Genomic DNA, 72,089 nt, shown 5'->3' on the forward strand with positions numbered 1-72,089 from the left:
TTTCCTTCTGAGCATGTCTTTGTTGTTGAAATGAGATTTTAAACTAATTAAATACCTTTTGTTCATTATTTGAGACAAAAAACAACATAAAGTATTAAGATAATGCATAAATTTTATAACTAAATATGCACATATCAAAATACCCCACACTTGACTTTTGCTTGCCCCCAAGCAAAACTGAATTTTAGCATACTAATACCACATAAGACAATCCCAATTGAACCCAGCCAAGGCATTATGCCTAGACCGCAACGCATGCATTTGTGTCTAATTTTTTTCCTAAGGACCCCCCTAATCCTAAATACTAACAATCTTCATAAACACTCGCCTACTTTATCCGAACAACGCTCATTTTATGCATCCCTCCAAATCCATACGAAGAAAACTTTCTTAACCTCAAGGAATATTTGGTTAAACCCCCAAGCATACGTACAGAAAATAACCTAGAAAAGAAAATTTAAAAATACAACTTTTGCTTTGAATCTTTGATACTTTGTAGCTCTTTTTCATGTCTTTATACTTGTAGATTCTTTCAACATTTCAGCACTCCTTTTTTTAACCGTACTTTTTTCACTCAAACTAAAAACCTAGAAAAACATATGCTTACGCAAGGGGTTTTAACTTCATAATTTATTGATTAAATGCATTAGTCTTATGTGCAATGACTACTTAAGATTTCCTGGATACATTTCAAGTACACGATGCTAAACATATTGCATCCCTCAAACTAAGCGAGGTTGTGTTTTTGTTCCATGATTTCACTAGAATAAAGGGGGCCACAAATGCACTATAATGTATATTGTCTCAACTAAACATTTAGGTCCTCAAAGAATCATCAAACATAATATTAGCATGGATTCGTAATTGCTTTTACCAAAATTTTCTGAATTGACCTAGCAATTTCATATGCAAAATTTCTTAAAATTATACCTAGGATTCTAATGTAACTAATGTAACCAACCCCCAACCCCACACTTATTTCATGCAATGTCCCCATTGCATGAAAATTTCATTTTTAATTCAACCATAAACACCATTTATCCTTTTTCCAATCATTCAAAAGTATATCAGGGTAAAAATATTTATCAGAGTACAATTCCAAAATCATAAAGTTACGAAAACATGGGTGGATGTGTTGCGATCACGCCAGACCCTTCTCGTTCGAACTGGAAATACCTGAAACCATAAACATAAACTGTAAGCATAAAGCTTAGTGAGTTCCCCCAAAATATTGCATACCATACATATACGTCAGCTCAATGTTGTACTGGGTGTATTTCACCCCCGGGTCTATTTCACCCCCGAGTCTATTTCAACTCATATCTCAGCTCAAGGCTGTACATTTCACCCCCGGGTCTATTTCACCCTCGATTCCATTTCAGCTCATATGTCAGCATAAGGCTGTACCGGGTCTATTTCACCCACGAGTCTCTTTCATCCCCGAGTCTATTTCAACTCATATGTCAGCATAAGACTGTATCGGGTCTATGTCACCCCGGATCTATTTCACCTCACATACATATAGCAAACAGGAACACATGCATACAATACATACAACATGAGTCACAAAGACTACAAGCACATACAATCCCTAGTGTCCTACAATATAGTGAGCAAACTCACCTCAGTCCGCTGAAAATCCAATAGATGCTCGGGCTACTGGACCAAAGAATCCCCGTGCTAACCAACCAAATACAACCAAAATCAATAATTGAGTCAGAACCCATATTCGAGACTTTAATTTACTAAACCCGACTCCTAAGGTAAAAGACCATTTTACGCTTCCCCTCAATTGGACCAATATGGGCCCAATTCCATAAAGGCCCAAGGCCTAACAATGGCCAATCTCAGCAATACTGATGGCCCAACAAGAGCCCAAAACCCTAGAGTCCAAAAGTGGTCCAAAATCAGAAAGCCCAAATGGCTCCTAGTTGAGTACGCTCAGCATACCACTTGGGTATGCCCCACGTACGACCTGCTGCTGCATAGCGTACAACTCACCAAAGCTTGAAAATGGGGAATCCATGCATTAGGATGAGCATACTCATACGTACACCCAACGTACGCCCCAGGTGACCATTTCCTATATTAAGCACTTAATGCTTAAGACCAAAACGTCCAAACTCAGATCTAACCTCTAGATAAGGTCTTAATCCATAAAGTTGCCAACTTTACTCTTTTACATGTCTTAATGGGACCCAAAACCAGTTTTTAACCACCTAAGTCCATAATATGATCACCAACTCTAGCATGATTCATCAAAACCCATCAAGATGACATTTTTATGCACCCACAACCTCATAAATGCTAATATCTAACATTCTAAGTTCCTGGAGTAGCTTATACTCACAAGGACGACTCAAGGGACCATAATAAACCCAAAACAATCCCTAGGCTAGATCTAACACATAAAGTCATCAAGTTAGAAGCTTTTTACCTCCTGGAAGTTGATGAAGATGATTAGAGCTTGGATCCACAAGCTCCAAGCCAAGCAATGCTTCTAACAAGTTCTCCTTCTTCTCCAAGGCACACCAAGGCTTGAAATTCACACAAGAGAGGTTAGGGTTTTGAACTTAGTGTTAAATGGGATGGAGACTGAAGATAAGAGGGTTTAAGAATGAGTTAAGACCTTTAAATAGGGGCCAAGACCCAAAATTAGGGTTTGAACCTGACTTGATTTCGCCCAACTTACTTAATGGCGCACCCCGATCTTCCCTGCCTGGTACGCCCAACGTACTCCCTGTATGCCCAGCGTACCCTACTTAGCCCAAAATCATCCTAACTTCCAAAGGCTATAACTTTTTGATTCCGGCGATCGTTATATCCACAGGAAGGTAATGAGAAGCTCTACAATCCTATCAACTCTCATTTCCCTTAAAACCTTCTGAATTTAACTCCTAAATCCATGAAAGGCCCGAACCACCACTTTACTATTATACCCTTGGACTCCAAAGCACAAACCAAACTCTCAGATCACCTTACTCTACATTACCCACATCCAAAGGGGTCTGAACCTCTCTTTCCCGCAAGGCCTGAAGCCCTATGCTAACTGATCTTCGGGTCACGACCCTGAATGATGAAACGATTCGAAACAGGAACATTACCCTTTTAAGTCATTTTTTCCGGCTTACCTGGTGTAGTCGGTCATAAGGACTAAATGTGTACAGTTAAACAAGTTGAAGGAGTAAATGTGGACGAAAAAAACTCAGTGACCAAATGTGTACAAATCGAAAAATATATTACCCTTTTAGGTCATTGTCCCTAAAGTTAATTTCAAATTGAAAGAATGCTTTAAAACTATTGTTATATTATTGTTTTACAAACTTTAATCTAAATGTCATTCTTAATAATTAGTTTTTTCATATATATCTCAAATATATTATAAAAGAGTAAATTACACGAATGGTCCCTATGGTTTGGGGTAATTTAAATGCTTGGTCCCTAAATTATTTTTTTAACTCGGAAGGTCCCTACTGTTTGTTTTTGTTACACACTTGGTCCCTAATGTTTGTTATTGTTATACGCTTGGTCCCTGTCTTACCTAAAAAGACTAGTATTTAAATAGGGAAACTGGTGGGATAGGTAAGGTAAGGTGAGGAAGGTGGGCTTGGGGTGTGTTTATTTAAATAAATTACAAAATTAAGGGCAATATTGTCTTTTTAGGTAAGATAGGGACCAAACACGTAACAAAAACAAACAGTAGGGACCTTCCGAGTTAAAAAAATAAGTTAGGGACCAAACGTGCAAATTACCCTAAACCATAGGGATCATACGTGTAATTTACTCTTTATAAAACTATCAGTTAATTAGTCTTTTCATATAAACATTCATCTTATTTTAATACAAATAATTTAATAAAAATTATTAGTAGACACTGATATTAAAATATATTGGCCAAAAGAAAAATATTACAATACATCCTTCGGATACATCGGATACAATATGTTACAATACATTATTAGGAAATAAATATATTACAATTCATTGTTCGAAAATAAATATACTTCATATTTGTTTTAATCTTATTTTACAACATTTGATGATACGTGTTTATTGGTTATATCTTCTTTATTTGTGTTAGAATTTTTATTTCTCGAATCCGTTTAAAGACTTAAATGATTCTTTGATCTCTTTAATATATTTAGTTGCTATTTCGATTCTAGACAAACATTAATGGTTAGTTTTACTAATTTTTATTTTATTTTATTTTATTTTATTTTATTTTTACTAATTAGATCTCTTAAATGGTTACTTTAAATGATGTAGTTGTTTTTACTTTTTGTTTCATTTTTACATTTTTAGGCTCATTAACTGCAACATTGATGATTTATCGTGCATTTTTAACCTAAAAAACTCACTTTAAGGCCAACGAAAATCATATTTTTAGCTGCCAAAAAAATATAATAACTTTTCTTTTATACCTTTATAATCGTATATTTATCCATGAAAATTAAAATATTCAGTGTAAAACAAATTAATATGGAACGATGTTGTGTCTTTTTTTTTGAAGCAACAAATGAAAGATATATAAATATGAAAGATAAAGCCAAACTATAGCCAGGAGCTAAGGAAGGGAAATACAACGGAAAAGAAAGGTGCAGTCAAAAATGCAATGAGGTACATAAGAAGAAAACATAGAAACATGAGTTTAAAACGGAGATCATCACCATTCCACCAAAATTTTTCCACTTTTTCACTTATATTTGCACCATTCAAAAGTTTGAGAAGTAATAAGATCCGCCATTTTTGTTGGAGAAACCATTATATTTTTGAATAGCTTATCATTTCGAGCCAACCATATGTTCCAAAAAATGGAGAAAAATATTGCATTGAGGGTATATCTTTTCTTTTGGCAACCAAGCCGCCACATAGTCAATCCCGTCTTAAACCTTTGTGAACCGGAAAGAACTGATCCCACACCATCTAAGTATCCAGAACCACACTGTTTTAGAGAAATTACATTCCACCAGTAGATGGGTAGAAGTTTATGTCACCGCCGTACAGAAGCGGCAATGATGATGCTGGACCGAAATCACATCAGCCACTGGAATTCTGTCTGAGATTTCCCTCCAAATGAAACACTTGACTTTGAGAGATATTACTGACGACCAACATATTATGGGACCAAAGGATTGATTGTTTTTGGAATCCACCAATCTTCTCATGATTTTAACTAAATAGATGTCGTGAGGATGTAGATTGAATCGAAATCCAAACTTGGATGATTGACTGAAATCAATGGAACCAAAAAGGATGTAGAAATTATTTAGTTCAGATGTGCATTCTACATTTAAGATGCCATTTATCCATTTCCATGACAAACCATTTTCACATAAACGATCGATCAAAGAGCATCTCTTTGTCGACTCCACCCAATAAAGATTAGGGAAACAAGATTGCAAGGTGTTATTGCCACACCAAATGTCTTTCCAGAAAATAATATTGGGACTTGACCCTGGAACAATGAAAAATAGACTACTGGATTCGATATTGTAATCACCAAGACTTGCAATTGCCTTTGAGATGTTCCTCCAGACCCCAGTTGCATTTTTACTAACCAAATAGTTTGAAGGATGTATTTTCAAGTTGTGAATGCTTTCAATAACTTCGGACGACATCAAACCGCTTTCGTTCTTCAATCTCCACCACCATTTCATTAGAAGAGCAATGTTTTGGGCTTGTAGAGTTCTTACCCCTAGGCCACCAGATTTTTTATCTGCAACTACTTTTGCCTAGTCCATCCAATGAATTTTCATGTATGTAACATCATCGCCCCAAAGGAAACCGCGCCTTAGTTTTTCCAGAGTGTCTAAAATGCCTTTTGGTGCCTTGAATGGTGATAAATAATATGTACGAAGGCTGCCAAGAACTGATTTTATCAATGTCAATCTTCCACCAAATGATAACGTGGACGCCTTCTATCTTGAAAGTTTAGCTTGAAACTTTTCAACCACAGGTTTCCAATTTTTTTTAAGTAACATATTTGCTCAAACCGGAACTCCAAGGTATGTAAATGGAAAGGAGCTCATTAAGAATCCTAATATTTGAGCCATCCTTTGCCATTCAACATCAGGGACGCAAGTACCAAACAACCGCAATTTTTGAAAATTTACTTTGAGTCCTGAGGAAATTCGAAAACATTAGAGAATGCAGGACAAATTCATTATGCTGCCTTGATCTCAATTTCCCATAAAAAGAGCGTCATCAGCATAAAAAAATGAGAAATCTCGGGACCATTACGAGGGAGTTGAATTCCATGTATTGGATTTTTTTTGTCTAGCTCCTTTAAGAGCTACATGAAGTCCTTGCATGGCCAAAATTAAGAGAAAAGGTGATAACGGATCACCCTGCCTCACACCACGATTAATCTGAAATTCATTTGTAGAGGATCCATTGACTAGGACCGATGATCTTGAACTAGAGAGGCAACCCCGGATCCAATGACGCCATTTTCCACCAAATTCCATTTGCTCAATCACCGAGTCCAAATACCCCCAATTGACGGAGTCGAACGCCTTTTCGAAGTCAACTTTAAAAAAACATTGACTTCTGGTTTCTCTTAGCCCAAGAATATATTTCATTTGTCGTAAGCGGTCAGTCAAGGATATTTTTGTCGTCAATATAAGCTGATTGGGTATCATCAACGATGGAACCAATAACCCCTTTCAATCTATTAGCAAGTATTTTTGTAATAATGTTGTAAATACACCCAAGGAGATAGATAGGTCTATGATCACCTAGAGTTATTGGATCGTTTACTTTCGGGATGAGAATTATGAATGATGAATTACAGCCCGATGAGAGAGAGCCATGTGCCTCGAAATGCTTCACATAACGGATAATGTATGCCTTCATAGTTTCCCATTTTTTTATAAGTTTGAAAGTGTAACCATTGGGACCAGGGGCTTTCTCTAAACAACAGCCCCATACCGCGTGTTTAATTTCATTGATAGAGATTGAATCTTCTATAGTAAAGGATTGAGCGGGAGACAATTTCTTGAATAACGAACTGATTAGCTTAGGGCAAAGATGGCCATGGTTCGTGAAACTTGGCGAAAAAGAAATCAAAAACCTCTTTTTTGATGGAGTTAGGATCCGATGACCACACCCCATTGATTTCAATGCCATGGATCCTGCATTTCCTATATCTATTCCTCAACATACCATGAAAGAAGCGACTGTTTTCATCTCCGTCTTGGATCCATTTGACTTTCGCTTTTTGCTGCAAATCAAGCTTGACTATTAATTCAAGTTCACGAATTTTGAGATTTGCCTCCCTTCTTTTTTTGATTTCCTCCATAGACAAGATACAAGACTCTGCCTGAAGTTCGAATTCTTCTACTTCCGCTTTTAGAAGCTTTAGGGAGCGATAATCCTTTTTCCCTTCAGCTATTCTCCAGTTTTTGAGAATTCCTTTTAAATGTTTAAGTTTTTCCATTAAGAAATTGTCTGGACTCCCAAACCCACAAAAGTTCCTCCTAGCATTGTCTAAAATGGAATCAAAATCCTTGTGTAACATCCAAGAGTTAAAAAAACGAAATGGAGGCATCTTAGTTTCCTAATACTTAGGGGTATCTTTTAGCATACAATTTGTGTTTATGAAATTGACGGTAGATAAGGAGGTGATTTTAGAAATATTTGTACTTATTTCGTGGGATTAAGTTGTTTTTATAGTAACATGATGTCAATTAAATATTATAAGTTGGGAAGAAAATTTGTAAAATGTATTAAAATATAAATTGAAATTTGAAAAACAAAATTAATAAAGTAAAAAAACAGAGTAATTAATTGTAAAAATCTATAATGCTACCGGCATATTATATATATATATATATATATATATATATATATATATATATATATATATATATATATATATATATATATATATATATATATATATATACACTTTAATTTTGATCATGATTGACTACAAAAATAGCAAGCTACTTGATATGTATTACACTAACGAATAGTTGGTATCTTTGTATTTGTTCTAGTTTAACTAATTTTAACCAACTTTTTTAAATTATGGAAGAGAAATTAAGGGTTGTCGTCAGAAATAGTGTAACATCCCGATTTTCAACCCAAAATTTTTATTTTTATTTACTAAAATATATCATAGTATAATTACATTTATGCGGAAACATATTGTGAATGCACGTAAAAATATATCAGAGTATAATTACATTTATGCGGAAACATGTTGTGAATGCGCGTGTGTACAGCTGGGCCTTTCCCTTTTTACGAATCATTTGAAGTTCCTGAAAAACATTTATATTCAACTAGGTAAGCACGAAGCTTAATGAGTTCCCCAAAATACCATATACCACAATACATATACAATGCATACACATATTGGTCTTTAGCATAAAGTTGGTGCGCCCCTTGGCCTTCAGCACGAAGCTGGTCCGTCCGTTTTTGCCTACAGCGTAAAGGTGGTCCACACCTTGGCCTTCAGCGTAATCATGGTCTGCCCGAGTCTATTGGCTATCAGCCTGAGGTTGGGCTACCCTCAACTCCCCATATAATATATCAATACATATCTAACAGTAAACAGTTCAACACAACATGCAACTAACTAAACTAGTCTAGTGGCCTAATTGCATACTACATGGCAACTATATCCTAACATATATAAGGAGGCGAACCATTTCAGCATATAACCTTTATGAAATCCAACAACCAACCTAACATGACCATTCTAGACACCTCTCCTGTAAGTAGATAAAATCAGTATTATAACTAGAATTACTGATAAATCTTATATACATTCATAACAACGACTATGAATAAAATTACAAGTTACACTTAAAAAATAGTAAGTGTAGCGTAACTTACATAGATTTCCTGACAAAAGTCTAGAATTTTCACTGGCAGAACTCCGGCCTGATAGCTATTAATTGTCGGGCTCCTAGGGACCTCAAGGCTTTACTAGAAACTTAAAAACTAAAGGAAATCTTATGCTAAAATAGAGAGAAATTCGAGAGAGAATATGGAATGGTGTAGGGAAGTGAATGAGCAGCAGAAAGTATTTATAGGGAAAAATATTGGGAGGCACGCCATGCCCTGGCCTGGTCGGCCCTCCTGCTTGCGACACGTGGCAGGGTTTCGCTGGTTCGACCTGGCAGCTTCTAAAAGCTTGCGCGCCTCGCCTTTTTGCCCGTGGCGTATTCCGGGAAACTTCAAAAATGTGTAACTTCTTCATACAAACTCTGTTTTGACGTTCTTTATATCGATTCATAGCTATTGACGAGATCTACAACTTTTGTTTAGACTCCATCGACTAATTCTCACTTTATTTTTTATTTTTAGATCGAAGGCTTAGACTGCTAAACTCCATTTAAAACTCATATCTGTAACGCCCGTAGATCCGGGCTAGTCAATTTAGAGACAATAAGCATCAAAAATGACTTTGTGATGGAAGATTATTTAGAAGGATTAATCTTAACTAAGTTATAGTATATGTTACAAGGATTCCGTACATATAAAGAACGCCGAAATCCGAGTTATAACAAAGAAGTTATGACCTGTTGAAGTTTCGTGACAGAACCGGCACGAAACAACGCGACGTAAATAGTGAATTTATGTTAGAGCGATATTTGGCCTTAGCGATCTAAATGAAAGTCGTAGAATACGTTAAACCGAGAGCATGCATAAAAAGAACGCCCAAATCTGACTTCGTATGAGGAAGTTATGATTTTTCGAAGTTTCGGCTTAGCAGTGTACAGCCCGAAGTTCGAATATGGGATCGAGCGATATTTAGCCAAAACTTTCTAAATGAGAATCGAAGATCTCATCGATAGTACTGCAACGACGGAAAGACAGACGAAAACGGACGTCAGACGAAGGAGTTATGAATTTCTAGCGGAGTTTTCCTGTCTCGACCTACTAATAATAATATAAAAATAATATATTAAAAATAAAGTCAAAATTAGCCTACAAAGTCTAAATGAAAGTTGTAGATCTTGTTTTTACTTACGCGTCGATATAAAGAACATCGAAAACGGAGTTCATATGCTAAAGTTATGAATTTCTAAAGTTCGGGGCGCGAAACCCCAAAACTGTCAGAGACCACGATGTGAAATCAGTGGTCACGATGTGGCATGTCTTCTGACGCCTTCTGGAGCCTGACAGAGCAAGTGGACGATGACGCATGCAATGACGTTCAAGCCCACGACGTGAAAACACTGTTCACCACGTGGAAAATGAGAAATTTGCCCTATAAATAGAAATCAAGGGTCAGCCGATTATGGTTGCTCCATCTCTTCTCTCCCACTCCCGATACACTCTCTAAGCCCTATTTTAACCCCCCGAAGCCCCGACATCATCCCGAGACCCGAAGCGAGTCCTGAAGCCCAAAGCTCCCGAGAAGAAAAGAGTTTCCGAGCCGAAGCTCTGCCCACGAGAAGCCCGGTGTGTGAAGAGATCACGGTTTCACCGAAGAATTACTACTCGAAGAGCCGTAGTGCTGTCCGAGAATCGTCTAATCAAGTGCGTGTGTAGTTACTTTCTTCTAACACATAAATATGAAGTATTTTCTATGAAATACGTGCTATGTGTTTATATATTGTTGTTTATTTGAGATGAGTGTGGAATGGATGTTTTATATAGTTTTTAAATGAGTTAAACTGTATATGTATTTTATATCTACAAATATGTTGGGTAGAACATGGGTAGATGGAATAGTTGGTGTGTGATGAGAGATGGTATGAGTAAAACCTGGCGACTATGAGACGTAGTGCCTATTAGATAAACCCTGGCGATGATGTGACTTCGTGCCTATTGGATAAACCTTGGCAGCTATGGACTTAGTGTCTGTTGTATAAACCTTGGCGACGATGTGACTTCGTGCCTATTAGATAAACCTTGGCAGCTATGGACTTAGTGCCTGTTGTATAAACTTTGGCGACGATGTGACTTCGTGCCTATTAGATAAACCTTGGTGACTATGGAGTTAGCTCCTACTGTTAAGTAAACCTTGGTGACTATGGAGTTAGCGCCTACTGTTAAGTAAACCTTGGTGACTATGGAGTTAGCGCCTATTGTATAAACCTTGGTGACTATGGAGTTAGCGCCTACTGTTAAGTAAACCTTGGTGACTATGGAGTTAGCGCCTGATAGCTATGGATTTAGTACCTGAGAGATAAATGTTGGTAACTATGGACTTAGTACCTGATAGATAAACTTTGGCAGCAATGGACTTCGTGCCAATTCCTTAGATAAATCCTTAGAATGAATGGATGAAGGATAGTTGATTCTTAGGGTAAACCCTTAAGAAATAAAGGAGATATGGGGATGGGTGTTTGGGTTGATTGTTTGATGATTGAATATAACAAATGTATTATTGTGGGTTGAAAACCCTATATACTCACCAGGCTCCCAAGCCTGACCCACTCAGTTTTCTTTGTATCACAGGTATCGATGCGAAGACCCATTTCACTGAGAGATTAAAAGAGATGTAAATCACTAGTGTAAATGAATGTATGATATGTTTATGCTTATGTGTCTGTATCGGAACATGACATCTCGAGGTTTTATTATTAAATAAAAATACATTCTCTTTGAGAAATGTTTTGATAAGTTATTATCATATCTTGTTTTGGGAACAAATTCCGCAACCGTTTTCTTTAAACGATCACTCTGATTTATAAAACAAAGCATAAACAAATCGGTCTTTTCTGGCCGTGAAATTGGGGATGTCACAGTTGGTATCAGAGCATTAGTTTAAGCGAACTAGGAATTTGTAGGATTTCTAGACTTAAACTTAGAATGCTAAGAGATGATTGTGAGATGAGTGTCTACCATATTTTAAGACACGAGCACTAGTATATTTTAGGAATGATGCCTAAAATGCTTTTATGTGCTAAATGTTATATGTTTGCCATATATGCTATTATTTGTTCGGATCTATGGTCTGTTGCTGACCGGATCTGGAGACCTTATGTGTTTAGGATTCTAAGCGTTTGATACGATATTAGAACTAGTATGTAAACGTTTCAGAGTGATAAGGAGATTTATACGTCTATCGTAAATAAATCTTTCTTATCTTAAATTCTAGCCCGGTACACCGAACGTCTGCTTGGGTGTACAAAACGTTATGGTGAAGACTCGTAGAGAATTGAGTAAATGGAGGAAATGAAAGGCTTATGATAGTGAATGACACCTATCGGAAGATATCGTAAGAGTGGTGTCTTGCCTTTAGTTTATGTCTGATAAAATAACGGAACGTTAAGAGGAGTATGGTACGTCTGAAGTACACCTTTGATTGACAGGATGATGGAACGATTGGTGTAATTCTTGAAGTTGTCCCATAATCTGGAATTTCCATCACCAACCAAGTTGAAGTAGAATTGATGAGTGAAGATGCGCATGGAAGAAGTCCTAGTAGAGTCTAGGAAATTTTTTTTTGATTAATTGGACACATTAGTATGTGTTAAATTGTTTGGTGATTTTAGGACTTGGGGACTGCGAGACAATACTTGGGACGAGTATGAGTAGGTGTGAATAGTAGTAGAGATCTATACTACTAGAAACACAGGACTCACGCTTGGATCAGGGAAAGTCACAAGGTTACCAAGAAGCTAGTGATTGATTCCGTTTTTATTCGAGTATGTTGTTACCATTGTTTCGGTAATGACTAATGAGGTAATTGATATTCTGACCCTAGTGGTAATATCAAATTGAGTCCGACTACGATGAGTTTGTTACGTGGTTCGGAGAACCAAGTTCGATGTAGCATCTGACTGAGGTCAGAAGATTGAAATCGATGCGACCGATAGCATCGCGCTCGTTGTTAAGGAAGCTTGTAGCTAGAAATGCTACATGCAAAAATGTGATTATATCACATTAGAATATGAAGGAAGGTATATTCCATTATGGAATTTGACTCTAAGAGACTTGAGTCTAGGCGTTGCATCATACGATGAGTGGTCATTAGAACACGACCCATCGGTCTGTTACAATAGATAAAGGAAAGTATTTATCCTAAGAAGAAGAAGGAGTCCACAATAAGGACTTATTTTGTAACTTGAAGGTTATGATTGAAAGTCCAACATAGTACGAACAACAGATGCAGGATTGAGCACTACCTGCTATCGAGAAGTCCAAGAGTTAGATACTCTTTCAAGGAAACATAGAACTTACAGTTATTACCTAGGATGAAGAGATAACGTATGGAATCATTATACAAGTCCTATTTCGTTGATGATTCCGGGACGTAATGATCCTAAGGGGGAGATAATTGTAACGCCCGTAGATCCGGGCTAGTCAATTTAGAGACAATAAGTATAAAAATGACTTTGTGATGGAAGATTATTTAGAAGGATTAATCTTAACTAAGTTATATCATATGTTACAAGGATTCCGTACATATAAAGAACGCCGAAATCCGAGTTATAACGAAGAAGTTATGACCTGTCGAAGTTTCACGACAGAACCGGCACGACACAGCGAGACGTAAATAGTGAATTTATGTTAGAGCGATATTTGGCCTTAGCGATCTAAATGAAAGTCGTAGAATACGTTAAACCGAGAGCGTGCATAAAAAGAACGCCCAAATCTGACTTCGTATGAGGAAGTTATGATTTTTTGAAGTTTCGGCTTAGCAGTGTACAGCCCGAAGTTCGAATATGGGATTGAGCGATATTTAGCCAAAACTTTCTAAATGAGAATCGGAGATCTCATCGATAGTAGTGCAACGACGGAAAGACAGACGAAAACGGACGTCAGACGTGGCATGAAAGTTGTATATTAAAAATAAAGTCAAAATTAGCCTACAAAGTCAAAATTAGCCTACAAAGTCTAAATGAAAGTTGTAGATCTTGTTTTTACCTACGCGTCGATATAAAGAACGTCGAAAACGGACGTCGTATGCGAAAGTTATGAATTTCTGAAGTTCGGGGCGCGAAACCCCAAAACTGTCAGAGACCACGATGTGAAATCAGTGGTCACGACGTGGCATGTCTTCTGACGCCTTCTGGAGCCTGACAGAGCAAGTGGACGATGACGCATGCAATGACGTTCAAGCCCACGACGTGAAAACACTGTTCACGACGTGGAAAATGAGAAATTTGCCCTATAAATAGAAATCAAGGGTCAGCCGATTATGGTTGCTGCATCTCTTCTAACACATAAATATGAAGTATTTTCTATGAAATACGTGGTATGTGTTTATATATTGTTGTTTATTTGAGATGAGTGTGGAATGGATGTTTTATATAGTTTTTAAATGAGTTAAACTGTATATGTATTTTATATCTACAAATATGTTGGGTAGAACATGGGTAGATGGAATAGTTGGTATGTGATGAGAGATGGTATGAGTAAACCCTGGTGACTATGAGACGTAGTGCCTCTTAGATAAACCCTGGCGACGATGTGACTTCGTGCCTATTAGATAAACCTTGGCAGCTATGGACTTAGTGCCTGTTGTATAAACCTTGGCGACGATGTGACTTCATGCCTATTAGATAAACCTTGGCAGCTATGGATTTAGTGCCTGTTGTATAAACCTTGGCGACGATGTGACTTCGTGCCTATTAGATAAACCTTGGCAGCTATGGACTTAGTGCCTGTTGTATAAACCTTGGCGACGATGTGACTTCGTGCCTATTAGATAAACCTTGGAAGCTATGGACTTAGTGCATGTTGTATAAACCTTGGCGACGATGTGACTTCGTGCCTATTAGATAAACCTTGGTGACTATGGAGTTAGCGCATACTGTTAAGTAAACCTTGGTGACTATGGAGTTAGCGCCTATTGTATAAACCTTGGTGACTATGGAGTTAGTGCCTACTGTTAAGTAAACCTTGGTGACTATGGAGTTAGCGCCTATTGTATAAACCTTGGTGACTATGGAGTTAGCGCCTACTGTTAAGTGAACCTTGGTCACTATGGAGTTAGCGCCTGATAGCTATGGATTTAGTACCTGAGAGATAAATGTTGGTAACTATGGACTTAGTACCTGATAGATAAACTTTGGCAGCAATGGACTTCGTGCCAATTCCTTAGATAAATCCTTAGGAATGAATGGATGAAGGATAGTTGATTCTTAGGGTAAACCCTAAGAAATAAAGGAGATATGGGGATGGGTGTTTGGGTTGATTGTTTGATGATTGAATATAACAAATGTATTATTGTGGGTTGAAGACCCTATATGCTCACCAGGCTCCCAAGCCTGACCCACTCAGTTTTCTTTGTATCATATGTATCGATGCGAAGACCCATTTCACTGAGAGATTAAAAGAGATGTAAATCACTAGTGTAAATAAATGTATGATATGTTTATGCTTATGTGTCTGTATCGGAACATGACATCCTGAGGTTTTATTATTAAATAAAAATACATTCTCTTTGAGAAATGTTTTGATAAGTTATTATCATATCTTGTTTTGGGAACAAATTCCGCAACCGTTTTCTTTAAACGATCACTCTGATTTATAAAACAAAGCATAAACAAATCGGTCTTTTCTGGCTGTGAAATTGGGGATGTCACAATATCTTTTTCAAACGGCATCCGTTTTCGATTGTATTTATATCGACGGCCTCCTATTAACGAGATCGTCGAATCTCGTTTAGGTTGTTTCAGCTAACAATCTATCGATCTTAATTTCAGTTTCTGTGTCACACACTCATGCGCCGAAACTTCTAAAAATCATAACTTCCTTATACGAAATCAAATTTGGACGTTCTCTATATGTACGCTCCCCGTTTTATGACTACTATGATTTCCGTTTAGATCACTAGGGGTAATAAGTAATCTATCTTTGATTCGTATTTTACGACACACATAGTTGTGTCGGTTTAATCCCGAAACTTTGAAGAAGCATAACTTCTTCATACGAAGTTGGATTCGGACGTTCTATATATCTACGGAAATCGTATTGATGTTTCCTTCATGTTTATGATGACTACTTTGGCTAAAAAGTAATATATCTTTACTTTGAACTTTATAAACAACAGTGTATATTGAATTTTATTGGAATGGGAAAGTGGGGTGTTACAAATAGGGATAATGACAAAAAATAATGATATGGTTACTTGAAATATATGAAATGACCTAACTTTTCGAAATGACAATCTGACCTAAAATGAGGTCATTTCTGATTTGAGATCAATATAATGTTTAATTCTTTTTAATTTTTACATAGCACTTGAAAAAATAATGACATGGGATGTTCTTTGAATTTCAGAGTTCTCATTTTATATTTTGTAGGGAGGATTTCGTATATGTTCTTTGAATTTCAATAACATTTTTCTAGTTTGGGGTGTGCCATGTTCGTGTTCATTATATTTGACTTATATCTTCTTTTATTATGTTAATATATGTCAGTTGTAACATCCGTAATTCCAGGTATTATTCCTTGAAGTTCTCTTGTGTTTAAGAATTGGATTTGGAGATTTTGTCTCCCCGCAGCATGGTGCACTGATTGCCACGACATGGTGGTGACACGTCACCACGGTGTGGTTATTTGTGACCACGGTGTGGCGCCGCAATGCACATAAAACCTTAAGTTTCAGGCTTTGGGCCCTATTTAAAGGATAATGAGGGCTAAGCTTTTGACCACCCTCGACCTCCATTACCCCAAAAGCATCCCATCCAAACCCTAATTCATTTCTCTCCATTTTTTTATCTCCATTTCGTGGTTTTTGACATTTGAAGGAATAAGGAAGGATTTGTGGAGCTAGAGATCAGCAAACAAGCACCACCACATCCTTTTTTTAGCATTTCCTGGACTTTTGTAAGTCTCCAAGCCTTTAGCTTTGTGATTATTTCCTTATAGATCTAGGTTTTGAGGCTAGTTCTTCTTGTTGGGAAGATTTGAGTGATTGTTCTTGATAAGGTTTGCAACTTTACTGCTCATTGGGATCCTAAAAGTAATATATGTCTCAGATCTAGACTTCCATATTGTTTGATGCCATGCATGAAGTTTTAACCAATTTCTTACCATTTTGATCTAATTTGGTGTATGATTGCATTGGACATGCATGTCCATAAAGTTAGAATTTTTATGGATCATTAGGGTTCCATGAAGCCTTCTGGAAAGTTTGAGTAGAGGACTTAACGGATTAAGGACTTAATAAGGAAATGGATCTGCCAACGTCACCACGGTGTGGTCAAGTGCTGACCACGGCATGGTGGGAAAATCCATCATGTTTTCTTTCGAGCCAGACCACGGCGTGGCCAAGGTCTTGCCACGACACGGTGTTCTATAATGTTGACTTTGATCGTTGACCGTTGACCGTTGGTCGTTGACTTTTTGACCAGGTTGACTTTTGGTCAACTTGTTGGTTTTAGGTAGTAGACTGAGGTTTGACTTTTTAATTAATGATTAGGTGGCATGTAATACCAACCATTACTACTGCAATATGTGGTGTTAGTTTACTTCGAATGTGAGGTGAGTCTTCTCACTATACTATATATGATGTTTGATGCTTGTTGTCTTTGTGACTCTTGCTTGAATTTGTATGAAAGACCACGATTTTTCCCATGGCATTTGTATGAAAGAGCATGATCTGACCCATAAAATTGTATGAAAGACCACGATTTGGCCCGTGGCATTTGTTTGGAAGACCATGATCCGGCCCATGGAATGAAGTGACCGTAAGACTATGATTTGACCCATAACTTTCACTTGGGTTGCAAAAGACTCGTTACTTTATGTATGGTCGTATGTGGTATTTTAGGGAGCTCACTAAGCTTTGTGAGACATCCCCCATTTTTCAAAACCAATTAAAACTTTTTCTTTATGCTTTATAATAATTAAGTTGTTTTGTTGCGGAAAATCCCAGTTTAATAAAACTTTTTTATTGAGATAACAATATTGTTTCAAAATATTACAATACCAAGGATGTTATAATTAAATATCCAATATAGATTACAACATAAATATTTAAAGGTCCTGAATACTATAGCAAACTCATCTCTTATTCACTCGACATCCTAACTTAGATTCCAGCAGCCTTAATACCGCTACATGTGAGGCTTACAAATTGAGAAGTTAGGTTTGGGAAACCTGATGAGACACGTAGGGTTTTTAATACCACAATAATTTAATGATATTAAATTATATTAATCATCCATAAAACAAACATTTCCAAACAATATAGATATATAAATCCAACGTAAACATCTATAAGACATTTTACCTAGACATACCCAACCCAATCGATTCTCACAAATCCTAGTTCAATGATTATCTGGAAGAATCACCTAACCTGATAACTCGTTTGAGCAATTGTTTGACTACACAGCTAGCGAGTCCTTGGCCAATGTAAGTCTTTTAAAGGCAACCAATGTTCACAGTATTTGGTAAATATGGTATCCCATTTTATCTACATTTGTGGTTTATAAATCCACACTATCAACATAATTCACAAGATCATCTAGAACAATCAAGTGTTTTCATCTCACTCTGGAAGATGCTCCAGACATACCATCCGGCTGTCTGATCTGGACTTGCCAATAATGACTATCCAAAAAGAGGATGACTACTACACTATGCTTTAAGTCTCACACATTACCCAACTATGAGACTATTCAGATTTTGAACTTACTTCAATCTAATTATCATTTATAAGTCTTAAATTAAATTTAACAAGAATATAAAAAAATAAAACCAACTTTAAATAAAGTTTCCTGATTTCACAATACTATTATAACTTAGCAAATATAATCAGCACAAAAATACATATATTAAATAGTTAACATATAAAAAATCATTTGAACGATAAATACTTGCGACAATTAATTTTATTATAACTATGCACTTGAAAGTAACTACGCACTCACCTGGTTAAAGGTGAAAGGCTTTAAGTAAAATTTGTGCTCCAGATACGCTTCAGTTTTTTCTTTTAAAAAGAACCTAGATAAAATATTACTATGTTTAGTTATCGTTTATCTTATTCGCGGTTATAATTGTTGTTTTCTTAGATTTATCAATAATACCAAACAAAATACCAACTTATAGCTACTAAGAAACAACCAGGTAAGATAATATTGGAGGTAGGATCCATTTGGTATATAAAGATATATTGTTTAATTGGAAAATCCACTTTAAACACCTCACTGTTCTTACCTTGTCATAATTTTTGTAAGTAGATCGATCAGTGTAAAGACTGGTATTACAGATAAATCTTATTTATAAGTTCATAATAACGACTATAAACATAAATATATTATACTTAAAGCATGGTAAGCATCACTCAACTTACAGATCGTTTAGCGAAAAACCAGACTTTGCACGGGTAGAACTTCAAAACCAAAAACTCTAATTCTCCGGGGTATCCAACGCTCTAGAGCTTTGCTACTGATGCCTAAGAAGTACTACAACCGAGCCTCGAGGATTTGGGGATAGATTAGGAGTATTTGGAAGGAATTGGCAAGTTTTTATGCTAGAAAACAAGTCTATTTATAGCCAGCAAAGAAGGGTGCGCCGCGCCTATCGCCATGTGTCGTCCATCCATGCCAAGCTGTGGGGAGGAAGGGGTGTGTCTGATTGTGACACGTGTCGCTTCCGGATCCGCAGAAAATTAATTATTTGTAAAATTCATAACTTTTGCATACAAACTCCGTTTTTGACAGTATTTATATCCACACGTAGCTATTGACGAGTACTACAACTTGAAAGATGTAGTATGCTCACGAATCATATTAAAGTGATATTGCTAATTAACATATGATACTAATGGGTCACACTAACAACAACTTGATACAATTGATTATTTATTAGAAATTGATTTTAGTAATATTCAATAAACTCTTATAATTAAATTGGAAATTATTTATTTCTAGGAACTAATAATTTTCATTAACAAGTAACATTACATAATTCATATGATATGAATTAATAAGTCATGCACAACTATTTGGACTAGATGAATTCTTTTTGTCTTTTACCAAAAAAATAAAGTTTATATTTTATAACCTTGGTCTATAAAATATAAAAGCCTTGTCTTCCTTTTTCCTTATTAATTTCGAAATTAATGGATGAAAAGGAAGTGTATGGGATTTTCTAGGTGTTTAATCAAAAGGAATGGCTTATTGGATTGTTTATTCACAAGCCTTAAAGCCTAAGCATGCACGCATTAAGACATAAGGACACGGATATCTAAAGTGGAAGTAACTATTGGATAATGACTTTGCTTTATGCATTAGGAAGATGGGGCTTTCATTTTTGGAGTTACACTCTTAAATTGCCGAAACTTCTTCTTCTCTTGCGCTCCATCCCTTTTGTTCTTTCAAAGTGTTAGAACACTACTTGTTTTATACTCTCTTGAAGTTCATAATTTGGTTATGAACTTCAAGCTTAAGAGTTAAGAGTTTAAGACTAGCATCTACATCAAGTTGAGTCATTGTTGGTGTCTCTAAAGTTCATCATTTTTCATCAACTTCCAAGCCACCTAAGAGGATCCAAAGAACTACAAAGGTTGTTATTTCTTCATCTTCTTCTTTGGTTGGTGTTGTTTTTCTTTCCAAACTTTGAAAGATGATCCTTGGTGGGTTTAACTTGTTTATGTTATTCAAAATATTATAAGTCTTCCGTTGCTAAAGTTATGTTTTTGAAACTAGTTTTTTGAATAAAAACCCAACACAACTTTTATCTGGACTCCATTGGCTAATTTTCAATTTATTTTTCGTTTTACGGTCTGAGAAGGCTTAAACTATAAATAACGTTACGAAATTCGTAACTTTTTCAAACGAGCTCCGTTTTTTATGTTATTTATATCGTTAGTTTCGTATTGAAGAGTACTACAACTTTCATTTAGATTGTTTAGGCTAAAAATCAACCGATTTTCATTTTGATTTATGTGTCGCATATTGCTCATTGTGTCGCACTCGAAACATTGAAAAATCATAACTTTTTCATACGAAATCAGATTTAGGAGTTCTTTATATGCAAGCATAACTATTGACGAGCACTACGACTTTCATTTAGACGTCGGCTAATTTTCATTTTATTTTAATTCATATTTTTAGTCTTTCGTCTTGTTTTTAATCGTATTTTTATACAAATATTATTTTGTTATAATATTTATCCGTATAACATAAATACATATTATATAAAAAGGAAAACTTCGTAAACACATAACAAATAATAAAAAGGGAAAATATCATTAAAGCCACAACGTTTTGACATAAAATTGGGAAAAGCCATGTATTTTATTTTTCGTTCACTATGGCCTTAATAATTACTCTGACTTATCACTTCAAACCTAATAGTCGGTTACCAAATGGTAACCTTCCTCAGCCGGTCACCTCTTTTGTTGAAACACTCATCCATCACCTTCTCTCCATAAATGTTCATCTTTCACACCTCAAAAGGGTTTCATGCATACAAAATTTAGGTACAGGTGTTTGAAAAGGGATCATCGAGAATAAGCATTCTCATTTCGTTGAGCTCGAGAATTAGTTGTTGAGACACATTGCTCGTGCAGGTACGTACATGGTAACATGAAATTGAAGTGTAAGTAGGTTATTTCCTCACCTAATTGATCAGTAACAAGTTCTTTTTGCACGTTTAACAGATGGCTTCTACCCGGTACTAAGATAGACAAAGTCAAATGACCTAATACTGATAGTAAGAAAGAGAAAGACAAAGGACTTGAGAAGGTATACATTGAAGACTCAGACTCAGATGTTGAAGTTTTTTACTTTAGTTTCTTGGATTTTTCCCAAGAAACACTTAAACCCCCCTTAAACCTCTGTAACGACCCTTTTCTTAACTTTTTTTGATGAAAATATGTTAAAGAGTGGTATAGAAGGGTTGGGGGATAATCAAAATTGACATGGTGTCAATGAGGTTGAGTATGGCCACATACCAGAGGTTAATGAAGAAGAAATTGGTGTGGGGTATAGGGTCCATGATCCAAGCCAACTTTGGAGCAAAATGAAGCATGGATTAGGTGAATGTTATGAGTCCCCTTATCAATTAAGGTTTGCATTAACAAACTATGCAGTCCATAATAGATACCAAATTTAGTTTGAAAATAGTGATAAAGTTAGGGTTATTGCTAGGTGTGGCAACAATTCTACTGATCAAAAGCCATATCCTTTTGGGGTAGCAGCTGGTTGGAAGTAGAATGAAAGGACCTTCCAAATTAAATCCATTGTTAAGACTTGTCTATGTGCAAGGAATTACAACTTTGGTAGCTTAGTTACTTAGAACTGGTTAGCCAAGCATTACTTGCAATATGTCATCGGGAAGCACAAAATGACATAATATGAAATGAAAGAATATGTTTTAAGGAGGTTTTTATTGAATGTATCCAAGGGGAAATGTCAAAGAGCAAGGTCTCAGGCTAGGGAGATACTAGAAAGGAAGTTATAGGAACACTATGGTAGGGTTTGGGACTGTTCAAATGAAATCATCAAGTCTAACCCAGGGAGCACATCTAAGGTTGGGGTAGATGTCAATCCTGTTGGAATCAAATATTTCAAGAGGTTGTACGTATGTTTCAAGGCTTTCAAGGATGGATGGAAAAGAGGATGCAGAAAAGTGATAGGATTGATTGGATGTTTCTTGAAGGGGGTAAAGGGTGAGCTATTGATTGCTATTGGTAGAGATGCAGGCAATCATGTCTACCCACTAGCATGGGCGGTGATTACAGTTGAAAATAAAGACAATTGGTCTTGGTTCATTGAGTTACTGGTGGATGATTTGGATCTTGGTGGAGGTAATGGGCTAGTTATTATTTCAGACCAACACAAGGTATGTCTACTATGCCTTTGAGTAAAAAAGTTGTATAAATTTTATACTTATTAGTTTGTTATCATATTATATGGACTACTACAGGTTAAGTTACAATTCCTTCCACATGTTGAACACAGACAATGCGCAAGACATATATTTGCAAATTTTAGGAAAAGATACACAATATTGGAACTAAAGAATCTGTTTTGGGAGGTTGCTAAAAGTACATTAGAAGGGGACTTTGTAGCTGTAATAGAGAAGATCAAGAAAATCACAATTCCAGGTTATGATTATCTCATGGCAAGACAACCAAAAGCTTGGTGTAGGGCCTTCTTTAATATAAGATTTTCATGTGAGGTTGTAGAGAATGGCATTTCAGAGTGCTTCAATTATATGATAAGGCACATGAGGAAGAAACCTATACTTACAATGCTTGAGGAAATTGGGATTTACCTGATGGAAAGGTTTTATCATAAAGGGGATTTGCACAACCAATCGAGAGGTGCTTATGGCCCAAATACCCGAGAAAAACTCACATAATTTAGTATGGATATGAGGTAAAAAATTAACACATTAATTGTTTTTAATTGACTATAATTACCTATAATTGGTTACTAACTTGTATTTATTGTATTTTGTGGACGGTAATACCAAGTGAAGGTCATTTGTTTTAGACTAGGTATACATATGATGCATATAAGGTGGACTTACATCATCAAACATGCACATGTAGACTGTAGACTCCAAAAGTGCATGATATTAGGGAGAATGTGGGTAATCAAACTATGCAAGATGAAGGGGAGGATAGTATGGTTAATCAAAATGTAACATCCCAAAATTTAAGGCCAAAAATTTCGTTTGAATTAATTAAAAACCACTTAGTAAATCTTGCTCAGACATTTAAAAGAATTCTTAATAAAACAATTATCAGAGTTTTAATCCCAAAGATCATCTAGTGCGGAAAACATAGTGTGATGCGCTGCGATCGCCCCGAGCTCCTGCCTTGGAACAACATTAGTACATGAAACAAATAGCTGAAAGCCGTAAGCACGAAGCTTAGTGAGTCCCCCAGATACCACATACCATACATATCAATTGATCCATACGTGCCATACATAACCATAAGCCATACATATATCATATCAAATAAGGTGCTATGTGCCGTACACAGTCTTGCCATTATGCCACGGGCCGCCACGTGGTCTTTCTTGTCAAGCCGGGGGCCACTCCCTGGGTCTTACGGACAAGTGCCAAGGGCCACCCCCTGGTCTTCCACACGAGCATCACAAAGACAACTAGCATACATACTACTCTACTTGGCTAATCAGCATACAGTGTGCCATGAGCCACCCCCTGGTCTTTCATACGAAATAGCATACAGTGTGCCAGGAGCCACCTCCTGGTCTTTCATACATATTGCCTAGGGCTAACCCCCGGGTCTTCCTACCATACATAATAACATATTGTGTGCCAGGAGCCTCCTCCTGGTCTTTCATGCATAATGCCTAGGGGTAACGCCCGGGTCTTCCTACTATTCATAATATCATGCAGTGTGCCAGGAGCAGCCTCCCGGTCTTTCATACATAATGCCTAGGGCTAACCCCCGGGTTTTCTTACTATACATAAACTAAATGGGCCGGCATTGTGGCCGTAGACCCATACAAACAGTGAGGAGACTCACCTTGCACTGTTGAAGCTCTTGCTGACACCCTCCTGCCTGCTATCTGGCAACTCCCCGAACCGCTGCTCCCCGAGCTACTAATACCAACATAACACTTAATCCCAAAGATGCCCTCCAGAAGTCAAACTAAGTCTCCTCTGGTCAAAGTCAAAGTCAACAGTCAAAATCAAACTCCAGTTGACCTGACTCGCCCAAACCAACCCCCGACTCTACTCGTCGAGTCTAGCAAGAACTCGACAGGTTCTCCTTCAATCATTCCATCGGTACTATCTTCATCCGACTCGCCGAGTTCATCTCCCTCATAAGAATGTGTCCAGTCTATGACTCGCCGAGTTGTATGAACAACTCGTCGAGTCCAGCTTCAAAGATTGGGAGATTGTCTTGGAATCGTTGAGTACCTCCTTGACCTCATCGAGTACGATGAACTTCGTGTCCACCATGGACCCAGACTGGCTGAGCCCTTACCAACTCAACTGATACCCTTAACAGAATGGTTTTAGGGCAAGAAAATGGCTTGACTCGCCGAGTCCCACAAGTGACTCGCCGAGTCCCTCTATGTCCAACTCTATTCAGACGATTTTAGTCGAGCATAAGGCATCCAGGACCTAGATCTAACCTTCTAGGGTCTAAATTAAACGCAAAGCCTCTGCCTTTACATCCATGCATGGCCCTTTTTGCTCAAAAGGCCATAACAACCTCTCAAACCTTGCATGGAGAGTTCTAACGGCATAAAGCTTGCACCTTTATGCAATAACAGCCCTTAATGGTGCTAGATCTGATAACACAAGCCCTTGGGACGTCCATTCCTCTCATGCTAGGGTTCTTGGACCAAAACCCCCCAAAGGTGATAAAGAAGAGATCTATGAAACCACAAGGCAAGATAGAAACTTGATTACCAGAGAATGATGAAGATGAAACAAACTTCCTGGATCTACCACCTTCTCCTTGAACCTCTAACCTCCTTCTTCTTCCTCTAGTCTCCAAGAACACTCTAAATCCTTCAATAACGACTCACACACTCAAAGAGAACACTAGGGTTTCGTGGGTTAGGCTTTGGGCAATGGAGGCTACAAATGAGGCTGATAGAATGAGAATGAGATGCTTAAATAGGGTACCAAGTCCCGAAATTAGGGTTTCCCAACCCAGACCAGACTCGCCGAGTCAGTCCCCCAACTCGTCGAGTCGGCCACTTAATCCGTGATGCGGAACTCGCTACTACTCGTCGAGTTCCTCCCTGGACTCGACGAGTAGACCTCTTGACTTGGGGTTTTTATTTCCTTTCTTGACCTTCTAAATTCGGGGTGTTACAACTCTCCCCCACTTAAACCGGACTTCGTCCTCGAAGTCCGCAATGGCTAACTTCCTTACCATCCACCTATAACTTTCCCACACGATACGCACTTCGCCCTCCCAGTCTAATCCTCGGTGGTCCACCCTTCGGAGAACCGCCTGGTCATACCGCAAAGTAAGACCTTGGTGATAAAAACCTCGAGAGCACTCCCATCACCAACAATCCTAAGAACATTCTTCTTAACCAACCGACAATCCCTCTGGTACTCCTCGAGCACTTATGCTGGACATCCTAGGGGTTCACCTCTTTTTCCTGTGCGATACATGGCTTTCCCAAGGCAACTTCCCATACACAACAACTAACCTTCCCTATCTCCATCACAAATAGACCTTCTGCTGAAACTGCAATTCTGGCCCCTCCCGGTGCCGGCCATCGCACCATTACCCACTGAATGATTTCACTTACTATGCCCTACAGCTGTAAGCTCTATCCAGCATGAGTGACTCAATATCACCTGATCAGCTCACTGCTCTATGCACGAATTCCCTTTATCACCACTCCTGCCTGAAATCCTGCTGACTCCCATCCGCGTTCTGGATGAACCGAGACCACATTGGTCTCAATTGTTCTGCCATTACCTGGGTTACCGGACTCCCACCGATTACTTAACCCAAGCTCCAACCCCCCAGTCGTTTCCAACGACTTCTGAAGAATCTTCGGATATCAAAGGTTTATCTGTCCACACCACCATACATAACTCCATTCTTCCTGATGGTTTTCACGATCATACTGTCTGACCCCTCCTGGCCAGCATAATATATCACAAAGGGCGAATGCTACTCGAACCGCTATAGTCTTATATCACACCTGGTCTCCAACGACCTATCACTTTCCGAATCCGATCATACTAGGGCCTTCTTACCTTCGCGCGGCTGCCCCGCTGTATCTTAACCCTATGAAGGAATCCGTGAGCGAATCACACAGCTTCCATATTCTTACTTCCAAACTGGGGTCGACGAATGCTACGACCCACCTTACAGTCTTACGCTCCTAAATAAACTGACCTCTAATGATTGCTATGGGCCACCCCATAGTCTTACTATACAGATATACTAACGGCTAACCGACGAGTGCTACGGGCCACCCCGCAGTCTTACAATACCAATATACTACTGGCTAACTAATGAGTGCTACGGGCCACCCCGCAGTCTTACAATATCAATGCTACGGGCCACCCCGCAGTCTTACTATACTAATGCTACGGGTCACACCACCGTCTAGCTATACTAATATACGAATGCTACAGGCCACACCGTAGTCTTACAACGTCCTTACACTATCTGCCAACTAATGAACGCTACGGGCCACCCCATAGTCTTACAACACTCCTACATTCTCTGCTAACCATTGCTACGGGCCACCCCACAGTTTTGCCACATTTCTCCTGTTATCTGGCCACTGGCGATTGCTATGACTAACCCGCAGTCTTCAACACTTCCCACGCTAACCGGATGCTAGTGAATGCTACGGCTACCCCGCAGTCTTATATCACTTTCCTTACTACTCAACTGCTGACCATGGTCTTTCGATGCCTACGAATCCGAACTCACTCCAAGTTCGAGCATACATGTATGATATATTATCCCAAACTGAACTCATGTCCTGACTGAAATCCCTATCCTGATTTCTTAAGACATGCTATCAACCATTACGAGAGCGAGATCTCAATGTTGGCAAGTTTTCTGATCTTCCAACTCATACTACCCTCACTCCATACAGCTGCTCGGGGCTGCCGTGCTTCCTGGCATGAATGTGAAACTTAACCCAGTTTCAAAACCGCTCCTGCTTCTGAATCCCTGGGCGATTCCCCCCCACTTAGATTCGACTAAATCCTTAAAATTTGCGCGACTTGCAGGATCCTCATTCTTTTCTCCCTTACACGATAGGCACCCTGACCACCAACACCTAACCTTGCTAGTGACCCATTACTAGCCTACTCCAAATATCGCACGATTACCGAATACTAGATGCACACTTTCTGCATCCCCAATACTGATAATCCCCTGAGCTCAAACTGACGTCCTTAAGGTCCGAATGACCAATGCTCAGAGCAACCTCTCCAGTGATAGACCACTTCCCTTGATGCTTCCAAAAGCCATCCCAAACACCAAGACTAAAACCACCGAATCCTGACGATGGTGGATGACCACCCCATGGAACCTGACCACGGACCCCCACGTAATACCCCTGAACCGATTTCGGCCGCAACCGAGATAACACCGGACACTTCGAACCAGAAGTGAGAAATGACCCTACACCAGCTACTAATAATTCCTGGTATGCAATTGGCATATGACAATTCCGAAAATACAATCCGAATACGAGCAGAGAGATAACTCATACATACTATCACCTGAAACCGAGGTAAGAACAATCATAATACATATAGAATCGAAAATAACCATTGATACATACCTGCAACATTCCCTGCTCTAATCCAGATCTCCCTCATCTGTCACTGCAAGGCTCTACCCTCTTGCCCATCCGTAATCCTCAGGGTAGTCGGGGCAGACGCACTCCCTGCTCCTCCCCTCATTGCTAGGCAGTCGGCCTACTTGTAGCCCACCTGATTGCAGTGAAAACATAATGGGCTTGCCCCTTGTGGGCAGTCCCTGCTGACGTGACCATCACTGCCACACTTGTAGCAACCTGAACCCCTGGAACGACAAACTCCCTCGTGCAGTTTCCCGCATGTGCTGCACTGACTTCGACTCTGCCGACCTACTAATCGTTGATATGAAGTCTTGGGTCTCTTCCCGGGACCCTCCACAGTATACATCTGATCTGACCTTCTCTTCGCAATGTGCTCCAAATCAATCTCCCGAATATAAGCTCTCAACATGTCATAATAGCGGGTCCTCCGCATCTCTTCATCCCCTGCATACTGAGGCACCAATAAGGCCCTCTCACGGAACTTGGCGGTAATCTCCACCACCGACTCCGTCGTCTGTCTCATGTCTAGGAACTCCCTGGCCAGCTGCTGAAGCTCCACAGCCGGCGCAAACTCCACCCTAAACCTGGTCACAAATTCAGACCAGGTCATAGCCTCAATGGCCGAGGCTCCCAAGGAATCACCAACTGACTCCCACCAGTCTCTAGCTCTGTCCCTCAAACATCCCGCGACAAATCGAACCTTCGACCCCTCAGGACAGAAGCTCGTCAGTTGTGCAGACTCAATGTCTGCAATCCATCTTCTGGCAACAATGGGGTCCTTCACCCCGTGGAAGTCTGGTGCGCCACTACCCCTGAAGTCCTTGAAGGACAGTGTGCGCAATCCTGACTGGCTGGATGCCATGTCACTTTGGAACGCCCTGAGGCGGTCCTCCATCAACTCGATAATCCCTTCCTTGATCGACCCGAAAATCGCTGGGGTCGCCTCAAGAATGCCTCTCGTGATCTCCGACGCGATAAACTCGCGCAGACCCTCATCAACCGATTCGGATCCCGAACCTGAACTTGATCCCGATCCTGATCCTGATCCTCCTGCTCCGTGTCGCGTAATCATCACCATTCTGAATGTAACACATAATCATCAGGGTCGTACGTAACCTCGGAAGGTCTCACATACTATAAGTTTCCTGGTTCTATTTCGGCCCTCCTTGACTCGAGTACGGATCCTCTACTTTCAGTAGTACGGGCCCATACTACCTTCCACATCTATCCGTACTTTCCTCAAATATTTCTTCGACTTCACCAAGTCCCTTCTACTTCTACTGCACTCGGTTACTCTACTCCTAGGCTTTCCTAGGTTTCCGAACTCTAGCTACCTTGTGAATATAGCCACATACAACAGAGATCAGATAATCCTTCGAGTAAAAGACCCATCCCTAGAACGGTTGGACTCAGACAAGAGCTACGCAATAGGGTCAAGTCTATCACTCTGAGATTATCCGGCCTGTGTTCCATGTGACTTAGCATATTCACTTAATAGTTAGCTCACATTACTAAGAGCCTCACAAAGCACAAAGCAAGCAACATTCAGACAATGGAAAATCTAACCATCATATTCCAATCAAACCATTCTATCCTCTAATCAGGAATCCGTACATGCAATTCAAAGGCTCATGCAATCAGGCATAACCTAAACAGGATATCCTATTACTGACTGATTAGTACTAGCATGCAAGTCTACAAGCACATACAATAGGCATATAAGGCATCCTCCTAGATCCTTAGCCCTAATCTAGCATGCAATTCTCATAATCATATCATAACATAACATATCATAACATGTATGGGTATCTTGGGGAAAACTTACTTGAGCTCGGCTGATTACTTGAGCTCGGCTGATTACATGCATCACTCTTAGATTATCCGGCCTGTGTTCCATGTACCTAGGATTGTGAGATGTGGAAAATGTTAACAAATTGGTTATAACAAGATTTCTTGGAAGAATAAGGAAGCTCCTGAAGATCCTATTCCAAAAAGGAAGATTGGAAGACCAAGGAAAGATGGAACTGGTCAACCAAAATTTGCCCATTTCCCACCTAGAAGGACTGGAACAAGAATGGATGGTGAAGGGACGAGCACTGACAATATCCAACATGAAGATGTTCAACCTACACAAAAACTAGGGGATGGTAAAGGGACAAGTACTCCAAAAGTGCATGATATTAGGGAGAATGTGGGTAATCAAACTATGCAAGATTAAGGGGAGGATAGTATGGTTAATCAAAATGTAACATCCAAAAAATTTAAGGCCAAAAATTTAGTTTGAATTAATTAAAAACCACTTAGTAAATCTTGCTCAGACATTTAAAAGCATTCTTAATAAAACAATTATCAGAGTTTTAATCCCAAAGATCATCTAGTGCGGAAAACGTAGTGTGATGCGCTGCGATCGCCCCGAGCTCCTGCCTTGGAACAACATTAGTACCTGAAACAAATAACTGAAAGCCGTAAGCACGAAGCTTAGTGAGTCCCCCAGATACCACATACCATACATATCAATTGATCCATACATGCCATACATAACCATGAGCCATACATATATCATATCAAATAAGGTGCTATGTGCCGTACATAGTCTTGCCATTATGCCACGGGCCGCCACGTGGTCTTTTTTGTCAAGCCGGGGGCCACTCCCTGGGTCTTACGGACAAGTGCCAAGGGCCACCCATGGTCTTCCATACGAGCATCACAAAGACAACTAGCATACATACTACTCTACTTGGCTAATCAGCATACAGTGTGCTAGGAGCCACCCCTGGTCTTTCATACGAAATAGCATACAGTGTGCTAGGAGCCACCTCCTGGTCTTTCATACATATTGCCTAGGGCTAACCCCCGGGTCTTCCTACCATACATAATAACATATTGTGTTCCAGGAGCCTCCTCTTGGTCTTTCATGCATAATGCCTAGGGCTAACGCCCATGTATTCCTACTATTCATAATATCATGCAGTGTGCCAGGAGCCGCCTCCCGGTCTTTCATACATAATGCCTAGGGCTAACCCTGATGGGTTTTTGAGCATTCTAACACTCCTATGGTGTACATGCAACCCTAGAAACCTTGGATCTATGTTTGACTATGATACATGCAAATAATTATTTTTCCAAGGTTCTTATCCTATCTAGCATGGCATGGGGAACTTGAATCAAATCAAGCTAGTAGAATTACTTACCTTGTAGTTGTAGTTGATTGCTTGGAGTTTTAGAGCCTAGCACCAATAGTGTGGATGCCTCAAATGGAAATCACAAATCACCACAAACTTGGAACTTTGAGAGAATAGTAATCACCTTCTTGAAATCGGCCCTCTTACTTTACTCACCACAACTCGTGTGATTTCAAGAACCAAAGCCTCCTTTATATAGTGTGGTGGATTAGGGTTACATCCATGTAAACCCTAATACCCATGTCTTTTCATTTCCATGAGATCCATGGGTTAAAGCTCCATGGAGTATCCATGGACTTTCCATGCAAGCCTAGCCCATTCCAAATAAGCATTAGCCCACACTATATAAATACAAGAGCCCATATTTAATTAGTCATACTTTTGATCTCTAAATTAACTCTAGATTAATTATAGATCAATACTAATTAAATAATATGATTTTATATTAATATATTAGGACTTATAATATATTAATAAATCATAACTTATACTATTCTCAAACGATTATCCATAAATTGTTCGGGTGAACTGCAACCCAAATGGACCATGCCGGGTCGGGTCAAGTACATACCAAATATAGTTATGGACTTAGACACTATATCCAACAGTCTCCCACTTGGATAAGTCTAATAACTATAGTTGCAAGTATGACTTCAGGAACCGTTCAGCAATCGTAGCTCTTTAAACTCTGTTGAACTATGAAGCGCCATTTTAGATAAGTGATCATATAATCCTCTGTTCTAGATATCAGCCGGACAAATACATGGAACATGGTCTTGCTTATTGTCCAGCATTTGTTTCCCGATTTCCGATTTGTTTCACATAGAACTTAACTGAACACATCAATTTAGTTCTGACCGGGCCCGGTACATAGGTCAAAACAAAATCATCGAGGGGCCCAGATATCGCTTCTAATCCTAGAAGGAACAGATAAACTTCGACTCATATGTTTGCTCTACTACTTGTTGAATTACACACAAAAGCACGGTTTATAACATCGAGTTACCAATGTGTTTTCGTGCAATCAATGCATAACCAACTCATAGGAAACAAATCATATCTCTAAGTTTGAAGACTTATATGATATTACCGTCTTACGATCACTCGAGATAAATTCCATGAAGTGATACAAGTGAGCGTGGGTTGAATCCAATACTCAGAACTTATGAGCACTCATGAGTGTTGTAGCCCCGCTTTGTCTAACATCTTAGACCTCTACAAGCCAACCCATGACAGTCTTGATTCATATCTACTTCCAACATATGACCGACTGTGGAGAGTTTGAATAATATGATATAAACCATTACATAATTATTCTGGAAGTCAAAACATGCAAAAAGAAATAATAGTAAACGATTGACAAGAGATAGCAACACTTTACTCATAAATAACAGCTTTTATTTATCATCAAATGTCAATTACATTTTACAAATTTCAAGATTATCTAACTACTAAAACTAATGTCATCCTTCAGCCATATGCTCCGAGCATGCTGGAGATGCTTAGCCCGAGTCAATCCCTTCGTGAGGGGATCTGCTGGGTTCTCATCCGATGATACCCTCTTTGCCACGAGGATTCCTTCTTCTATTCGATGTCTGATGAAGTGATATTTTCTGTCAATGTGTCTGGATCTCCCATTATCTATTGGTTCCTTGGCTAAGGCAACCGCACTATTGCTGTCACAGAAAATCTCCATTGGCTCCTTTATAGCTGGTACAACTCCAAGGTCTCCGATGAAGTTCTTTAGCCATATAGCCTCCTTTGCTGCCTCGCTTGCTGCTATATACTCTGATTCACAAGTGGAATCAGCCACTGTCTCCTGCTTGGAACTTTTCCAAGTAATTGCCCCTCCGTTTAGAGTAAAGACCCAGCCCGACTGAGAGCGGAAATTATCCCTGTCAGTCTGAAAGCTAGCATCACTGTACCCTACAACTCTCAAGTCCTCACTGCCACCGAGGGTAAGGACCCAGTCCTTAGTCCTCTGTAGGTACTTGAGGATATTCTTTATCGCAGTCCAGTGTGCCTTGCCAGGGTTCCCCTGATACCTGCCAACCATGCTCAAAACAAAGGCTACATCAGGTCGAGTACACGTCATAGCATACATGATCGATCCTACAGCTGAAGCATAAGGTATTCGACTCATTTCTACTATCTCAGCCTCAGTACTAGGGCTTTGTGTCTTACTCAATCTGGCGTTACTCTGGATGGGTAACTCTCCTTTCTTGGAGTTATGCATGTTGAACCTTTTCAACACTTTGTCCACATAGGTGCTTTGACTAAGTCCAATTAATCTTTTACTCCTGTTTCTCAAAATCCTTATCCCTAGGATATAGGCAGCTTCTCCAAGGTCCTTCATAGCGAAACACTTCCCAAGCCAGGACTTTACTTCCTGCAGGGTTGGGATGTCATTTCCTATCAGTAGTATGTCATCCACATACAGTACCAAAAAGCTGACTATACTCCCACTAGCCTTGATATAGACACAAGATTCATCTTCACTCCTTGAAAAGCCAAATTCTTTGACTTTCTCATCAAAGCAAAGATTCCATCTGCGAGGTGCCTGTTTTAATCCATAAATGGATTTCTCGAGCTTACACACTCTACTGGGGTACTCTGTACTGACAAAACCCTCTGGCTGAACCATGTAAACATCTTCAGCCAACTTTCCATTAAGGAAAGCGGTTTTGACATCCATTTGCCATATTTCATAATCATGAAATGCAGCAATGGCTAACAGAACCCTAATAGACTTAATCTTGGCCACTGGTGAAAAGGTCTCATCATAATCAACTCCCGGAGTTTGAGAATAACCCTTTGCAACCAGTCGTGCCTTATAAGTGTGTACATTACCATCCATGTCGGTCTTCTTCTTGAAGATCCATTTGCACCCAACTATCTTACGATCAGGTACATTGTCAACCAAGTTCCAAACTTGATTGTCATACATGGACTGTATCTCGCTATCCATAGCCTCTTTCCATTTAGCAGCCTCAGGGCCTGCCATGGCTTCCATGTAGCTGTTAGGCTCATCCAGATTTACCAGTGTGTTATCACTGATAAGTGTCTCACCTTCTGCAGTAATATGAAAACCATAATAATGCTCAGGTGCATTCCTAACTCTGGTGGAACGCCTCAGAGGTATAGATTCCTCAGTCGGCTCAACAGGAGTTTCCTCCTCAGGTTGAGGGCTAGGGTTTGAGGTTCCTTCACCACTTGACTCTTGAATTTCCTCAAGGTCAATTTGCCTCCCACTGTCTCCTTGGCTCATGAATTCTCTCTCTCAGAAGAATCCTCTTCTTGCTACAAAGACCACATTATCACTGGGTATGTAGAAGATGTAACCAAAGGATTTCTGTGGGTAGCCGATGAAAATACACCTTTCGCTTCGGGGTTCGAGCTTATCGTGAGTCTCGCGTCTCACGAAAGCCTCGCAACCCCAAATCTTGATGTGGTATAGATTGGGAACTTTTCCAATCCACACCTCGTGAGGTGTTTTGGCAACTTTCTTTGTAGTGACTAGATTAAGGATATGGGCGGTAGTCTCTAAGGCATACCCCCAAAATGAGATTGGTAGCGAAGCTCGACTCATCATGGAACGAACCATGTCCAACAAGGTCCGATTGCGCCTCTCAGCTACACCATTCAACTGTGGTGTCCTAGGAGGTGTCAATTGTGAGACAATCCCACATTCCTTAAGATAGTCAAGGAACTCAGTACTAAGATACTCACCACCACAATAGGATCGAAGCATCTTAATGTTCCTGCCCAACTGATTCTCCACTTCTTGCTTAAACTCTTTGAATTTCTCAAAGGTTTCTGACTTATGCTTGATTAGGTAGACATATCCATATCTACTAAAATCATCAGTAAAAGTCACATAGAACCGATTAGCATCTCTTGTGGCGGTTCTGAAGGGTCCACACACATCCGTGTGTATGAGGTCCAACAAACCTTCACCCCTAGCACAAGTGCCAGTAAAAGGTGACTTTGTCATTTTACCAAGCAAACAAGATTCACAACTATCATCTGACTTTAGGTCAAATGACTCCAAGACTCCATCCTTTTCGAGTTGGCCTATGCGTTTCTTGCTTACATGTCCAAGACGACAATGCCATAAGGATGCTTTATCTAAGCTAGTGGAAGAGTTAATACACAATACATTATTTCCTAGATTATCTACAACAGATACAGTTTCATACACGCCATCACAAGGTAATGTTTTAAAATAAAGAACATTATTAAAGAAAGCATCAATACTACCATTATTATTATCAAAATAAAAGGTAAAACCTTGTTTATACAATGCATGAAAGGAGATAACATTTCTTGCCATTTCTGGTGAATAATAACATTTATTCAAATCTAATGTAAACCCACTATTTAGCACTAAGGAATAAACTCCTATCTTGGTGACAGGTGAAGCTTTCCTGTTTCCCATGATCAAGTTTATCTTTCCCTGCTCCACATTCTCACTTCTTTTTAGTCCCTGCAAATCACAACATATGTGAATACCACAACCTGTATCAAGGACCCAAGACTTAGAATGAGGTGAGTTATTAGACAATATAGTGTAGATACCTGCATGGTTGGGTTTTACTTTCCCATCCTTCAAATCTTGCTGGTACTTTGGGCAGTTTGGCTTCCAGTGCGACTTTTCATGGCAATAGAAGCATTCAGCCTCATTAGGGTTAGCAGAAGGAGTGACAAAACCTTTCTTGGTTTTGCTTGAAGAGGAGCCTTCAAGGGTCTTACCCTTGGTACCCTTAGAAGGGTTCTTTCTCTTCTTCCCTTTGCCATGCCCGATTGCCAAGACATTGGCCGCAGTTGGAATAGGAGTAGGAGTAGTAACAACCGACTTACCCTTTAGACCACTTTCGGCGGTCTTCAAGAGTCCTTGAAGTTTGCTGAGGGTGACTTCTTCCTTGTTCATGTGATATGTCATGCGGAATTGATCATAACATGATGGCAAGGAGTGCAAAATGATGTCTATTGCTAACTCCTCAGGGAAGTTCACATTCAGCTTCAGTAAACAGTCCACATACCTTTGCATTTTCTGCATGTGGCCCGTGATGGGTTCACCATCCTTCATTCGGGTTGTTATCATGGAGGAGATTATTTCATATCGCTCTTGACGAGCACTTTGATGGTAGCGGTCCATCAAGTCCAGGTGCATCTCAAAAGGATAATAGTCCTCATAGGACTTTTGGAGCTCGGCTGTCATGGTGGCCATCATGATGCATGCCACTTTTGTAGCATCTCTTTCATGTACCTCATATTCAGCAAGCTCTTCAGCTCCTTGTCGAGAACATATTCTTTGTTCTTATACCGAGTGACCATCCTGATGTTTCTGATCCAATCTGTAAAGTTGGACCCATCAAAGATGACTCTCCCACAAAGATTCATGAGAGAGAAGGAGCTAGTAGGGTTTGAGCCAGAAGCATTGTTATTGGAAGACATCTGAAAAGAAGAGGGAATAGATTAGATTAGATATAGAGATAGTCCTTAACAAAACACCCAAATGTAATATTAAGGCTAGGACCCAACACAATATTTTATAACTTAGAAGAGGGATGCCGTAATCTAAGCTATAAGATATTTGAAGGTAGGTGAATGACGATTCACCAATTTCCACCATGAAAAACGAAATATTTAATTAGGTTTTAATTGGTTTAGAAACTCCTACATTCTTTGAGATTCATTGAACTTTCTTCAATGGCATGTTTCAATCTCGAGTGTGCCCTTCAAGTTTTGTGACTGGGATGCCGAAGATCACAAAACAAGGTGTGAAGTAACCATGCAAATTACTTGGTACCCTTAATGTATTACCCCTCAATCGACGTGCCGGTTAACCACACACGCTCCATCGATACTATGATAAACATTAAGTCACCCTTTACCTACCTTGTTAAGTTCAAGTTAGTGTGCCGGTTAACCACACACGCTCCACTAACGACTTAAACAAAGTGTAAAGTGTAATTTCATGGATTAGCACCTTATTCACATTTTCCTAAAATAACTAAGATTGGGAATTCAATAAAGTTTAGTTACTTTAGTATTATCATTATACTTTTAATGAGAATTTATAAGTCCTTGTCCTACTCATTCGGCTAACGACCCTCCACCGATCAAGGAAGCGGTGGGTGAGAGTGGACACCCATTAAGTTGCCATTTTATAGGCAACAACCTTATACCCCCCTTATAGACCGGCTTCGTGAATGAGGCGTCTAGCGGTAAGACGACTTGATCTTATACATATATAAATATTATTAAACTTATAATATTATAAAGTATAAGGGTTGAATTTTACCTTTTAAAATTCTAGGGGTTGGAACTAAAGTTTTTAATATGACTTTACATGTTCCAAAACTTGAGGGCAAGTTTTGTAAACTTTCAAAACTTTTCATTTCTCATAACTTATGAGTTAATGGTTATTAAAAATGAAGACTCTTCATTTTTTGTAACCTATGTGTTCTTTTAATGGTTATTTATAAATGTGACTTTTGGTTATCCATAACTTAAGAACTAATTATGGACTTCATTAAAACACATAAAGATCAAAAATTAATCTAATCAATTATTAGCACATAATTTCTATGATCTTCTAAACTCATATGTTTATGAATGTTCATATCAAAAATTTCAAGAATCGTAAGTACATATACAAAACTTGAAATTTTGATACGAACTTTTGAACAAAACTTCGATTTTCAAGTTTTTTTTTTTTTTTTTTTTTTTTTTTTGCATCAAGTATCAAATAAACAAACCAGGCTCTGATACCACTGATGGTTTTTTGAGCATTCTAACACTCCTATGGTGTACATGCAACCCTAGAAACCTTGGATCTATGTTTGACTATGATACATGCAAATAATTATTTTTCCTTGGTTCTTATCCTATCTAGCATGGGATGGGGAACTTGAATCAAATCAAGCTAGTAGAATTACTTATCTTGTAGTTGTAGTTGATTGCTTGGAGTTTTAGAGCCTAGAACCAATAGTGTGGATGCCTCAAATGGAAATCACAAATCACCACAAACTTGGAACTTTGAGAGAATAGTAATCACCTTCTTGAAATCGGCCCTCTTACTTTACTCACCACAACTCATGTGATTTCAAGAACCAAAGCCTCCTTTATATAGTGTGGTGGATTAGGGTTACATCCATGTAAACCCTAATACCCATGTCTTTTCATTTCCATGAGATCCATGGGTTAAAGCTCCATGGAGTATCCATGGACTTTCCATGCAAGCCTAGCCCATTCCAAATAAGCATTAGCCCACACTATATAAATACAAGAGCCCATATTTAATTAGTCATACTTTTGATCTCTAAATTAATTCTAGATTAATTATAGATCAATACTAATTAAATAATATGATTTTATATTAATATATTAGGACTTATAATATATTAATAAATCATAACTTATACTATTCTCAAACGATTATCCATAAATTGTTCGGGTGAACTGCAACCCAAATGGACCATGCCGGGTCGGGTCAAGTACATACCAAATATAGTTATGGACTTAGACACTATATCCAACAAACCCCCGGGTCTTCTTACTATACATAAACTAAATGGGCCGGCATTGTGGTCGTAGACCCATACAAACAGTGAGGAGACTCACCTTGCACTGTTGAAGCTCTTGCTGATACCCTCCTGCCTGCTATCTGGCAACTCCCCGAACCGCTGCTCCCCTAGCTCCCCGAGCTACTAATACCAACATAACACTTAGTCCCAAAGATGCCCTCCAGAAGTCAAACTAAGTCACCTCTGGTCAAAGTCAACCTCCAGTTGACCCGACTAGCCGAGTTGGTCTACCAACTCGTCGAGTCCATACTCCTCTCACCCAAACCAACCCCGACTCTACTCGTCGAGTCTAGCAAGAACTCGACGGGTTCTCCTTCAATCATACCATCGGTACTATCTTCATCCGACTCGCCGAGTTCATCCTTGAACTCGTCGACTTCATCTCCCTCATAAGAATGTGTCCAGTCTATGACTCGCCGAGTTGTATGAACAACTCGTCGAGTCCATCTTCAAAGATTGGGAGATTACCTTGGACTCGTCGAGTTCCTCCTTGAACTCGTCGAGTACGATGAACTTCGTGTCCACCATGGACCCAGACTGGCTGAGCCCTTACCAACTCAACTCATACCCTTAACAGAATGGTTTTAGGGCAAGAAAATGGCTTGACTCGCCGAGTCCCTCTATGTCCAACTCTATTCAGACGATTTTAGTCGAGCACAAGGCATCCAGGACCTAGATCTAACCTTCTAGGGTCTAAATTAAACGCAAAGCCTCTGCCTTTACATCCATGCATGGCCCTTTTTGCTCAAAAGGCCATAACAACCTCTCAAACCTTGCATAGAGAGTTCTAGCGACATAAAGCTTGCACCTTTATGTCATAACAGCCCTTAATGGTGCTAGATTTGAAAATACAAGCCCTTGGGACGTCCATTCCTCTCATGCTAGGGTTCTTGGACCAAAACCCCCAAAGGTGACAAAGAAGAGATATATGAAACCACAAGGCAAGATAGAAACTTGATTACCAGAGAATGATGAAGATGAAACAAACTTCCTGGATCTACCACCTTCTCCTTGAACCTCTAACCTCCTTCTTCTTCCTCTAGTCTCTAAGAACACTCTAAATCCTTCAATAACGACTCACACACTCAAAGAGAACACTAGGGTTTCGTGGGTTAGGCTCTGGGCAATGGAGGCTACAAATGAGGCTGATAGAATGAGAATGAGATGCTTAAATAGGGTACCAAGTCCCGAAATTAGGGTTTCCCAACCCAGACCAGACTCGCCGAGTCAGTCCCCCGACTCGTCGAGTTCCTCCCTCGACTCGATGAGTAGAACTCTTGACTTGGGGTTTTTCTTTACTTTCTTGACCTTCTGAATTCGGGGTGTTACACAAAATATCATAATTGCTCCTATGAAAAGGAAAAATATTAAGGCGATGAGAAGGGGAAAAATAAAAAGAGGTGGGAAAAGGGAGGAGACTGTGGTTAAGGAGAAGGAGCCTGTGATTAATGAGAAGGTGCATGAGGGAGGAGGGCCATCAGATATATCCCTTACTTGTGAAGAATTCATTAATGACATCTTAATGAATACACTTTATGTTGATGATAGGATGACTGAGGTTGAGGTAAAAAAGACCAAGGCTGAGGTGAAATAGCCTGAGGTTGAGGTGAAACCGCCTGAGGTTGAGGTGAAAGAGCTTGAGGTTAAGGAGAAGGAAAATGAGGTTATGGACATGGAGAATAAGGATGATAACAATGAGGTTGTCGAAATGGAGAATGAGGTTGAGGACAATAATGATGATGAGGGCATGTTATAATACATGGTTTTATCTGGATATCCACAATCTGAAATCTAATTAGCCATGAAAAAGGTAAGAAATATAGTTGACACTTTTTATATTTCCTTGTTATTCCTATCATGATAATTATGTTTCTTACAAGTGATAAGGAATAGATCGTAGAGACAAAAGAGACAGAAGACGAGGGCTAAACATGCACCAGTTTTATTTTTTAAAGAGGAAGAAACCTTCTGAAATAATCCTAAAGATAAAGATAGCCCAGGATGAACCTGTTTTGAATGCTGAGAAGAAGGGCCCTTCTATTAAGTACAAGATTTGGTGTTTGGATTAGCATGTATGCATATTATAGGGGTAAAATGGGCATTAATATTTAGCCTGCCCTTTTTTACATATCTTTTGGTAAAATGTTTCATAATCTTTGGATTAGCATGTTTCATACTGTAGGGGTAAAATGGGCATTAGTTTTTTTGTCTGCCTTTTTTAAACATATATCTTTTGGTAACAGATTTCCAGTTCATGTCCAATATGTTAGGCAGAATTGGAACCTTGGTTCTAATCATTATTACCCCTTTTGTTTAGTTATATTGGTACTTTGGTCATAGTACATTTCCTTTTGTGGGATGTTAAAGGTGAATAATGATAAAATATCACTTACTATTACTTGGTTGAAAAGTACATTATATTTTTTAGTTCATTATCTGTAACGCCTAGTCTCCAGGTAAAAATTCTTAAGATATAAGTATTATTGAGTTTGTGAGTTGGCCTAGTACGTTGGGCGTAATCATGGTACGCTGGGAGTAATCATGGTACATTATGTGTACGATGGCGAGCTTTGGACTCAAGGTTTCCTCCTAGTACAATGGGTGTACATGTGGTATGCTGGGCACACCTAAGCCAGATGCAAACCTTAAATTTTAGGGTTTGGACCCTATTTAAGTAACCTTATGCCCCAAGTTTCTCTCATTACCAGCCTCCATTGTCCCTAAAAGCATTATCTCGAACCCTAACCCATTTTTAGAGAGAATTGATCCCTGTGTGTGTTTTGGTGTGTGTTTGGTACATCTTGAAGAAGAAGAAGATTGATGAAAGAGGATTGATCAAGTTGGAGCTTGTAGATCCAAGGTTTATTCATTTTTCTCAGCTTCCTAGAGGTATAACATATTAAACTTGGTTATTCTATGCTTAGATCTAGGACTAGTTGAGATTTGAGCATATTTTGGTCCCATGAATGAGTTCTTGTGAGTAAATGTTACTCCATAAGTTTTGAGTTGTCCATTTTGATGTTTATGAGGTTCCTAGTTCATAAAGTTTGCATCTAGATGGTTGTAGATCAACCATGCATGAGTTGATGATCATTTGATGGGAGTAAAATGTTAAATCTAGGGTTTGAGTCTCTTTAAGCCATGTAAAGGCATCAGGTTGGTGACTTTATCATTTAATACATTCCCCAAAAACTAGATCTGCAAAATGGACGTTTGGACTAATAGCATTAAGTGCTTTATGATGTTTTGGCATGTTGGAGCGTACGTCGGGCGTACGCAAGTGTACGCTGAGCATATGCGTCTGAGTCCCCGTTTCCCTTTGGTAGTGAAGTTATACGTCGGGCGTACTTAGGTGGTACGCTTATCATACTCACCAGGCCCCTTTTGGGCTTTAAGACTTTTAGGCCATTGTTGAGCCTTATGTTTTTGGGCTATTGTTGGGCCTTAGGTATTTGGGCCATTGTTGGGCTTTAGGTCTCTTGGGCCTTGTTTGGCCTTAGGTCTTCTAGGCTTGGGCCATGGATTGAGGAGCCCATTAAGGGAAGGGTAAGATGGTCTTTTACCCTAGGATTCAGGATTAACGATTTATATTATCGGTTAAGATTTATGGCCTAATTTATACTTAGGGTTTTATTACTTGTGGTTTAGTACGAGGATTTTCCGGTTCAGCAGCTCGAGTGCTATTTGTTTATCAGCGGATTGAGGTGAGTCTTCTCACAGTGTTTTAACGCGTTGAAGGAACCAATGTTGACCCATAGATTATTGTTACTAGAATGCTAGCTGTCTGTGTGAATCTTGCATGTATTGTATGTGTTTGTATGTATGTCGGGCGGGGACTGATCCCAGGCGGGGCCTGATGAGTGTGTTGGGTGGGGCCCATCACTTGTTACTGACAGACTTGTACTGGGCGGGGCCCGATGGAGGTCGGGTGGGGCTCATTTTATGTATGGTATGTTGTATTTTGGGAGAAACTCACTAAACTTTGTGCTTACGATTTTTTGTTTATGTTTCAGGTACTTCCGGTTCGAAGGGGAAGAGCTCGGGATGATCGTATTGCACACACCATGCTTTCCGCATTATTGACTCTGAAGTATTTTGGATATGGATGATATACTCTGACTTCCCATTTTGGTTTTCTATGAACAAGTATTGGTTGGTTTTTTATCTAATATAAAATGAAATTTTTGGTTATAAGTTTTGGGACGTTACAAGTTAGTATCAGAGCCTTGGTTTGAGGGATTCGAACGTACTCTCAGGTGTGTCTGAACTCAAACTAAGGATTTGGTAAGTTTTCTTTATGAAAGAAAATGTTTTTCAAAAAGGTTTTCTAATAAAAGAAAGGGGTGTGGTGCATGCAATCAACCGAACTCAAGTAAGTCTTCCCAAAATACCCATACATGTTATATGTTTTATGTTGTGATATGAGAATCACATGCTAGTTTAGGTCAAAGAATCTACTCACGATTGCATGATAGAATTGAAGGGTTTTGAGCATTCTAACACTCCTAAGGTGTACATGCAACCCTAGAAACCTTGGATCTATGTTTTACTATGATACATGCAAAATTGATTTTCCAAGGTTCTTAACCTATCTAGCATACCTTGGGGAACTTTTAAACATAAATGCTAGAAGAAGAACATACCTTTTGTAGTTTGGATTCCTTGAGAACCTTGTGAGCCTAGCACCTCAAGTGTGATGCCTCAAATGTCTCACACAACACTACAACTCTTGGAATAGACTTGAGAGAAGTTCACTTGCACCTCAAAATCGGCTAGCCCTCTATCTTGTACAAGTATTGCCGATTTTGCTAGACTAGGGGTCTTTATATAGTTGTGGCACAAGTAGGGTTACACCATGTAAATCCTAATTGTCATCGCTTTTCATATTCCATTATCCATAGGTTTGTAACCTCCATGGCTTATCCATGGAGCACCTTATGGCTTTTCGCCCAATCCACACAAACCATGGATCATTAGCCCACTATATAAGAATAGATTATTTACACAATCAACCCCATATATTTAATTAGTTTCTTTTTGATCACTTAATTAATTTCAAATCAATTCTTTGATCAATACTAATTAAATAATATTATTAATATATTAGAACTTATAATATATTAATAATCCTTAAGTGTCCTTTCTCTCATTTAGTCTATCCAAGTGTTGCAATGCCATGCAACCCAAATGAACCATGCTAACTGGGTCAAGTCCATCCCAGAAATAGTTATGAACTTAGACACCTAATCTAACAGTCTCCCACTTGGATAAGTCTAATAACTATATCTGCAAGAATAACTTCAGGAACCGATCAGCAATCGTAGCTCTTTCAAGGTCTCGCGGAACTGAGATGATGATGATACGCCATTTAAGATAAGTGATCGTATAATCCTCTGTTCTAGATATCAGCCAGACAAATACATGGAACAATGTCTTACTTATTGTCCAGCAGTTTGTTTCCCGATTTCCGATTTGTCTGACATAGAACATAATTGAACACATCAACTTAGTTCTGACCGGGCCCGGTACATGGGTCAACACAAAATCATCGAGGGGCCCAGATATTGCTTCTAATCCAAGAAGGAACAGATAAACTTCGACTCATATGCTTGTTCTACTACTTGTTGAATCATACACAAAGGCACATTTTATAACATCGAGTTACCAATGCGTTTTCGTACAATCAATGTATAACCAAATCATAGGCAACAAGTCATATCTCTAGGTTTGAAGACTTATATGATATTACCGTCTCACGATCACTCGAGATAAATTCCATGAAGTGATACCAATGAGCATGGGTTGAATCTAATACTCAGAACTTATGAGCACTCATGAATGTTGCAGCAACTCGTGCTATGTCCCATACCTTGGACATCTACAATCCAGCTTCATGACAGTCTTGATTCATATCTACTTCCAACATATGACCGACTGTGGATGGTTTGAATAACTTAGTCATTCGGGAAGAATGACCTAGTTATTCTGGAAGTCAAAACATGCAAAGTGAAACACATGAATAATCGAATCAAATATGCTCTCAGAACTTATGAATATAAATAAAACATCTTTTATTTATCACCATATTGATTACACATTATTCATTGCATACTGTTTCAAACTATCAACTTTATACTTGAATTAAAACAATAGTTGTCCCATGCTCCAAGCATGTACACTATGGTTTTTTCTAAACACTAGTCATGCCATACACCAAGTATGCACACTATGTATTTCCAAACATTAGTTATGCCATACACCAAGTATGCACACTAAGTTTGTCTATGATCTTTACTCTGCGAAATAGATCGATTAAACATAATTCCAATGATACTCATTTCACAATCCCAAATCTTTACCGCAAATGCAAGAATTCCAAATTCCTGCCATTTACCTAAATCTGTTAGATTCTAAACTTATATGCATTGGTCCTCTTGTAATGATTATGCACAAAGTCACAAAGACTTGTCAACAGACATTACAGAGTATTCCAATGGAGATCAACTCCATGGAAACGAAGTCTCATATTCAAAGTTCATTGCTTTGAACATTCTTATTGCATTAAGTTTCCTAATCTTACACAGATTTAATGAATAACTTCCACTTATGGGAACATTTCCATATTCCCCTTTTGACTATTACTCCTGAACAAGAGTTGACTCTTTTCAGAATATGTCAATATGGTCCTTCCAAAACTAACACTATACTTTCAACTGTCCCTGAGCAACCAATCTTTAGTAAACCTTAGATTGTCCTCGACAATTGCTTAATCAAATTAGTCATATCTAGTTCTAGTACTTTTTCCCTCTTAATGCTCTGGGCATTTGGAAAAATTTAGAACAGATGAATATTATAGCACATGCAATTGATCCTATATCTGAAGCATATGGGACACGATTCATAAAGACATGATACTAGACCAGTCTTTTGCTATAATATTTCTATTTCTATTTGCGAAAGTTCTCATAATTCAGATTATGAAAAGAGATGCCGTAATCATAATCGAATTTTAGAACGCAAATAATGGACCCATATATAGAATTTCCTTATGTTGAGCCATTCCAACATAAAATTCACACACACACACACACACACACACACATATATATATATATATATATATATATATATATATATATATATATATATATATATATATATATATATATATATCCTTGACTAAGGATGATTAAAACCTCAATCTAAGCTTTTAGAATCGACATGAAGTATAATTTCCTCTCCCTTAATTATAGCAAAACAACGTTTTTCCCAATTGAAACCTTTTGTTTTCTATAATTAACATTGCTAACTTGCAACACTTATTATAATTATCATGCTCCCACTTGCATGATGATTATTAGCATAACACTTATGCTCCCTCTAGCTTGGACATGTACTCAGAAATCAGTTGGACTTCTAGAAATCAATACTTTATTGACCTTCTTACCAAAGTTCATATTTCTGATACGAGATGCTTTGATAAAAGTTTATCAAAATCATACACCTTTCCTTAGATATCACACATGTGTGTCTAAACAATTTCAAAACTATGAAAAGGGATGTCGTAATCATAGTCTCAATTGTTTAGACCTTTGTCATTTCTCACAAGTCCATGTTAGTGTGCCGGTTAACCACACACGCTCCACTAACGACTTTGAGAATGCAAATATCACAATTGCTATCTACTTATAATCTACTTAGTGAAAGCGTTTCCTCACCATCATTTTCATGAATCGGAGAGAAACCTTATGACACTTTAGATTTTATGGTGTATGTGTTCCTATCCATGTGAATTTGTCAAAACCATAATCACAAGACAAGGTTAGTGACAAATCCAAACTCTTATGGATTGAACTTGTGCAGTCTTAACTTCTTGCCATCTGGCAGCACAAGGGCCTGCCATTGCTTCCAAGTTGTTATGCAACCAATTGAGAACTCTTAGAACTCATATGCAAAGCCAACTTTAACTGGAATGGGCACAGAAATAGGAATATGTCAACACGATAGGTTAGAAACCTCAAGTCGTGTGCTAGTGATAAACTACAGGTTTTTCTTCTTGATTAGATCTAGAAGCTTTTTCAAGATCTTTAAGACTCCCACTGTCCTCATGACATATAAGACTCACTTGCCAAATATACAATAGATAGTGCAGATTCTTTATCTAGACAAACACTTCACACAATTGGCCTTAGTTGGTCTTTGTTTTATCCATAACATCACAACTTACTAATTTCAAATGTACAAGAGTAGGACACTTTTACTCTTACATTTTGACAAGTGTTATAAACCTTTCTTTAAGATATGTCACTCAACTTACAGTCTTGGAGTATGACTCTAAGACTTGTTTTGGAATGAAGTATGACTCATCTTCTTGATTCAACCATTTCAACAATTCATGATTCCTCTTCTTAGCCATAAGAATGCACTAAGATGTCCTTAGAGGACCAATTGTGATATGGTTTCTTAATCATTAAGATGATCACAAAACATGATACTAAAGAACTCTTCCATCTTTTCAGATTTGAGAAACTTTTATCTTTCTGCCTAATTTGATTCTTCTCATTCGTCCTACAATACATCGAAACTTTTCCAATGTTTCAAAATTATACTTAAACTGGTAAGTATAACCATATTTACTCAACTTTAGTAAATCATGACGAATAGTCGTATCGATCTTTTGTGGTGGACCTTGACCAGTACACAAGAATGTGTATTGGATCCCTTAGTCCTTCACTTGACTCACATATACATGTAAACAAGGAATTAGTCTTAATTTTCCAAAGTTGAAATTTCTCATTCATCATACTATACAACTTGCATGATTCCAAGTTTCGGTCCAATTGAAACTTGGTTGATGAGAATATTCTTTATTTGGTAAATTTAGACACTACCACAAATGAAAGAATCAAATTCACATTTCCATTATTGCTAGAACCATACAAACATCAAATTTTCATAAAATGCCATTACAAGGAGATATAATAAAATAAAACAAAATTTTATTTATTTATAAATGCGGAAAGACTTTCCTTACAATGCAACTTTAAATGAAAACTATGCTATTACATATTTTCTAGCAATCTATCATAACTCCTAAGTAGTAGCTCAAGAATCCGATCTTTAAACCACGCGATTGAAATCCATCTTTGCGATCAGATTCAGCATACTCTTTCTCTAAGTTCCCTTCCCTTTGCTTGATCCTTCCATACATTAAAAATGTATTAAGAATATTCAAATAGGAACTTAAGAGAGTTAGATAGTGGACTTACCTGAAGCAGAGTTGTGACATCCCCATTTTCACGGCCAGAAAAGACCGATTTTGTTTATGCTTTATAAAAATAAGAGTACCTCTTTTAATAAAAATGTTGGGGAATTTGTTCCCAGAAAAACATGATAAATACGTTATCAAAGCATTTCCGAAGAAATGTATTTTTATTCATTTTAAAACATTGGGATGTCATCGTCAATACAGAAACATAAGCATAAACAGAACTTATATTCATTATCACTAGTGATCTACACCTCTTTAATCTCTCAGTGTAATGTAACTTCGTATCGGCACCTGTGATTCAAATAAGCTTGAGTGGGTCAGGTTGGGAAACCCGGTGAGTACATAGGGATTTCAATCCCACAATGTCATATCGTATATACAATTTAGAATTCACCAAAATATACAATTTTACCATATATATAATAGCAACTCTTACCCCACCCCGTTAATCCTCACAACGAGACTATCCATACTCCCGGACCTTAAATTTTACCTCTTACTTAATCCATACTCTCGGATCTAATCCATGCTCTCGGATCAATAATTGTGCCCATTCCATACTCTCGGATTAGGGACAAGTGTCTATGTGTAAATCCATTCTCCCGGATTAACGACGAATGACTATGTCCTATCCATACTCCTGGACTGAGGATGACTGACTAGGTCTTAATCCATACTCCCAGACTAAGGACGATTGACTATGTCCAATCCATACTCTCGGACTAGGGCCAATGACTATGTCTAATCCATGCTCCCAGATCAATGACATATACTAAAGTTCTATTCTCTGAGTATAACTCACTCGTACTCGTAAGAAAATACTACCCAATATTCCTCATAATTATTTTAGGTTTACTCTTTATCCTAAATCATCATATATAATCAGGTACGTTCTTTAACACGTATTTCAGGAAACATCAATTAAATCACACATAAACATATAATTAATACTCCAATCAATACTTGTATTAAAATCATGCTCATGAAAGGGACTATGCACTCGCTTGATTAGGTGGTGACTTGGTACTCGGACAGCACTTCGTTATCTCAAAACAATTTTCCCTTAACAAAACCTAGTATCAATACCACTAGGGTTTAGTCTAACGTTAACCGCGACTAATTAATAGTCTAGCTATTATTATTATTATATAAGCGTTTAAACAACACTCTATATAACTCATAATAATAGCCCAAATAATTATTTTAAGGTCCTAATAATGTTACTATATTAAAACATAAGCTATACTAAAGATAGGGTAGGCATAGCTCACTTACAGCGGGTTTTTCGCAAAACCGGGCTTCGCTGGAGCAGCGTTCCCGAGCCGAAAGGCTCTTTTCTTGGGAATCCGGGAGCCTCGGGGCTTCCTTCGGGTGCTAGGAGGTTTACCTAGGCTTAGGGGGGGGGTTAGGAACCCTTAGAGAGAGATTGTAGAGAGAGAAAGTTGAAGGGGAGAGGTGTGGGAAATGAAGGAACCCGACACCTCTATTTATAGGTTGATTTCCTGATGGACTCGCCGAGTCGGTTCACTGACTCGCCGAGTCAATGCCATGTGTCATCACCTGATGGATTTTCTTGGGGAGAAAGCCTTGGCCCATGTTCAGCCACGTCACCCCTTTTGCAGCAGCACCCTGCCGACTTCTAAACCCAGTAGGAGGAGATTAGACTGTTAAATGACCGTGAAAAATTCATATCTCCTTCATACGGACTCCGTTTTCGTCTATCTTTTTACCATTGAGTTCCTATTAATGAGATCTTCAACTCTCATTTAGGTCGCGTAAGCCAAAAACCGCTCGAACTAAAATTCGAGTTTCGGGTCGTGCACTGCTATGCCAAATCTTAAAAAATTCATAACTTCCTCATACGAAGTCAGATTTGGGCGTTCTTTTTTTGTATGTTCTCGGTTTAACATACACTACAACTTTTGTTTAGATCACTAAGGCCAAAAGTCGCTCTATCGTAAATTCACTATTTACGTCTCCCGGTGTCGTGTCGGTTTTGCCGCGAAACTTCGACGGACCATAACTTCTTCGTTATAACTCGGATTTCGGCGTTCTTTATATGTACGGAACCCTTGGAACATATACTACCACTTGGTTAAGATTAATACTTCTAAATAATCTTCCATCAAAAACTCATTTTTGATGCTCATTGTCTCTAAATTGACTAGCCCAGATCTACGGGCGTTACAAGAGTCAAGCTTTTTTACTAGACCTTCTCTCAGATCTTTCAGGTAGTTAAGACAGCTTCGCAACCAATTCCCCTTCCTTTGGCAACAGAAACATATGGACCCTTTGGGAATGGTGCACTCGGATATCTCAGACTTGCTTTTCTCTTTACCATTTGGTCAACCGAGTTGACTATGGCCGATCCCTTTCCATAGGGAAGAGAAAGCTTTTTTGGATATCCAATGTTACCAATTGTCAATGTCCATTGAAGTCTGGGAAGTTGATCTTCTAATCAAATTTGCTTTACCAGAGCTCCAAATCATTGCTGATTCAGCAGTACAAAGCAAATAGATAAGATCAGTAAGGGGCATGTCATAGTCTTTTACATAGTAGTCCATAAAGAAACTCACTATGTGACTTAGAAAGTGATTGAACAACCAACTTTCTCAAGACTTTGACACCCAACTCTCCCGGCTTGTCAATATGTGACTTCATCTCCAAGATGTAATCACACATAGACCTTGCTTGCCAATAGGGCTTGAGTGACCTTGAACTTGTGGGATAGGGAGGATAATTGGAGGAGGTGGAGGAATAGAAGTATGATTTCCATTATCCAGTCACGGGACATCATCTTCATTAGGAAGGCTTGTTCCAAGAGTTTTGGGAAGATCATAATTGTCTGAACCAGACATCTTTTGGGAGATATTCAAGATAGTTGATTTAAAGTCCTTAATATAACACCCAATATGAAATATTAAGGCTAGAATCCAACACAATATTTTATAACTTGGAAGAGGGATGCCGTAATCCAAGCTATAAAATATTTGAAGGTAGGTGAAAGACTATTCACCAATTTCCACCATGAAAAACGAAATAATTTATTAGGTTTTAATTGGATTTAAAACTCCTAGATCTTTTGAGATTCATTGAATTCTTCAATGGCATGTTTCAATCTCGAGTGTGCCCTTCAGGTTTTGTGACTGGGATGCCGAGGATCACAAAACAAGGTGTGAAGTAACCATGCAAATTACTTGGTACCCTTAATGTTTACCCCGCAATCGATGTGCCGGTTAACCACACGCGCTCCATCGATACTACGATTAACATTAAGTTACCCTTTGCATACGTTGTTAAGTCCAGCTAGTGTGCCGGTTAACCACACGCGCTCCACTAACCGACTTAAGCAAAGTGCAAAGTGTAATTTCATGGGTTAGCACCTTATTCACATTTTCCTAAAGTAATTAAGATTGGGAATTTATAAAAACATTTAGTTACTTTATGTTCATTATACTTTTAATGAAGATTTAAAGTCCTTGTCTTACCTGTTCGGCTAACGACCCTCCACTGATCAAGGAAGCGGTGGGTGAGAGTGGACACCTATTAAGCTGCCATTTTATAGGCAGCAACCTTATACCCCCCTTATAGATCGACTTCGTGAATGAGGCCTACTAACGGTAAAATGATTTTTTCTTATACATATATAATTATTATTAAACTTATAATATTATAAAGTATAAGGGTTGAATTTTAACTTTTAAAATTCTAGGGGTTGGAACTAAAGTTTTTTTAAGGTGACTTTACATGTTCCAAAACTTGAGGGCAAGTTTTGTAACTTTCAAAACTTTTCATCTTTCATAACTTATGAGTTAATGGTTTATTAAAATGAGAGACTTTTCATTTTATGTAACCTATGTGTTTCATAATGGACTTTAAAAGAGTGACTTTTGGTGATCCATAACTTGAGGACAAATTATGGATTCCATTAAAACACATAATGATCAAGAATTAAACTAACAAGCAAGTTACAAATAATTTCTATGATCTTCGAAACTAATAAGTTCATCAGCATGCATATCAACAATTTTCAAGAATCATAAATAAACCATATAAAACTTGAAACTTTGATAATAACCTTTGAAATTGGATTAGCATAATCATTACCACATCAAAAACAAGTTTTAAGGTTCAAAAAACAGTTTAGGTAATGATCCTCATCCAATACCGAGCAAAACCCCGAAATTCTGCATACAGGGGCACCACCACATCGTGGTAAATACTGCCACGTCGTGGTGAGCAGTTAGATGCAAAAAATGTAGAATTTCAACTTTTAAAAAAACATGTAGCATCAAGTATCAAGAAAAACAAACCTAGGCTCTGATACCACTGAAGGGTTTTGAGCATTCTAACACTCTTAAGGTGTACATGCAACCCTAGAAACCTTGGATCTATGTTTTACTATGATACATGCAAAATTGATTTTCCAAGGTTCTTAACCTATCTAGCATACCTTGGGGAACTTTTAAACATAAATGCTAGAAGAAGAACATACATTTTGTAGTTTGGATTCCTTGAGAACCTTGTGAGCCTAGCACCTCAAGTGTGATACCTCAAATGTCTCACACAACACTACAACTCTTGGAATAGACTTGAGAGAAGTTCACTTGCACCTAAAAATCGGCTAGCCCTGTATCTTGTACAAGTAGTGCCGATTTTGCTAGACTAGGGGTCTTTATATAGTTGTGGCACAAGTAGGGTTACATCATGTAAACCCTAATTGTCATGGCTTTTCATATTCCATGATCCATGGGTTTGTAACCTCCATGGATTATCCATGGAGCACCTTATGGGTTTTATCCCAATCCACACAAACCATGGATCATTAGCCCACTATATAAGAATAGATTATTTACACAATCAACCCTATATATTTAATTAGTCTCTTTTTGATCACTTAATTAATTTCAAATCAATTCTTTGATCAATACTAATTAAATAATATTATTAATAAATTAGAACTTATAATATATTAATAATCCTTAAGTGTTCTTTCTCACATTTAATCTATCCAAGTGTTGCAATGTCATGCAACCCAAATGGAAAATGCCAACCGGGTCAAGTACATCCCAGAAATAGTTATGAACTTAGACACCTAATCCAACAAGAATGCAAGGAGAGATGCCTTTATGTGTCTATTGTAAACCTCGTAGATCTGCATGGTAGTATTGAATCAGTTATCAGATAGGATGGCATCTTTAGGTTATGATTTGTTTTAGATTACTCAATGCTCGAATGTTGCGTGCTTTGTGCTTTTAGGGGTTCTAATTAATATCGGCTAACTAGTAAGCGAATGCGTTAGGTTACATATTATTGGGACTAGGAAATTTTAGAAGGTTAGGTTTAACTCTATTGCACAACTCTTGTTTGAGTCCACCCGTTGTTGTGTGGGACCTTTCAGTCGAAGAATTACCTTGTTTCATTAATATGTAACTGTATTCGTGAGGTAGTTAGATGGTATTAATGGGAGTTCTTGCTGCATCTAATAGCGGACAGTGGTGGGACGGTAGCCCTAGGAGAGCTTAGGAGATATCTCGGTGCAGTGAGTGTTTGCTATGCGAATGATTGTTCGGATTGTTAGAGAAGTAACTTGGAGGATTCAGGGGAATATTTGAGGAAAGTACAGATTGATGTGGAAGGTAGTATTAGTCCCGTACTACTGGAAGCAGAGGATACATACTCAAATTGAGGAAAGTCACGACGAGACCAAGGAAACTTGTAGTGTTTGGGAATCTTCGAGTGTTTTCTGATGGTTTGTTGGGTTTATTTTCAGTATAGTGATCACTTGAGGAGGTTTAGGTTTTGGTAAGCGGTCGGGATCATGATCTGGAGCCGGATCAATGGATGTTCAGATGTGGGAGTTCATTTTGTTCGAGATTACCCACAACATTCTGGAGCAGACTCCTGTGATCTTTGGTTCAATCAAGGAGAGTATCAAGGAGTTGATGGATGAGCATCTGAGTGCATTCCGTACTGAGATTGTGGGTATGGTGGGTGCATGCTCTTTGACTTTCCGAGAGTTTCGTGCATGTGGGGCTCCTGAGTTCTTTAGGAAGAAGGACCTTATTGCTAGCAGATGGTGGTTGGTGGACATCGGGAACGCCTTCCGGTTGAGCCTCTATCCCGAGGAGGAAAATTTCATACTTGCATCGTATCTTCTGAAGGACAGAGCTCGTGATTGGTCGGATGAGGTAGGTCACGCCTTGGGAGACGATGTTGTCGAGGCAATGACATGGGGAGATTTTGTAGTGAGGTTCAAGGCTAAGTTTACACCAGTGATCGAATTCCAACAGTTGGTGTGACAACCCAAAACTTTTTCCGTTATCCTTACCCAGTTTCTGTTAATAAAACTTGGGTTTTATTTAATTCCGTCAAATTCCTTAGTTTGGGAAGGACTTCACGTTTTAAATAAATCAATTCGGATTTATTTCCGTTCACGTTAGTATTATTTTTGGACTAACGAAATATTCTAAGCTCAGTTCAATCGAGTTTTGGATTCAAAAACGAGGTTTTCTAAGTCAAAGCATAGCATCCAGGCCAAACAACCCTTCGAGAGGAGTTTACGGCCGCAAACTCAGTTTACGACCGTAAACCCTGTTTACGACCGTAAACCCTGTTTACGACCGTAAACCCTGTTCACGACCGTAAACCCTCCACCCCACCCCGTGGCCGTAAACTCACCCCTATATAAATGATGAATGGCCTTCATTTCTCACTTTACACATCTCAGGAGCTTTCTCTCTCTACTCTCTCTCTCTCTCTCTACAAACTTCGAATTTGCTCAAGGATCCTCAAGAATGTAAGTGATTCTTCACTTTGATTGTGTTTCTATCCTTATTCTAGTGATGAATCCATGTCTCATCTCCTAAATTTCATCATTTTCTAGATTTTCTCTCTCACCAAGAACACACACTAGTTCTTGGTGGCTAAAAACCTCATTCCAAGCTTCTTAACAGTAAGTAACTACCATCTGTACTTGATATCTACTAGAAACCATCGATTTTCGCCTAAAAATCGACCTGAAACGGATGAACTGAGTGTTTACGGCCGTACACCCTTCAATGGCCGTAAACTCCATTTTTGGTCGATTATTGACCTTTAAACTCTTCCTTGAACTGGGCACGAGGCTTAGAACACTTCTAGAAGGCTAGAAAGGACCTTGAAACACCGCAAATCGCACCTTTCACCAAGTGTTAACGGCCGTAAACCCATGGGCCGTAAACCCATGGACCGTAAACACTTGGGCCGTAAACATATGGGCCGTAAACCCTGTTGGGCCGCAAACCCTTGACCGTACACTCCTTTTACGACCGCAAACTCCCCATTTTCAAATCACATGCGATTCTAACACTTAGTTTCAAGTGTTTCCTGGTCCCTAGGATGATTTCCTTCCATAACAAATAGTGTTATGCCCTCACCTAATGCATATGTGTACTTTTACATGCTAAATAGGATCCGTTTGTGCCCAAGGCTTTATTTGACACTCAACAATTCCTAGCAACCTACACTCAAATCCCGCGTCAAAACGGTGAGTTCATACCCCTACGCTTTTTCTGAGTTTTTCCAGGTGTTCAGGGGGGGGGGGGAATACAAGCAAAAGTACAAGGAAACTTGTGCTCAAAGTATATTATGTTGTATAAAATAATTATATGTTCAATATGCTTTTACCACAGAAAACAGTTTTACCAAACGATTAAGAAATCAACTCGTAGAAACAGTTTTCAAAACTAAAGCAACGAATTTGTGAATCATATCGTAAAATGTGTTATTTTATAAAGGATTCATACAAAAGGTGAACATGATTTTTAGTATTATTACATGCAAATTGTTAGTCTAAAGTTGGAGACACGTCCTTGGTAACACTCCCCCGTATTCGAGAGTGTAGGACTAGCACTTGTAACCAGAATCTCTTGTAGGGAGAGCGTGACTGTTGTGTATAGATCTATACGGGACTGACTATCCCGCACTCTACTGCTAGCTACAGTTGGACCGATAAGGTCAAGGGTGACAAAAGTCATAAAAAGGATACTGGCCCCGTTACGTGCCACATCAAGTCTAAGTACGGTTATGGCACTCACAACCTAGATAACAACAACATACATGTGTAATAATGAAACAAGTGAACTAGCCTCAAAGTAATAACCGATTTGATTACTAGAAAGTATTAATAATAACCTTAGGACTTAGTTCACCACTTATTTATTAGTTTTATTTATGTAATAAGGCTAAAACACCTCACTGGGAATTAACAAGAAAACTACGTCTAACGATACAAGTATGGTAGATACTTGTACACCTCAGACAAGAGCAGATAACCAACTAACAACTCTTAAGGAAAATATAGGATTTTCCCGGGATAAACCGGCTATTCAAAACGGATTTGTGTTATAAACAACGGATATTCATATTCATTCCATGACACTTTGGATTGTAAATACCTTGGTACGAATCTGGAAGTCATGGAAGGAATAGGTTTTTAAACATGTTTTTTTTTATAAAGAAAATATAGGGTTTTTTTGAGGAACACTTTTCAAAAGGATCAACGAACATTTCCTACTAAAAACTAAACGCTTATGAACTCACCAGCTTTATGCTGATATTCTTTCAAAAACTGCTTGTATTCTCAGGGTATTAGTAGACAGGTACTTCCAGGAGTTCGGAGAAGTTGGAGCGTTAGAGTCATATCTTTACTATTGTACTTTTGTTATGAACAAAACTATGTAAGAAACAATGTAAACCTTTTTCACATATGTATTCAACGTCTGGTTGTGTTTACTATGCTTGCTATGATACAATTGTTGTGATACTACGCATGACGTCCTCCGCCCCAGAACATTTCCGCCGTTCCGGTTTTGGGGTGTGACAGATTGGTATCAGAGCTATTGTTTATAGTGAACTAAGTATATTGAACCTTACATGGTATACAACTATAAACACAAAGGGGGCCGAAGTGCTCTGAACTAAAAGTATACTTTTAAAATATAAGTATTTTTACAAAAAGAATACAAGTATACCCGAGTACCAGAATTTGTGTCATAGGTAGAACAAAACAAAAGTATTCGGATGTTGGGACGCTGCGGTTAAACCTGGGCAGTTATGTAATCATGTCTAGGGTCAATATAGCCTAATCAACTATATTCGTTCGAGACATGACTAACATGTGCTTGGGAGTGACTGTAGTGTTACAACAAGCCTAAAACTTACCTTAATACAAGAAGAGTTCTAGAACCGAACATAATGATTAAAATACTTTAGGAGTATTTTAGGATGCAAAAACGACCGAACCAGAAACTTAACCAGGAGAATCAATCATGTAACTATAATACATTGGAAGTATTATAGATTCGCTGCCTATTAACTATCCCTTTACCATCACCTCGCGTAGATAGCATGACTGGATTCCATCTCCCTGGCGACCCGTACTTCCTCAACCAAGGAGATGGCAGAGGGATCGAGCCAGAGTCAAAAGAAAACCATGAAATTCCTTTGGACGATGACTTTGCCGAACCATTTCCTGAAGAGGCCGACTCGGAACCCGAAGTCGAGAACCCACCTCAAGTGACCCCAATACCAAATCCTAACCCTCAAGTTGGATTGCAAGGTCCAACTCCTACGTGAGTTGGGAGTTTGAATAGGTGGAGCCACGAGCAAGACCAACCCCTCCCATACGACGGAAGCCACAACTTCTACAGTTTGAACGAAGGAGGCCCCACGGATAGGGCCCTTCCAATCCTGATACGCCGAGTGGCTCGCAATGAGGAACTGGGCGTGGCAACCCTTCAATGAACTATGGAGCTCGAAGCGGATTCGAACGCCAACACGGACCGCATTCGTCGCCTCGATAATTCTCATGCGAGAGCTGCAAGGAACAATGAAGCTCTGCAGCGGGAGTTAGCTACAACCCGAGCCGTAGTCATAGAGCTCCGAGCACGCCAGTCAGAATACGGGAGACGCCTGCTTGGTGTGGAACGCCAGCTGGCCGAATTAAGGTTTCGCTCGAGGAGTACCCGTCGCTGATAGGAGAATGCTCTACTCATTCTTCCTTTTTGGCCTAAGGAATGACTTTCATGTCTATGTTCTAAGTAGATCTTCCCTGTAAACATCTCTGTCCTTCATGTTGCTAAGATTCTTTCCCTGTTGGAGTAACTTAGGCCTATTTTAGGTCATGGGTTCCGAAATTTGTGTAATCTCAGTTTCGGTCATGATGGCAACAACCATATTTCAGTTAGAGATGGTCTTTGTCAAAAGTATACCTTAGATCGATAGCATGAAAATTAAGCAACCTTATCAAGGTCCTATCACTGTTTTGTCTTCAAAACACGTATCATAGGACGTACTTAGACGATCATTCCTTTTCCCCATCAATTTCATATCAGTTTTCATGAAAAACTTCGATGTCCTAGTCAGCACGGGATGGTTGAGCCCCAAATTGTGCTGATATCATTTTCTTCGAGGAAGCAATTCGTCTCAATCTTTCCCTCTGACGAGATCCTTCCTGGTTATAGTGATAAAAATTTGTTCAAACCTTCGTATCATTTCCTGCGCCAAGGCCCAAAAGTACCTGCGAAAGGGGTGCTATGCATTCCTGGCTCATGTGGTTGATGAGGCACAAAAAGTTAAAGACCTTGAGAGCATCCCCGAAGTCTTCAACCTTCCTTATAACTTCCCCAAAGATATTCCAGGGATTTCTTCCGAGTGTCAAGTTGAATCCCGTATCGACTTGATCCCCGGAACTACCCTTATAGCTAAATCTCCATATCGTCTAGAGCCGACGAAAATGTGAGAGTTATCCAGCCAACACAATGAGCTGAACAACAAGGAGTTAGTAAGTTTATTGTATGTGAAATTTATTGCGTTCAAATCATTTTCTATTCTTACTAGGACCATATCATGGGGATGTGGGTCGAATCAATGAGAGTCAGATAGCAAAAGCGAGAAATCTTAATGCATAGATAAACATTTAGGATACATCCAGAGACAACCATTGTGGCTCACAAACTTCTTCTCTTGACATGTAGCAGATCATGCCTCCGAAGAAACATAACCAACCCACCAGTAAGACACCAGCCCTCCAGATGGACTCGGTCACGTTTCAAGCTGCTGTCACAGAAGCCGTAGCAGCCGCCTTAGCTGTTCTTAACACTAACAACCTAAATGGGAATGGGAACGACTTCCACACCTCAAGCTGTAACAACACACCAGGAAATCAACAAGGGCTTGTCCAAGAGAATATTCCAACTCCCAAACCTAAGAGCGCCAAACGGAAATTTTGGTCTGAGAGGAAGAACAAGTCGTCTCAGAAACTTGCCAAGAAACGACAACTCGAGATAACTTCTACAACCGCCACATCCGCCCAACCAATGCCAACGCCAGCGCAGCAATATGCTGGAAAACTTCCATATTGCGAGATATGCAACTTCCACCACGTAGGAAAGTGCCGCGAACTTCGATGTGAGAACTGCAATAGGCAAGGACACACCACGCGATGCTGCAGGGCACCTGCATAGCCAAACACCTCGATTCCTGGCATACAGATGGGCCGAGTTTGCTACAATTATGGTGAACCCGGACATTACAAAAGAAATTGTCCAAGGATTAAGGATGGCCAGGAAACTTGTTCCGTACAGACCCCAACTCAACACATCACTTCCACTACCAATGCTAGCATAGTTCGAGTGTACGGTGCATGTGGCGAAATGGGACATTTCAAAAGAGACTGCCCAACAGAGAAGAACAATGAGGAAACAGGAGGAGTCTAACTTCAGGGAATGAGGAAACATCAAAGAACCCTGCTATGTTTTGGTATGTTTTCGCAAACCCCAATAATTGCGCATAATCGTGATTACTTCCTCGTCCAAATTGAATCATGATGTTCTTATAAGATTTAAAGCTCTAATGAGTAAATTATGATAGCTTAGTGAATACGTTACGTTCAGTTGTAGTTATACCTGGCTTGTGTACACCAAACAATCATAGAGAGATCTAGTAAGAACCATTACATGAAAGTTCATAGCTTCAAAACATCAGAACCCTCGTGTTGGTAGTACCTGTTAACTACAAGTCAAACACAGAAAACACCATAGACATTCACCCAGGGGCATCAATGTTCTAACAAAGCGATCCTTCCAACTTAACGCGCGATTCTACGACGTCATCCTGTTTAGTCCGACTGAGTCTATGTTATACCAAACCCTGTTGTCTTAAATCGTTTGATCGCAAAACTCTCATCGCTCGTAACAGCAAACTAGATGCGAACTTCGAAAATTCATCTGTCTTCGAAAAACCGAGGGTATCCATACGAAGAGTATGAATCAGAACCAGCGGGTACAATAGTGAAGATCCGCTGAAACATCTGGCGAGAACCCGAATACAAGAAGGAGAGACTCACCTGTGTCTATCTTCAAGAAGTAATCCATTTTCATCGTATACCTGTAATCATTACCTCCGACCGGATTAGCTAGTTTACTTAGAGAACTTAGCAACATACATCCCGTCTTTCATGTGTCGAACCTAGATAAGTGTCTGTCCGATGAGACACTTGCGATTCCCCTCGACAATATCGATTTAAACGAGAGTCTAAACTTCGTGTAGGAATCATTTGAACTCATGGACCAGAAAGTTCAAGCGCACGAAATGAACGTCGTATCCAGATAGTGAAGGTTCACTTGGATACCAAACGAGAACCTTAATTCACTTGGGAGCGCGAAGATCAGATGAAACAGAAGTATCCGCATCTCTTTCCTAATCCATGATTTGTATTCTATGTTCGAATTTCGGGACGAAATTCCCTCTAACGGGGGGGGGGGGGGGGGGGATGATGTGACAACCCGAAACTTTTTCCGTTATCCTTACCCAGTTTCCGTTAATAAAACTTGGGTTTTATTTAATTCCGTCAAATTCCTTAGTTTGGGAAGGACTTCACGTTTTAAATAAATCAATTCGGATTTATTTCCGTTCACGTTAGTATTATTTTTGGACTAACGGAATATTCTAAGCTCAGTTCAATCGAGTTTTGGATTCAAAAACGAGGTTTTCTAAGTCAAAGCATAGCATCCGAGCCAAACAACCCTTCGAGAGGAGTTTATGGCCGCAAACTCAGTTTACGACCGTAAACCCTGTTCACGGCCGTAAACCCTCCACCCCACCCCGTAGCCGTAAACTCACCCCCATATAAGGGATGACTGGCCTTCATTTCTCACTTTACACATCTCAGGAGCTTTATCTCTCTACTCTCTCTCTCTCTCACTCACTTTACAAACTTCGAATTTGCTCAAGGATCCTCAAGAATGTAAGTGATTCTTCACTTTGATTGTGTTTATATCCTTATTCTAGTGATGAATCCATGTCTCATCTCCTAAATTTCATCATTTTCTAGATTTTCTCTCTCACCAAGAACACCAAGAACACACACTAGTTCTTGGTGGCTAAAAACCTCATTCCAAGCTTCTTAACAGTAAGTAACTACCATCTGTACCTTATATCTACTAGAAACCATCGATTTTCGCCTAAAAATCGACTTGAAACGCATGAACTAAGTGTTTACGGCCGTAAACCCTTCAATGGTCGTAAACTCCATTTTTGGTCGATTATTGACCTTTAAACTCTTCCTTGAACTGGGCACGAGGCTTAGAAAACTTCCAGAAGGCTAGAAAGGACCTTGAAACACCAAAAATCACACCTTTCACCAAGTGTTTACGGCCGTAAACCCATGGGCCGTAAACCCATGGACCGCAAACAATTGGGCCGTAAACATATGGGTCGTAAACCCTGTTGGGCCGCAAACCCTTGACTGTACACTCCTTTTACGATCGCAAACTCCCCATTTTCAAATCACCTGCGATTCTAACACTTAGTTTCAAGTGTTTCCTGGTCCCTAGGATGATTTCCTTCCATAACAAATTGTGTTATTCCCTCACCTAATGCATTTGTGTACTTTTACATGCTAAATAGGATCCGTTTGTGCCCAAGGCTTTATTTGACACTCAACAATTCCTAGCAACTTACACTCAAATCCCGCGTCAAAACGGTGAGTTCATACCCCTACGCTTTTTCTGAGTTTTTCCAGGTTTTCAGGGGGGGAATACAAGCAAAAGTACAAGGAAACTTGTGCTCAAAGTATATTATGTTGTATAAAATAATTATATGTTCAGTATGCTTTTACCACAAAAAACAGTTTTACCAAACGATTAAGAAATCAACTCGTAGAAATAGTTTTCAAAACTAAAGCAACGAATTTGTGAATCATATCGTAAAATGTGTTATTTTATAAAGGATTCATACAAAACATGAACAGGATTTTTAGTATTATTACATGCAAATTGTTAGTCTAAAGTTGGAGACACGTCCTTGGTAACACTCCCCCGTATTCGAGAGTGTAGGAGTAGCACTTGTAACCAGAATCTCTTGTAGGGAGAGCGTGGCTGTTGTGTATAGATCTATACGGGACTGACTATCCCGCACTCTACTGCTAGCTACAGTTGGACCGATAAGGTCAAGGGTGACAAAAGTCATAAAAAGGATACTGGCCCCGTTACGTGCCACATCAAGTCTAAGTACGGTTATGACACTCACAACCTAGATAACAGCAACATACAAGTGTAATAATGAAACAAGTGAACTAGCCTCAAAGTAATAACCGATTTGATTACTAGAAAGTATTAATAATACCCTTAGGACTTAGTTCACCACTTATTTATTAGTTTTATTTATGTAATAAGGCTAATACACCTCACTGGGAATAAACAAGAAAAATACGTCTAACGATACAAGTATGGTAGATACTTGTACACCTCAGACAAGAGCAGATAATCAACTAACAACTCTTAAGGAAAATATAGGATTTTCCCGGGATAAACCAGCTATTCAAAACGGATTTGTGTTATAAACAACGGATATTCATATTCATTCCACGACACTTTGGATTGTACATACCTTGGTACGAATCTGGAAGTCATGGAAGGAATAGGTTTTCAAACATGTTTTTTTTTCTATAAAGAAAATATAGGATTTTTTTGAGGAACACTTTTCAAAAGGATCAACGAACATTTCCTACTAAAAACTAAACGCTTATGAACTCACCAGCTTTATGCTGATATTCTTTCAAAAACTGCTTGTATTCTCAGGGGATTAGTAGACAGGTACTTCCAGGAGTTCGGAGAAGTTGGAGCGTTAGAGTCATATCTTTACTATTGTACTTTTGTTGTGAACAAAACTATGTAATAAACAATGTAAACCTTTTTCACATATGTATTCAATGTCTGGTTGTGTTTACTATGCTTGCTATGATACAATTGTTGTGATACTATGCATGACGTCCTCCGCCCCAGAACGTTTCCGCCGTTCCGGTTTTGGGGTGTGACAGTTGGCGAGGGAGTTTCAGGACCTTCGCCAGACTACTGAGACAGTGGCAGATATTACTGTCATGTTTAGGGAGAGGGCCTTGCTAGTTCCGAAGTATGTGGCAGACAAGGAGATGAAGAAGGCCGAATATCATGATATGTTGAAAGACGAAATACGGGAGTTCGTGAGTATATCTATCTGCCAGACATTGGAGGACATGATAGCTCAGACTTGCGAGGGGGAGATTGTTTTGGAGTCTGTGAGGAAGAGGAAGTTCGTTCAGGCTTACACATCAGAGGGTTCGGGCAAGAGGCCCAAGGGTTATGATTCGAGATTGAAGGACTAGCAGGGTCGGGGTCGTTGTGGCAAGTACGGTAAGACGCATAATGGGGTCTGTAAGGCGGGTGGTTCTGGCTGCTTTAAGTGCGGCAGGATGGATTACTTCAGTATGGATTGTACTGCTACCACCACCACCCAGGTATCCGATCTGATTTTCTTTCATTGCAATCAGAAGGGCCACAAGAAGGCCAACTACCCGAGTTTAGCAACGGTAGGACCGGTTGCAGCACCTGCTCCGGCGACTCTGAGGATCACTGATAGCTGCCATGGTAAGGCGGAGGTGCCAGTTGTGAGGTGCAGCGCATTTGAGCTGATAGATGAGGAGGCTCGTGCAACACCTGATGTGGTTACGGGGATGTATATTCTCTTTATCTCTTTATTTTTGTTGCTTATCACGCTTATATATCTGTGTTGTTGTTTAGGGTCTTTCCTTGTGAACGGTATTCCTGCTTTGGTTTTGTTTGATTCGGGGGCTACCCGATCCTTTGTATCTCTTGTGCTTAGCAAGATGTTTGACGAAGTTCCGTGGGAGATGGATTATCCGTTAGAGGTGGAGATTGTCAACGACCGTCCTGTGCGAGTGTTGAGGGTTCACCGGGGATGTACTTTGGAGTTATTCAGCGAGCAGTACCCGATTGATTTGGTTCCTATTGCCCTGCGCGATAGCAAAGTTGTAACAACGTAAATTTTCAAAACAATTTTTCATTTTTAAAACATAATTTCATTCATAAGATATCATAAAAATCCATTGTATCACATGTCATCATAATAAAACAAATCCCAAGATCTCTAATACATAAATCCCATCAGTGTGTACAGATCATGTCGGCGCCTTCCCGCGATCCTCACTGGTACCTGAAACACATCACACAAACACTGTAAGCATCAATGCTTAGTGAGTTCCCCAAAATACCACATACGCACATACGCCACTCAAGGCTATCGCTCTACAAGACCTTCCGGTCCATGTGTCTCAGGGGACTTTCGTCCCATAACCCTGATAGACCTTCCGGTCCGTATCATCTTGACCTTCCGGCCTGTACACCATTGACCTTCCGGTCCATATCATAATACTCATAACACAGCACATACATATCATATAACAACATACGTCACATACTTTTCATAGCACACAAGACCTTCCGGTCACACATAATTACCATTCTAGGTAAAGTATAGTGAGAAGACGCACCTCGTACGATGTCGGATAACCTCTCGTGCTCAATAACCCGACCTAGCCTCCTCCTATCAACATAATAACATCTCTAATCAATACTTTCTCTTGTCCTCATTTCTAAGGAGTGGGTAGAAGACCATTCTACCCCTCCCAGATCTCTCTCTAGAATCAGCTTGACCAAAACCCTAATGTCAACTGAAGTCAACTCAAGTCAACGGTCAAACTTTGACCAGACTCGTCGAGTGCACTCGTGTGACTCGGCGAGTCCAGGAGTCTTCCGAATCCTCATAGATCTTCACTCGACTCGTCGAGCTAACCTTTCACTCGACGGGTTACCACTGGTCATGAATCGCGGGGAAACCCGACTCGACTCGTCGAGTCCCCTTATAGACTCGGCGAGTTCCTTCCATGGCAACACTCAAATGACCTTCTGAGGTCAGATCTGTTTCTCTAACCTATAGATCTGACCTTACCATACTTAATAATCACGTAAAGGTCCGACCTTTACACTCATGCAACGCTCAATATGCTTCCTTTGGTGAAATAGCCTCTAAAATGGCAACCTAGGCTCATATCTCTAATGGACTAGCATAAAGCAGGGAGGTTGGGCCTCTCTGGACATCTCAAGGTCCAGATCCAGAGTTTAACACTCAAAGGGACATCATAAGCATCATATCCAAGCCAATAAAGAATAGAGAAAACCCTAGATTCAAGGGTTCTACACCAAAACAGAAGAAGGGTTCGATTTAATACCTCAAAGATGGAGTTCCTTTGCTTGAAACCACATAATAGCAACCCCCTTGACCTTCTTTTGTTGGAATCCCCTTCTTCTTTGCAAAAATCACACCAACAAGGATTAAAATAGCCCTTTTCCTCACACCACACGCTCAAGCTCACTAGGGTTTCTCTCTCTGGACTGGTAGCCGCAAATGAGGGCCATAAGGTCCCTTAAATAGGGCACATGCCCGAGGATTTAGGGTTTCCACCCACAGCGCGGACTCGTCGAGTCCACCCATCGACTCGTTGAGTCCGTTTATTAATCCAGTCAGCAAATCACGATCCTACTCGACGAGCCTAGGCGTCAACTCGTCGAGTCCCTCCTCATAACTCAGAATAAACAATTTAAATATGGTACCTGGAAATCCGGATGTTACAAAAGTCATTATGGGGATGGATTGGTTGAGCCCCAATGGGGCGATGATTGATTGTGGGCTTCAGTTGGTGCGCGTTCAAACCCCAAGTAGGGGAGATTTGGTGATACATGGTGAGTGTACTCAACGTGGACCGACTCTCTGTTCGGAAATGAGGGCCATACGTTATCTTCAGAAGGGTTGTTATGGGTTTGTGGCCTATGTGATGGATACCCGGAAGAAGGATAAAGTGACTGTGGATGGTGTGCTGATTGTTCGGAAATACCGGGACGTTTTTCCGGATGATTTTCCTGGAGTGCCTCTGGAGAGACATGTGGAGTTTCGGATTGACTTGGTTCCAGGTGTGGCTCCGATAGCCAAGGCACCTTATCGGTTAGCTCCTCCAGAGATGTAGGAGTTGTCCACCCAACTGTAGGAGCTTTTGGACAAGGGGTTCATTCGGCCGAGTAGTTTACTATTTGGACCACCGATCTTGTTTGTGAAGAAGAAGGATGGGTCGCATTAGATGTGTATCGAGTACCGCGAGCTGAATAAGCTAACGACGAAGAACCGTTATCCACTCCAGAGGATCGACGATTTGTTTGACCAGCTTCAAGGCGCATATTGGTTCTCCAAGATTGATCTTCATTCAAGTTATCATCAAATGAGGGCCATAGAGGAGGATATACAGAAGACGCCCTTCCGAACTCATTATGGTCATTACGAGTTCGTGGTGATGCCCTTTGGGCTCACCAATGCTCCAGCAGTGTTCATGGATCTCATGAACCACGTGTGCAAAACTATTTTGGATCGGTCTGTGATTGTGTTTATTGATGACATCTTGATCTATTCCAAGACTCAGGAACAACATGAGGAGCATCTGAGAGAGCTGTTGGAGACTTTGAGGAGGGAGAAGCTATATGTGAAGTTTTCCAAGTGCGAGTTTGGTTGTATGAGGTGCAGTTTTGGGGGCACCTTGTCAACCAGAACAGTATCATGGTCGATCAGGCCAAGGTTCAGGCAGTGATGAGGGGGGAGGCTCCGAGGTCTTCATCCGAGATTCGGAGCTTTCTTGGGTTGGCGGGTTACTATCGGAGATTCATTTAGGATTTCTCCAAGATAGCGGTTCCTTTGACCTGGTTGACGAAAAAGACCATCACCTTTTCATTGGGGGCCTGAACAGCAGACGACTTTTGAGACTTTAAGGTAGAGATTGTGTGAGGCACCGATTCTGACCTTGCCAGAGGGTATTAAGGATTTTGTGGTATAATGTAATGCGTCGATCACGGGTTTGGGTGCAGTGTTGATGCAGCGGGGTCATGTGATCACTTATGCTTCGAGGCAGCTGAAGCCTTATGAGGCAAACTACCCTACGTATTATTTGGAGTTGGGGGTTGTGCTTTTCGCCCTTAAGATTTGGCGTCATTACTTGTATGGGGTATGTTGTACTATTTAGACGGATCACAAGATTTTGAGGTATCTGATGGATCAGCTGAATTTGAACATGAGGCAACATAGGTGGTTAGATGTGATGAAGGATTATGATTATGAGATCCTTTACCACCTGAGGAAGGCCAATGTGGTGGCCAATGTTCTCAGCCTCAATGCAGCTACCGGTCCAATCAGGGATGTGTGTCCTAAGGATGACCGTGATTACTCCACTTCTGGAGCAGATTCGGGAAGTGCAGGTTGAGGCTATGAAGGAGGAGCACTGGAAGAGAGAGCGTACAGTGGTTCAGGTGTCCTCATTCGATTATGATAGCCAAGGTTTATTGACTCTTCATCGGAGGGTGTGGGTTCCATATTGGGGTGGGGTGTGTCAGGTTTTGATGGAGGGGGCGCACAAGTCGAGGTTCTCTATTCATCCCATATCAACGAAAATGTATAGAGATCTTCGGCTGGATTATTGGTGGCCTTGAATGAAGCAGGATGAAGCCTGGTATATGGATAGGTGCTTGACTTTCAGGAAGCTCAAGGCCGAGCACCAGCAACCTCATGACAAAATGGAACCGTTAGGTATTCCCGTCTGGAAATGCGTAGAGATTACGATGGACTTCATTACGAAGTTTCCACGGACGGAACGAGGATTGGATTCGATGTGGGTCATCGTAGATTATGATGGACTTCATTACGAAGTTGCCATTACCGGTTGTGACAATCCGAAATTTCTATTCTGTACAACCATTCACTTCAATAGAAGTCAGAACAGTTTCTGCTAACTTTTGAGCTGTGTAGAGTCAGTTTGAGTGTTCTAAAGCCTAGTACTTCAGGAGATAACAGCAGAGATGATGCCCTAGGGTTTATTGTGCAACAATAATGTCCTAAAACTCCAAGAGTTTGGAGTTTACGGCCTAAACAAGGTGTTTACGGCCGTAAACCCTAAGGGGGTATAAATATGACACTTAGTCATGTTTACCACTTTTTCACATTTTCAAGATCCAAAACTCAAATCCTCTCAAGTATCATCCGATTTTCCTTCTTGATCTTCAACTTTGTAAGTGTTTCTTACCCTAAAAAGTTGATATCTTACTTAATCTAGTGATCTTACATGATTCCATCCGTGAAATCATTCCATATGTGTAGATCTTCAAGTTTCACCAAGAACACACACTAGTGTTCTTGGACTTCTAACACCCTTTCAAACTCCTCTATTGTAAGTACTCTTACCTTGGCTTGTTATAAGGCTTGTTACACTTCTTAATCATCTTAAAAGCACAAAGAATCACAAGATCAAAGGTGTTTACGGTCCAGAATGTTCTTGGACCGTAAACCCTAATGAAGGGGCCAAAGTGTGTCCTAGTCCCTTACCAAGCCCTGGATACTAGTCTAGATACCATCCTTGATGTTCTTAGGACTTAAAACATCAAAAATACCATAAACCATTTGGGTTTACGGCCGTAAACCCAAGGAGAAATGGTCCAAGGACCGTAAACTCCACAAAGGGGTGAAATGGTGCCCTAATCACTTCCTAAGGCTTAAACATGAAGTAGGAATGCTTCTTATGACCTTTAAAGCTTCAAAACACAAAATGGTAAAAGTACCATGAGTTTACGGCCGTAAACTTATGGGTTTACGACTGTAAACTCAATGAGAGTTGGTCCCAAAACCGTAAACTCCAGAAGAGTTTACCCTTAGACCCTAAACTCAAATTCAAGGCCCTACAACCCTTAGATGCAATCCTTAGTACTTATAACACTTGAATCAAGGTGTTTTTCATGTCCTAGAGTGTCTTTACTTGATTAATTAGTTGTTAAATGACTAATTGGATACATATATGTGTTATTATATGTTAACTAGGATCCTTGTGTGTGTTCAAGTCTTCACTTGACACTTAGCATCCTATACCATCCGTTCATCCAAACCACTCACTACAGGTGAGTTCATACCCCTTAATCAACCTTTTAAATGATTTTAAATGCTTTTATGGGGGGGATACAAGTTGAACTATTATAGTTATTATATCAATCACATGTGATTAATAACTACCAAACAAGTGGATTTCTTACTTTTCAAACTGTGTTATCAAACAAACTACTTTTCAAACTGTTTTACAAGCTCTTTTACATATCAAATACTTTTATCAAACTCTTTTACATATCAAATACTTTTATCAAACTCTTTTACATGTCAATTACTTTTAGTAAACTCTTTTACATGTCAATTACTTTTATTTAAACTCTTTTACACTTATATTCTGTTAAATGTATATCTTTATAGATATAGTTATATAAGTAGGATTGAAAGGACTTAGGACTGATAACTCACCTTACCTCCTGTTCCTCGTTTGGTTGTGGACTTAGGGTATCGGTTATTTGTCCGAAGGTCGTTTGAATCCTAGTTATATATTATGTATATGTATATAGATATAAAAGTTCCTTCTTTCGATTCAATACCTTTGGGTAGCAAAGGTATACAAACATGTTCATACATGCAAATCCTATTACTAGTAAGCTATAATAGGTATAGTTTAGGAAGTTACTAATACTATTACTAGAAAAATGAAACATACAATGAGTCAGTTCATACATGAGTCAATACAGCTAGTACATACTATACATTTTACAAGAAAACATACATGCTAGACAGAGAGAGAACAAACAATACCACACAGAGAGAACATACATACATACTAGACAGAGAGAGAACACACAATACAGCTAGTACATTCAATACATATACAAGAATACTATTACAGTTATGTGAGCCACGTAACGGGGAATGACACTACTTGTCATGACCGTTTTGTATCCAGAATCTCCTTAAGTGGGGAGCGTATGAGTTTGTGTATAGATCTATACTGGATTGACTATCCTACACCTTGTTGCTCGCTACAGTGGGACTTGCAAGTCTACGGGTGCCAAACGTCATTTCTTCCGACATCTTACATTGTCGCGTTCTATAGTCGGTAGCAGGGTACAGGCCGATCACATGGTACTTTAAATTACAATTGGTTTAAGGTAGTTAGTACATCAGTAGTTACTTAATACAACACTACAGTACTATTTCATTTTCCCATTGCATTCACTTTGTGATCTTCACACAATATACAGTAATGTAAAAACTATATTTTTGGATAATGATAGTCAGATTTGGGAAAATACATACTCTTACAAGAGACACACACACGACCACTAGATGCCTTGGTAGAAGGCTACTTTTAGTAGGAAGCATAGGGCTTTCTAGGAGAGTTCAAAACATCTTACAAAACATCTTACAAACACTTTCATACAAATACAGACACTAATATACTTATGATCTCACCAGCTTTAAAGCCGATACTCTCTTTCAAAATAACTTGTATCCTCAGGTCGCCAGTAGACATGTACCGATGCCAGGTTTTGAGAAGATGGAGCTCATTCAAGACTCATCTTTTATTTTGATTCATATTTTGGTGTCTATTTAACTTGACAGAACACACTTGTATTAAAATTATATTATTAATGAAATGGATGATGTTGTTGCTTGTTTACTACTTTGCATTGTTGTGATACTATACATGACGTCCTCCACCCCCGAACGATTCCGCCGTTTCGGTTTTGGGGTGCGACAGATTGGTATCAGAGCATTGTTTATAGTGAATTGAGTATATCAACCCATAAAAGATATACAGACTATAAATACAATGGGATTAAAATACTCTGACCAAGAGTTTATACTTTTAAATAATAAAATATTTAACTAAGTATACATGCCTGCATTCATACTAAAATCAGTGTCACTAGGACAGAACAAAAGTATTACAATTGTTGGGCAGCACAAGTAGACTTAGAGACATATAGTCAAATATGGGAAAATATAGCCTGATCAACTATATTATCCGAGGAGTGACTAGCATGTGCCTAAGTGTGGTTGTGAGGTTGCGACAAGTCTAAAAACTTACCAACAATACCACAATGAAAACAATAGAACAGAACATAAACTTAAAATACTATAGGGGTATTTTGTGTTACTATAAACTACTTATGTGCTAGATTCTTATATCCCTTTTCTCGCATATATATCATGGTTGGATTCCATCTTCCCGGAGACCCGTACTACCTCAACAACGGCAATGCAGGATGGCTGGGAGAAGAGCCAGAAGATGATCACCCAATCCCTTTGGATGATCACGAAGCTGAAGGTTTTTCTGATGGTTCTGACTCAGAGCCAGAAGTCAACAACCTACCCCCAGCTGCTCAAGGCCCAAACCCAAACCCTCGTCCAACATTTCAAGGACCCACACCTCTGTGGGCCACAAACTTGAATAGATGGAGTCAGGAACAGGGTCAACCCATTCCCTACAATGGAGACAGAAGCTTCTACAGCCTCACCGAGGGAGGTTCAGCTGACAGGGTCCTACCCATCATGGTTCGTAGGATTTCTCGGAACAGGGAACAAGGTCGAGCGACTATCGACCGAG

The sequence above is a fragment of the Lactuca virosa genome, chromosome 3 (genome assembly GCF_052849685.1).
Source record: "Lactuca virosa cultivar CGN04683 chromosome 3, Lactuca_virosa_CGN04683_v6, whole genome shotgun sequence".
In the NCBI taxonomy this organism is placed as follows: Eukaryota; Viridiplantae; Streptophyta; class Magnoliopsida; order Asterales; family Asteraceae; genus Lactuca; species Lactuca virosa.